At 40.6% G+C, this 62,442-nt stretch overlaps 6 protein-coding genes across 9 annotated transcripts; 3 read left to right on the top strand and 3 right to left on the bottom strand.

Moving 5' to 3' along the window:
* The first annotated feature begins 17,153 nt into the window (after positions 1-17,153).
* On the top strand, positions 17,154-24,044 carry slx4 (SLX4 structure-specific endonuclease subunit homolog (S. cerevisiae)). 3 transcript variants are annotated; one of them, XM_027283292.1, is made up of 11 exons: positions 17,154-17,235; positions 17,713-18,246; positions 18,462-18,660; positions 18,743-18,964; positions 19,071-19,297; positions 20,101-20,396; positions 21,345-21,591; positions 21,772-21,953; positions 22,306-22,452; positions 22,806-22,975; positions 23,645-24,044. In XM_027283292.1, the coding sequence occupies exons 2-11, from the start codon at positions 17,769-17,771 to the stop codon at positions 24,006-24,008; spliced, it is 2,532 nt and encodes an 843-aa protein (XP_027139093.1). In that variant the 5' UTR covers positions 17,154-17,235; positions 17,713-17,768; the 3' UTR covers positions 24,009-24,044. The 3 variants fall into 3 exon arrangements, with proteins under 3 accessions (XP_027139093.1, XP_027139091.1, XP_027139092.1); XM_027283290.1 differs by lacking the exon at positions 17,154-17,235 and adding an exon at positions 17,242-17,386; XM_027283291.1 differs by lacking the exon at positions 17,154-17,235 and adding an exon at positions 17,242-17,386 and having other exon boundaries at positions 17,636-18,246.
* LOC113746661 (uncharacterized) lies at positions 24,017-33,891 on the top strand. Its single transcript, XM_027283289.1, has 8 exons — positions 24,017-26,024; positions 26,701-26,800; positions 26,980-27,306; positions 28,188-28,549; positions 31,359-31,458; positions 32,397-32,731; positions 32,928-33,129; positions 33,474-33,891. Exons 1-8 carry the CDS (start codon positions 24,554-24,556, stop codon positions 33,844-33,846), a joined length of 3,270 nt encoding a protein of 1,089 aa, XP_027139090.1. The 5' UTR covers positions 24,017-24,553; the 3' UTR covers positions 33,847-33,891.
* A 491-nt stretch (positions 33,892-34,382) lies between these two features.
* mcrip2 (MAPK regulated corepressor interacting protein 2) lies at positions 34,383-39,891 on the bottom strand. The gene is made up of 5 exons (XM_010734716.3): positions 39,223-39,891; positions 39,021-39,090; positions 37,622-37,755; positions 36,274-36,381; positions 34,383-34,896 (listed from the first exon to the last, which is right to left on the bottom strand). Exons 1-5 carry the CDS (start codon positions 39,275-39,277, stop codon positions 34,826-34,828), a joined length of 438 nt encoding a protein of 145 aa, XP_010733018.2. The 5' UTR covers positions 39,278-39,891; the 3' UTR covers positions 34,383-34,825.
* A 1,322-nt stretch (positions 39,892-41,213) lies between these two features.
* On the bottom strand, positions 41,214-48,072 carry gde1 (glycerophosphodiester phosphodiesterase 1). Its single transcript, XM_010734727.3, has 6 exons — positions 47,559-48,072; positions 46,550-46,725; positions 45,141-45,246; positions 44,092-44,184; positions 42,751-42,962; positions 41,214-42,564 (listed from the first exon to the last, which is right to left on the bottom strand). The coding sequence occupies exons 1-6, from the start codon at positions 47,826-47,828 to the stop codon at positions 42,417-42,419; spliced, it is 1,005 nt and encodes a 334-aa protein (XP_010733029.2). The 5' UTR covers positions 47,829-48,072; the 3' UTR covers positions 41,214-42,416.
* A 170-nt stretch (positions 48,073-48,242) lies between these two features.
* tmem186 (transmembrane protein 186) lies at positions 48,243-50,648 on the top strand. The gene is made up of 2 exons (XM_010734737.3): positions 48,243-48,369; positions 49,387-50,648. Exons 1-2 carry the CDS (start codon positions 48,367-48,369, stop codon positions 50,053-50,055), a joined length of 672 nt encoding a protein of 223 aa, XP_010733039.3. The 5' UTR covers positions 48,243-48,366; the 3' UTR covers positions 50,056-50,648.
* A 459-nt stretch (positions 50,649-51,107) lies between these two features.
* Positions 51,108-54,757, bottom strand: hmox2a (heme oxygenase 2a). Of its 2 annotated transcripts, none has more exons than XM_010734756.3 (7): positions 54,687-54,757; positions 53,691-53,807; positions 53,470-53,587; positions 53,193-53,360; positions 52,684-53,007; positions 52,406-52,538; positions 51,108-52,300 (listed from the first exon to the last, which is right to left on the bottom strand). In XM_010734756.3, the coding sequence occupies exons 2-7, from the start codon at positions 53,777-53,779 to the stop codon at positions 52,182-52,184; spliced, it is 951 nt and encodes a 316-aa protein (XP_010733058.2). In that variant the 5' UTR covers positions 53,780-53,807; positions 54,687-54,757; the 3' UTR covers positions 51,108-52,181. The 2 variants fall into 2 exon arrangements, with proteins under 2 accessions (XP_010733058.2, XP_010733050.2); XM_010734748.3 differs by having other exon boundaries at positions 54,634-54,732.
* Positions 54,758-62,442: the final 7,685 nt, after the last annotated feature.

Below are 62,442 nucleotides of genomic sequence, written 5' to 3'. Positions count from 1 at the left end.
ATAGCTCACGGCGATGGAGTAGAAGTAGAGTGATTAGTAAGAGAGACAAATAAATATTTAATTAATATGTAAGTGATATTATATCTGATGGGAAGCTTGTACTTACTTTAAAAATAGGTCAGCTTGTTTGAATTTTGATCAATCATCATTCAAGTTGAATTACCTGAAGAAGATGGAGCTCCCACAAGATGTCGTCTGTTTGGTCAGCGTTTGGTGTTTTTTGGTTTTTTTAAAGCTGCACTGAGTCTAAAATTCTCCTTTAGGAGCTTTCAGGTGGTGAGAGTGGAAGTGGCTTAGTTTGATATTTCTTGCAGCTTTTTGGCCGTTTTCCTCTCTCTCTCGCTCACACAACTACATTTGTTGGTATCCTATCCTGCCCTTTAGACGAGGGGTCGACAGCCTGGACCACAGTGGTGCGTTCAGGGACCACAGTGTTGCGTTCAGGGACCAGCAACTGTGAAAGAGGAACAGTTAATTTACTCAAGCATTAAGCACATGTTTGCAAGATTAAGACTGGTTTACTGCAAGATAGAAATAAACAGCTTCGCTGCCCTTCAATGCAGACACATATCTACACAGCTGAGTTAAATCTGGGTCGATCTGTTGAGAGAAAATGTTTGAAAATGTTTGTTGTTGGACTGAAAGTATCAGTTAGACAGAGAGGCTAGCCGGCTAGCCGTGATGCTAACGCTTTATCCTCACCCAGGTTTGATGAATTTGTTTTCCAGCTGAAAACTTTCACCTCATGGCTGTTCGTTACGGAGATCATATGTGTTGAACTATATTCAACGTTACGTGTCATTATGTGGCCGCAGACAGGAAGGCTTGTTTTCCATTTCAAAAGGACTTACCGCGTCACTTTCGGCGTCCGGTCACGTGACGGCGAATGAACCATCAGTCAGTGCCGTCCAGGTCACGTGAGCTGCAGGATCATATTTATAACTGCGTCTTTAACGTCAGGTCTGATTCATTTGAGTAATTAAAAGAGTTAGATTGAATGATTTTTAATTTACACTATTTAATAATGTGTGCATGTTTAAGCAGCTGTTGAATACAAAAGTACATTAGTTGTGCTTGATAAATAACCTAAAAATAAAAAAAAACGTGCGTCAAAAGTTAAAATAATATAAAAATATGATAAATACTATAAAAGTATATATACATGTATTTTAAGGCTGTGCAGCACCTTTCTACCTACGTATTTGTCCTTTTTTATAAACTTGTTTGGTGTACAATTCAATAGATAGATTAGATAGATAGATAGATAGATAGATAGATAGATAGATAGATAGATAAGATAGATAGTATAGATAGATAGATGTAACAATTAATATCCAGTGCTCTGTGAGATGCTGTGCCCTCACCAATGTTCAGTTAACATTAAACATTTATTAATCTATATAATTTGTGTTATTGTATATTGTCCACTTTCCACTCTGTTCTGCGGTATGCCTCATGTGTTGCCTATTAACAGCACTGTTTATGCACTCAACAGCACAGCTGTCACCTCTGTCACAGGGGACACAGGTGTAAAAGTCAACAGCCTTTCCACATGTTTATGCTTTGTTAGAAATTGATCCCATCATTGTATACAAGTTCTGTTTCACATGTAAAGCTTGTGCAGTGTTTGTTTTGTATAAGAATACCTCCGTTTTTTTTAAATATTGGCATTAAATAATTAAATCCTGCAGTTTGTGTTAAATTGTATCGGGGTGGAATGGATGCTGAAACTGACTATGAATATGGCACAGCCCCCCAGCTGCCACTGCCTAAACATTCAAATGTTGCACATATTTAATCATATTTGACATTTTAGACTGGCGAGCATCTACAGAGGAAACCTTTTAGACTTTTGTAACATGACTGTACCTCTGATGCCAGTCGCAGGACAAAACTATTTTTATATTATATTTATATTGCTTATTTTTTAGCCAGTGGTATCAAAGAAAATCATTCTCTCGTGGCTTCCAGCATGGCGATAGGATCTTTAGTTTTATTTTATGAGTGGGGAGGAAGCTCATACACAAATCATCACTATTTACTGTATGAATAGTTCTGTTACAATAAACTGTAATTTAAGAAACAAACATTGTTAGCAGGAAAAAGCCTTTTAAAATGTGTCCTAACACATAGATGGTAAGTCATTTCTTTTATTCCTGGTCACCCTGCATTGATTTCTTTACAAAGTTATGTTACAGACTTTTTGAATTCTCATAATCTGATTTCTGTGATCAAATTGTGATCATCTTCTTAATCCCCTGATTTTTTGCTGGTTTTCTCAGAAATGTTGGAATCTGCAGGAGATGCTTAATCTTCAACCTTTTACACTTTAACCTGTTTATATACTGGTTTATTAGCCTATATGTGTTTTGGTTTAAAAAAGGTCATGCAAATTATTATTGGTTATTAAATGCCAAGATAATTTCTCAGTGATCGTACCCTCACGTCCAAATTTTTTTGGTGAAAATTGTCAATAATTATGACAAAAATTGGCGGACCCCCTGCAGTACCTCTGGCAGACTCCGGGTCGTGGACCCTGGTTGAAAGTAAGAAAGTTGATCTGTCATGAACTGATTTAAAATGACCCTGTACTTCTGAATTTGGTTGTTTTAAACAGTTTAACTACATTCATGACGCTTAACATTGATTCACAGAAATTAAACATCAGTGATTTTAAGAAAATACAAAAGATATATGTCACAGACGTCTGAGTGTTTTATTTAACATAATACAGTTAAGTTTTAAAGCAGAGTGACAAAGTCAGCTCAGTGGACTGATGTGACGGTTTTTTATTTGCGTGTTTTGGTTTTATTCGTCAGGGGGCCTCAGGACACGGTGAACAGCGGCAGCTCAGGCGGTGGGTGGGGAGACATAAAGAATAGTTAGTGAGACAGACAAATAACCTCTGAATTACTAAATAAAATTGATTCACAGTAACATAACTGCGATGTACGGTGAAAGACAGCGGCTCGGAGGAGAGAAAGACAAAAGCAGAGTCAAACAATCTGTGAATCGTGCAGTTATTGAAAAGTGATATTATATGGATGCTTTGAAAATTCTGCCCTATTCTATGTCACTTTATTTCTCAATCAGAAGCTCATACTTACCTTTTTTTCGTCCATAGCTCCGGCGAAGTGAGAAGTAGAGTGATTAGAAGAGACAAATAATATATTTAAATTAATATGTAAGTGATTATATCTGATGGGAAGCTTGTACTTACTTTAAAAATAGGTAGCTTGTTTGAATTTTTGAATCAATCATATTCAATGTTTGAATTACCTGAAGAGATGGAGCTCCACAAGATGTCGTCTGTTTGGTCAGCGTTGGTTGTTTTGGGTTTTTTTTAAAAGCTGCACTGAGTCTAAAATTCTCCTTAGGAGCTTTCATGGTGGTGGAGAGTGAAGTGGCTTAGTTTGATATTCTTTCAGCTTTTTGCCGTTTCCTCTCTCTCTCACCACACAATTAAGTTGGTTCCTATCCTGCCCTTTAGACGAGGGGTCGACAGCCCTGCCAGTTGCAAGGGCTTCCTGCAGCATTTCCGCCCGGAGGAAAGAAAAGTCAACCCAGTCGTCGCGTCAAAGAAAGGAGGAAGGATTAAACACAACAAAAAACTCAGTACAAGATGCTACCTGGGTTTGTGGACAGCCCCGTCGACGCAGATGCCGTCGGGGGATTTGTTTGCCCAGCCCAGACGCAAAGGCCACCCCACAGAGTTAAAAAACTTAAACTAAATAACGTAACTTAACTAATGATACCAATAAATATTTGAACTATTTACTACGGAGACGATGGATGTCCCAGTGCAAATGCTACCTGAAACAGAAACAAAGAGGCAAAGATCATATACAAATATTTAACATTAAACAAGCATTAACATTAAATAAATAAAGTGCAATAAAATGCAAAAGTAAATGTCCGTGTTGTGTGTCAGCTGAGGGGGCTTATATGGTCGCTCTGTGGTTGCATTTCAGAGAGAGGAGTCTGCTGCTGAAAGCGTCCTCTGTGAGAGCCATGTGTCATAGAGAGGGTGAGGACATTGTCCATATGGAAAGCCCATTGAAGCTTGGACAGCATCCTCCTCTCTGCCACGGTCGTCAGAGTGATGTGCACAGACCTCGGTGCGCCATTACGCACGGCAACGGTGGATACTTTGATGAAATTACGCGCAATTAACAGCGTTAATCCTCCGAATAAGCTCAAACAATCTGCCCCTCGTGGTAAAATTATTAATATACATCGGGATGAAAGTACACGACAGTTTTTTGTCACGCCAGCCGTCTCTCGTTTTCGCGTGGTCACGTCCCGCTCCAATATTTTCAAGTGCGCCTTATTGCCGACTTTATGGCAAATACTTTGAGAAAACTGGGAAAGTCAGCGCTACCTACTTGCAGCGTGTGGATACTTCCGGTTTTCAAATAAGACGTGGTGTTAATGTAATAAACGTGTATTTATAAAATATGAAGAATGGTTTGATTAAAAAAAGTGTGTCTAATAAAACAAGTATGACCCTACACTGCTTCAATGCTCATATGTACATTATGAAATATATTAAAAATGCATAAAAATATGACAGTGTTTTAAAATGATAAAAAACAGGTGTGTCTCACACACAGTGTACATCTACTGTTCTACACTGATTCTGAGTCAATAGGTCACATGACCTGGAAGCTATGAGCCTTAAAACTCATATTTATATTGAAAATATAAAAATTCATTAAAATTTGACAAGTGTTCAAATTATTTAAAAACAGGTGTGTCTCACACAGCAGGTGTACATCTACTGTTCTACATTGATTTTGAGTCAATAGGGTCACATGACCTGGAAGCTATTAAGCTTCAAAGCTCATTTTACCTATGAACTATATAAAATGATATAATAATAAAAAAAATTGACGTGTACAATTCTATAAAAGAGGTGTTTCTCATACAGCACGAAGTGTAAATGTACTGTCTACATTTTACATGGAAAAGTATAATGACATGATGTGTAAGACATAATCTTCTTCATAGGAATCTAATAGAAATGATTATAGCACACCTTTTCTTTTTGTCTACAACACAATACTCTCTGTGGCATACTTCAGTGGCATTGCTGAGGAGATTATACTGATATTGCAGTGTCACCTGCGAGAGGTGGTATCATGAAGAGTGCCTGGATCTGGAGGAAGAGACGCTGAACTAAAAAAAAAAGGGCAGGTGAGTGAATTGCGCCCTTTGCACCTAAAATAAATGTACCTTCTTGTTTGAGTTTTAATTGCTTGTTGTTTATATTTTTATTTTATTATTATTATTATTATTATATTATTATTGCTGTTGTTTTGTATGGTTTTGTATTTCTAATGAATAATAATGTCATTATTACCTAGGTAGAATTGTATTTGCTCAGAATCAATGTAGAACAGTACATTTACACTTGCTGTATGAGACACCTCTTTTTATAGAATTGTAACACATGTCATATTTTTTAATTCATTTTATATTTTTAATAATGTAAATATGATCTTTAAGTCAATAGCTTCCAGGTCATGTGACCTATTGACCTTAAATCAATGTAGAACAGTCTATGTAACCTGCTGTATGAGACACACCTGTTTTTATATATTTTAACACTTGTCATATTTTTATAATTTTCATATATTTCATAATGTAAATATGGAGTTTAAGGCTCAATAGCTTCCAGGTCATGCCTATTGACTCAAAATCAATGTAGAACAGTAGATGTACACCTGTGTATGAGCACACTATTTTTAATTTTTAAACACTTGTCATCTTTTTATGAATTTTGAATGTATTTCATAATGTAAATTGAGGTTTGAAGCTCAATAGCTTCCAGGTTCATGTGACCTATGATCAAAATCAATGTAGAACAGTAGTGTACACCTGCTGTATTGACACACCTGTTTTTAAAGAATTTTAACACTTGCATATTTTTTATGATTTTTTTATATTTCATAATGTAAATATGAGTTTTAAGGCTCATAGCTTCCAGGTCAGGTGACCTATGATCAGATCAGTGTAGACAGTCTATGTACACAGTACTCGAGTTGAGGGGGATGGGGGGGGATGGCATCCCCCCTGGGGGAAAAATGGTCAAAATCATCCCTCTTCTAAAATGGTCATCCCTTCTTCCATCCCTTATGGCATTTTATCAATGCATGTGAAAATTACTTATTTAACACTGGAAATAGAATTACCATTCGACATTAGGGGGGCTTTATGATAATCAGTCTATTACCTATGTCAGCGTTTTTCAAAGTGTGAGGCACGCCTCCCTTGGGGGGGCGCCAGAGGACTTCAGGGGAGGCGCGGCGGGGGAAAAAATAAAAATATATCTTACAAAGATTGTGTCTCATCACTGTGCGATGAAAACTCGGCCAGCTAGCCCAGAAAGAGTAGCAAAAAAAATCCCACAAATGACACAGTCAGTATGTCTTATCTTTGCTGTTTCGTGTCCAAAAGTTCATTCCAGCGTGAAGAAACGCTGCTAATGTCTCTGCTAATGTCTCCTGCTATGTCTCTGCTAATGTCTCTGCTTTAGTTTGAATCAGTCATGAAGCTCCTGGTTTTACATAAAGACAAAGAGGCTTTGACAGTGAAGTGAGACCTCCTGCTGCGATACTACCCTTTGGGTTTACTTTATTCTGGATCGTCATTGGTGGGTCAAGGTGAATGTGGGCGTACTAATAGATTCTCCTGACTCTGATTGGTGGACAGGTGACAGGTGTCAATCATCACACACTGTGTTGTGTTGGCCTTAGCAGCACCGCTAGCTGCTACCTGCTGCTTCGTATTCTTTAATACCGCTTGTTTCAAACATCGCGTCGTCTTAAAACTGAAGTCTGCTTTCCTCCTTAAATTGTGTTTTTTTTTTTTTTTTTTTATGATTTAGGATTGGCCATGCTCAGTAAGTCCCCCTAAAATTGACTAGAATGCAGGAATTGCATCTAAGAAATCAAAATTTTCTGGGGGGACCCCCGGACCCCCCTGCTGGAAGATATGTCACAGAAATGAAAAATTTCACCATCCCCCCGGTTTCATTTTACAAACTCGACTAGTGTATGTACACCTTCTGTATAAGACACACCTTTTTTAATCATTTTAACACTTGCATATTTTTATGAATTTTTAATATTTCATAATGTGCATATGAGCATTGAAGCCGTGTAGGATCATACTTGTTTTATTAGACACTTTTTTTTTAATCAAACCATTCTTCTATTTTATAAATACACGTTTAATACATTTAACAACCATAGACATATATACATAGCCCCGCATTGAGCGGGTTGGTCGTTGGTCGCGATACGTCAACGGGTCCGCCATATTGGAAATGGCAGGTCTGCCGTAAACTAATGCAAGGAAATGGACTGAACTCCAAAAAAGCGCCTTTCTACAAAGTTCTTTAGTATGTCTCTTATCACCCATTCACCACATACTAATATTCTGGAAACAAACAGGCACCAAAAACAACGTATAGTAACTTTAAGTGTGTATAAATGTTTACCTTATGTAAGCACCAAACCAACGTATGTATTTTTCTAATGCTGAGTGTTTACAGCTACTATGTTGTGTAACACTGTTACTGTGTGATAAATATTGAATATTTATATTTAACATTTAATCTGTGTGTATATCCAGATCCTGAAATGTAGATGTGACATGAGGGTTTTCTGAATAAAGGCATACACGTGAACATATATACATACATACACACACACACACACACACGCATGCATATTATATATATATATTATATATATCTCTATATATATATATATATGTGTGTGTGGGTGTGTGTGTGTGTGTGTGTGTAACATGTATCTGTTAGTATATGTATATTGTTATGTTTATGTGTGGTGTGTGTCTATATGTATGATATTATATATGTGTGTGGTGTGTGTGTGGTGTATGTGTATGTATGTCACGTTAGTGCTCTTTATTCAGGAAAACCCTCATGTCACATCTACCTTTCATCTACATTTTAAATATTTCAATTTATTCATCACAGTAACAGGTGTACACACTTAGTAGCTGTAACAGTCAGCATTAGAAAAATACATACGTTGGTTTTGGTGCTTACATAAGGATAAACATTTATAATCATCACTTAAAAGTGACATACCTTCTTTTTGGTTCCTGTTGTTTCCAGATATATTCGGTGTGTGTGAATGGGTGTATAAGGACATTAACTTAAAGAACTTTGTAGAAAGGCGCTTTGAAGTTCAGTCCATTTTCCTTGTATTAGTTTACGGGCAGACCTGCCTTATCCAATATTCGGCCCGTCGACGTAGATTCAGCGCTCATGCGGGTCATGATTCTGTTATGTACATATGTCTATGTATATGTCTATGTACATATGTCTATGTATATATGTCTATGTTCACCCCACGTCTTATTTTGAAAACCGGAGTTCCACACGTGCAGTAAGGTAGCGCTGACTTTCACAGTATTCTCAAAGTATTTGCCATAAAGTCGGCAATAGGGCGCACTTGAAATATTGAGCGGGCTGACGTGACCACGCGAAAACGAGGAGACGGCGGATCTAAAGACTTTCAGACACTTCACTTCATTTTCTGTCTGGCATTTTGACCATATCTGATAATAGTTGCAAGTGATCAACTTTGAACTTGAAAGTTGCTCTAAATAAATTGATATTGATGCGTTTTAGATTCAACTTCATTCATCACAACAAACTTCAATCAAATGTAAACCGTTACTCTGGCAACGGGCCCGGGTTGTTTACATTGCACGTTTCGACGTCCAGAACTTCAATGGTCTCCATGGTGCACCGAAAATACATTAACTTTTTGTCATTATTCGAAAATCTCATATTTTTTTTCAAAATATTTGTTGAATGTTTCCGGACAGGGCAACATGTGTTAGTGATGAAAAAAATATCTTAAATTTTAGTTGAAGGCATTACTTTTTTGCAAATGTATCGGAACAAATTTTGAAAAAAAAATATGATATTTTTCGAATAATGACAAAAAGTATATGTATTTTTCTGGTGCACCATGGAGACCATTTGAACGTCTGGACGTCGAAACGTGCAAATGTAAACAACCCGGGCCCGTTGCCCAAGTAACCTGTTTACATTTGATTTGAGTTTGTTTGTGATGAATGAAGTTGAATCAAAACGCATCAATATCAATTTATTTTAGAGCACTTTTCAAGTTCAAAGTTGATCATTGTTCACCTAATTATCAATTGGTCAAAAAAATGCCAGACAGGAAAATGAAGTGAGTGTCTGAAAGTCTTTAGATCCAGCGTCTCTCGTTTTCGCGTGGTCACGCAGCCGCTCCAATATTTCAAGTGCAGCCCTTTTTGCCGACTTTATGGCCAATACTTTGAGAATACTGTGAAAGTCAGGCTAACCTTTTCTTGCAGCGTGTGGATATTCCGGTTTTCAAAATAAGACGGGGTTAACTAGACATCTATACATAGACATATGTACATAGACATATATACAGACATATGTACATAGACATATATACATAGAACGCCGCATTGAGCGCTGAATCGTACGTGCGACGGGTCCGCCATATTGGATAAGCAGGTCTGCCCGTAAACTATACAAGGAAATGGACTGACTTCATAAAGCGCCTTTCTACAAAGTTCTTTAAGTTAATGTCTCTTATCACCCATCTCACACACACACTAATATATCTGGGAAACAAACAGGAACCAAAGAAGGTATGTCACTTTTTAAGGTGATGATTATAAATGTTTACTCCTTATGTAAGACACAAACCAACGTATGTATTTTTCTAATGCTGACTGTTTACAGCACTCATGTGGGCACGGTGACGGAGATCAATATTGAACTATTTATAAAAGTGAGAGTGAAGTAGATGTGACATGGGGTTTCGATAGAAAAGAGCACAACGGGTACATCATACACATTACACCACACACCCACACACCACAACACACACATAATATATTACCTACATAAGTACACACAAACAACATATCATACATATATCATAGACATATACATAACATGAACACACAACACACACACACACACACACCCCACACATTATTATATATATATATATATATATTATATATATATATTATATATATTGCATGCGTTTGTGTGTTGTGTGTGTGTGTTAATGTATGTATATATGTTACGTGTACATCCTCTTTATTCAGAAAAACCTCATGTCCACTCTTACATTTCAGGATCTGGATTATACCGAAACCCACCAGATTAAATGTTCACAAGATTAAAATATTTCGAATATTTAATCACACAGTAAACAGATGTTCACACATTAGTCAGGCTGTAAAAACACTCATCATTAGAAAAAATACAATACGTTGGTTTGGTGCTATACATAAGGAGTAAAACATTTTAAATCATCACTTAAAGTTACATACGTTGTTTTTTGGTGCCGATATTTGTTTCCAGCAGATAGAGTAGTATGTGTGTAATGGGTTTGTATAAGAGACATTAACTTAAAGAACTTTGTAGAAAAGGCGCTTCTTTTTGGAGTTCCAGATCCTTTTCCGTCATTAGTTTTACGGGCAGACCTAGCCCTATCCAATATGGCGCGGACCCGTTGACGTATCCGCGACCAACGACCACACCCGCTCAATGCGGCGTCTAGGTATTATGGTCTAAGGGTGTTAAGTAGTTTAAATGTGTCTTTTTAAAATAGAAGAATGGTTTTTATTAAAAAAAAAGTGTCTAATAAAACAAGTATGATCCTCACTGCTCAATGCTCATATGCCAACATTATGAAATATATTAAAAAATTCATAAAAAAATATGACAAGTGTTTAAAATGATATTTAAAAACAGGTGTGCTTTACAGAAGTGTGTACCTACAGTAGTCGCGTTGTACCTGACCCCGGGGGGGATTGTGAAATTTTTCATTTATGTGACATATCTTCCAGCAGGGGGGTCCGGGGGGTACTCCCCCAGAACCTTTTGTATTTCTTCGATGCAATTTCCTGCATTCTAGTTCAATTTGGGTGACTACTAGAATGGCAAATCCTAAATCATAACAAAAAAAAAAAAAAAACACCCAATTTAAGGAGGCGGGGTGCAAGGAGGGGAAGCCAGGACTTCAAGTTTTAAGACGACGCGATGTTTGAAAAATTGAAACAAGCGGGTTATTAAAGAATACGAGCAGCATGGTGTAGCAGCTAGCGGTGCGCTAAGGCCAAAACACAACACAGTGTTGTGGATGATTGGGAACAACTGTTAACCTGTCCAACAACCGAGTCAGGGAGAATCTTATTAGTACCGCCCCACATTCCCTTTGACCCATCCCATGCCGATCCAGAATAAATAAACCCCAAAGGGTGTTATCGCAGCAGGGATGGTCTCACTTCACTGCAAAAGCCTCTTTGTCTTTATGTACACAACCAGGAGGCTTCAGATGATTAAAAAACTAAGCCTGAGACATTAGCAGAGACATAGCAGGAGACATTAGCGCAGGAGACCATAGCAGGTTTCTTCAGCTGGTGGATGTTGATGGCATGAACTTTTGACACGAAACAGCAAAAGATAAGACATTTACTGTACTGTGTCATTTGTGGATTTTTTTTGCACTCTTCTGGGCTAGCTGCCGAGTTTTCATCGCACAGTGTGAATGAGACCACATATCTTTGTAGATATATTTCTTATTTTTTCCCCCGCCTGCGCCTACCCTGACGGTCCTCTGGCCCCCCAAGTGAGGAGTTTGCCTCACCACTTGAAAACCGCTGGCTGGACATAGGTAATAGCTGATTATCATAAAAGCCCCCTAAATGTCGAATGGTAATTCTATTTCCAGTGTTAAATATAGTAAATTTTCACATTGCATTGATAAAATGCCATAAGGGGATGGCGCAGGGATGACCCATTTTAGAAGAGGGATGATTTTGACCATTTTCCCCCCGGGGGATGCCATCCCCCCCCATCCCCCTCAACTCGAGAGTACTGGTCCATGACTGCTTCTACACTGCTTCTTGACTCATAGTTCACCTGACCTGGAAGCTATTGAGCCTTTTTAACACTCAATTTACATTTGAACATATTAAAAATTCATAAAAAACATTTGACAAGGTGTTTTTAACAATTCTTTAAAAAACAAGGTGTGTCATAATCACAGGTGTACATATGTTCTACATTGATTTTTGAGTCAATAGGTCACATGACCTGGAAGCTATTGGCTTCAAACTCCATATTATTTACCTTCTGAATAACATTCAACAATTCATTAAAATAGACAAGTGTAAAATTATTTTAAAAATAGGTGTGTCCTCATACAGCAGGGTGGTACATATACTGGTCTAATTGATTTGATGTTCAATAGGTCACATGACTGGCAGCTATTTTTTTTTTTTTTTTTTTATTGAGCTAAAACCTCATATTTTACATTATGAAATATATGAGAATCATAAAAAATATGACAAGGTTAAAACATTAATAAAAACAGGTGTTTCATTACAGCAGGTGTTTACATAGACTGTTCACATTGATTTTAAGGTCAATAGGTCACATGACCTGGACAGCTATTGAGCTTTTAAAGATCCTATTTACATTATTACAAATATTTAAAAATGAATTAAAATTAAAAAATATACATGTGTTACAATTCTATAAAAAGAGTGGTGTCTATTACAGCAAGTGTAAATGTATGTTTCACATTGATCTAGCAATACAATGTTACCTAGGTAATAAGGACATTATTATTTCATTTCGAAATACAAAAACCATACAAAAACAACAGCATAATAATAATTAATAATAATAAAATATTAATAATAAAATAAATACTAACAACAGCAATAACACTCTCAAACAAGAATGGTACATTTATTTTAGGTGCAAAAGGCGCAATCCCCACTCACCTGCCCCTTTTTTCGCCTTCTCTTCCTCCAGATCCAGGCACTCTTCATGTTACACCTCTCGAGGTGGTGACACTTGCCACTACAGTCTAATCTCCTCAGCCATCCACTGAAGTATGCCCCCGAGAGTCATTTGTGGTTGTAGACAACAACGAAAAGGTGCTATCATCATTTCTATTTCAGATTCATAATGAAGGAGATTATTTCTTCACATCATGTCATTATTACTTTTCCATGTAAAATGTTAGAACATCCATTTACCTTGCTTTGTATGAGAAACCACCTCTTTTTATAGGAAATTGTAACACGTCATATTTTTTTTATTCATTTTTCATATATTTCATAATTTTATAATATGAAGCTTGAAGCTTAATAGCTTTTCAGGTCATGTGACCTATTGACTCAAAATCAATGTAGAACAGTAGATGTACACCTGCTGTATATGACACACCTGTTTTTAAAGAATTTTAACACTTGTCATATGTTTTTATGAATTTTTTATATATTTCATAATGTAAATATGAGTTTTAAGCTCAATAGCTTCCAGGTCAGGTGACCTATTGACTCAGAATCAATGTAGAACAGTAGATGTACACCTGCTGTGTGAGACACACCTCTTTTTATATCATTTTAACACTTGTCATATTTTTTATGCATTTTTAATATATTTCATAATGTACATATGAGCATTGAAGCAGTGTAGGGTCATACTTGTTTTATTAGACACACTTTTTTTTAATCAAACCATTCTTCATATTTTATAAATACACGTTTATTACATTTAACACCCACGTCTTATTTTGAAAACCGGAAGTGTCCACACGCTGCAGTAAGGTAGCGCTGACTTTCCCAGTTTTCTCAAAGTATTTGCCATAAAGTCGGCAATAAGGGCGCACTTGAAAATATTGGAGCGGTTGACGTGACCACGCGAACGCGTGACAAAAACGGTCGTGTACTTTCATCCCGATGTATATTAATAATTTACCACGAGGGGCAGATTGTTTTGAGCTTATTCCGGAGGATTAACGCTGTTAATTGCGCGTAATTTCATCAAAGTATCCACCGTTTGCCGTGCGTAATGGCGCACCGAGGTCTGTGCACATCACTCTGAAGACCGTGGCAGAGAGGAGGATGCTGTCCAAGCTTCATTCCATATTGGACAATGTCTCTCACCCTCTCTATGACACACTGGCTCTGCAGAGGAGCTCCTTCAGCAGCAGACTCCTCTCTCTGAAATGCACCACAGAGCGACACAGGAAGTAATTCATCTCTATAATGCCTCCCTCAGCTGACACACATACACGGACATTTACTTTTGCATTTTATTGCACTTTATTTATTTAATGTTAATGCTTGTTTAATGTTAAATATTTGTATATTGATCTTTGCCGTCTTTGTTTCTGTTTCAGGTAGCATCTTGCACTGGGACCATCCATCGTCTCCGTATGTAAATAGTTCCAAACATTTATTGGTTATCATTTAGTTAAGTTAAGTTATTTAGTTAAGTCTTTTAACTCTGTGGGGTGGCCTTTGCGTCTGGCTGGGCAAACAAATCCCCCGACAGCATCTGCGTCTGGCAGGGTTGTCCACAAACCCAGGTAGCATCATGCACTGAGTTTTTTTTTGTTGTTTTAATCCTTCCTCCTTTCTTTGACGCGACGACTGGGTTGACTTTTCTTTCCTCCTGGGCGGAAATGCTGCAGGAAGCCCTTGCAACTGGCAGGGCTGTCGACCCCTCGTCTAAAGGGCAGGATAGGATACCAACTTAATTGTGTGGTGAGAGAGAGAGGAAAACGGCAAAAAGCTGCAAAGAATACAATATCAAACTAAGCCACTTCCACTCTCACCACCATGAAAGCTCCTAAAGGAGCATTTTAGACTCAGTGCAGCTTTAAAAAAACCCAAAACAACCAAACTCTGACCAAACAGACGACATCTTGTGGAGCTCCATCAGGTAATTCAACATTGAATATGATTGATTCAAAAATTCAAACAAGCTTACTAACCTATTTTTCTCTTACCAGCCAAAAAAAGTAAGTACAAGCTTCCCATCAGATACAATATTACTTAATAATTACATAATAATTCAAATATTATTTGTCTCTCTTACTAATCAGTATGAGTATGAGTATGAGCTTCTGATTGTGACATAGAATAGGGCAGAATTTTCAAAGCATCCATATAATATCACATTTTCAATAACTGCACGATTCACAGATTGTTTGACTTATTCTTTTGTCTTTCTCTCCCTCCCGAGCCGCTGTCGTTCACCGTACATCGTCAGTTATGTTACTGTGAATCATATACTTATTTAGTAATTCAGAGGTTATTTGTCTGTCTCACTAACTATTTATTGTATGTTTGTCTCCCCACCCACCGCCTGAGCTGCCGCTGTTCACGGTGTCCTGAGGCCCCCTGAACGAGGATGAAAACCAAAACACGCAAATAAACCGTCACATCAGTCCACTGAGCTGACTTTGTCACTCTGCTTCAAAACTTAACTGTATTAATGTTAAATAAAACACTCAGACGTCTGAAGTGACACTATATATTGTGGATTTTCTTTAAAATCACTGATGTTTGATTTCTGTGAATCAATGTTAAGCGTCATGAAATGTAGTTAAACTGTTGCTAAAACAACCAAATTCAGCAAGTACACAGGGTCATTTTAAATCAGTTCATGCACAGATTCAACTTTACTTTACTTTCAACCAGGGGTTCACGACCCTTACGGAGTCTGCAGAGGTACTGCAGGGGGTCCGCCAATTTTTTGTCATAATTATTGACAATTTTCAGCAAAATAATTGTGACTGTGAGGGTGCAGATCATTGAGAAATTATCTTGGCATTTAATAACCAATAATAATTATGCATGACCTTTTTTAAACCATAAACACATATAGGCTAATAAACCAGTATATAAACAGGTTAAAGGTGAAAATAAAAGGTTGAAGATTAAAGCATTCCCGCAGATCCAACATTTCTGAGAAAACCAGCAAAAATCAGGGGATTAAGAAGATGATCACAATTTTGATCACAGAAATCAGATTATGAGAACTTCAAAAAGTCTGTGAACATAACTTTGTAAAGAAATCAATGGCCAGGAATAAAAAAGAAAATGACTTTACCTATATATGATTTAGGACACTTTTTAAAGGCTTTTTCTGCTACAATGTTTGTTTCTTAAATTACAGTTTATTGTAACAGAACTATTTCATACAGTAAATAGTGATGATTTGTGATGATGCTTCCTCCACTCATAAAATAAAACTAAAGATCTATCGCCATGCTGGAAGCCACGAGAGAATGATTTTCTTTGATACCACTGGGCTAAAAAATAAGCAATATAAATATAATATAAAAATAGTTTTGTCCTGCGACTGGCATCAGAGGTACAGTCATGTTACAAAAGTCTAAAAGGTTCTCCTCTGTAGATGCTCGCCAGTCTAAAATGTCAAATATAGATTAAAATATGTGCAACATTTGAATGTTGTGGGCAGTGGCAGCTGGTGGGGCTGTGCCATATTCAGTCAGTTTCAGCATGCATCCCACCCCGATACAATTTAACACAAACTAATTATTTAATGCCAATATTAAAAAAAACCAGGTATTCTTATACAAAAACAAACACTGCACAAGCTTTACATGTGAAACAGAACTTGTATACAATTGACGGATCAATTTCTAACAAAGCATAACATGTTGGAAAGGCTGTTGACTTTTACACCTGTGTCCCCTGTGACAGAGGTGATCAGCTGTGCTGTTGAGTGCATGAAACAGTGCTGTTAATAGGCAACACATGAGGCATACCGTCAGAACAGAGTGGAAAGTGGACAATATACAATAACATCAAATTATATAGATTAATAAATGTTTAATGTTAACTGAGGGCACAGCATCTCACAGAGCACTGGATATATGTTACATCTATCTATCTATCTATCTATCTATCTATCTATCTATCTATCTATCTATCTATCTATCTATTGAATTGTACCAAACTAAGTTATAAAAAAGGACAAATACTGTCGGTAGGAAGGTGCTGCACAGCCTTAAAATACATGTATATATACTTTATTATTATTTGATCATATTTTTATTATTATTTTAACTTTTTGACCGCAGGTTTTTTTAATTTTTAGGTTATTTATATAAGTACAACTAATGTACTTTTGTAATTCAACAGCTGCTTAAACATGCACACATTATTAAATAGTGTAAATTAAAAATCATTTAACTCTTAACTCTTATTAATTACTCAAATGAATCAGACCTGACGTTTTAAAGACGCAGTTATAAATATTGATCCTGCAGCTCACGTGACCTGGACGGCACTTGACTGATTGGTTCATTCGCCGTCACGTGACCGGACGCCGAAAGTGACGCGGTAAGTCCTTTTGAAATGAAAACAAGCCTTCCTGTCTGCGGCCACATAATCGACACATAACGTTGAATATAGTTCAGACACATGATGATCTCCGTAACGAACAGCCATGAGGTGAAAAGTTGCAGCTGGAAAACAAATTCATCAAACCTGGGTGAGGATAAAGCGTTAGCATCACCGGCTAGCCGGCTAACCTCTCTGTCTAACTGATACTTTCAGTCCAAACAAACATTTTCAAACATTTCCTCTCAACAGATCGACCCAGATTTAACTCAGCTGTGTAGATATGTGTCTGCATTGAAGGGCAGCAAAGCTGTTTTATTTCTATCTTGCAGTAAACCAGTCTTAATCTTGCAAACATGTGCTTAATGCTTGAGTAAATTTAACTGTTCCTCTTTCACAGTTGCTGGTCCCTGAACGCAACACTGTGGTCCCTGAACGCAACACTGTGGTCCAGCCTAACCTGGCTTTTCTTTGCAGGCTGATCGTTACAGCTCTGGGCTGATGCTGACATGGCCTTTTAATGAGAGACAATCATGGACGACTCAGACCAGGATTTTGTAGATCTCTGCTCAAAGCTGCTGAAACGAGTCCGCAAGAAACCAGGTGAGCCCAGACAGGCGAGGAAGGCAGAGCAACATCCCTCCAGCCAGGCGAGCAACGGTGACAAGAAAAGGAGAAATAACAACAAAAGAGATGGCGATGTTGGGTCTGCTAAGTGTGCCGGGACCCAGCCTGTTTGTACAGGTGCAGAAGCGAAAGAGCCTGTCATCTGTGGACGGACCGGATATGACTCAGGAGATGCTGGGTCGTCAGGTGTGTCTGCAGCTGCAGCAGCAGCAGCAGCAGCAGGACTGAAAGCTGAGAGAGGTTTGAGGGCGAAAGACAAAGTGCTCGACAGAATGCAGCAGTTCAAAAGAGCCAGTCCACAGAGGATGATGCACAAGGACAAAAGCCAGACGACGGACCACGAGAGGGACTGTGCTGCTCCTCCACCTCTGCTGCAAAGACACGGTGAGATGACAGGACGCTGATTTCAGATGGTTTGAATGATTTCAAACTGTACGTGACGCCGACAGGCAACTGGATTTATGTTATGGTTTAGTAAAGTGTTTATTTAGCTCTGCCATCAGCAAATGGGTGAGAAAGGTTTTGGATGACAGCACAGATATTTTTGCACACCCTTTTATTTGTATCTGAATTTACATTATTTCAATTGCACCCCCCAGATTCCTTCAGCTCAGGTCTCCACCTGGAGCCCCAGGACACTGATGAGGCTCTGGCCCTGAGGCTGCAGCAAGAGCTGGACAGGGAGGCAGCAGCAGTCCCGACGGTGGACCTGGAGGACGGAGGCCTCTTCTTCTGTCAGATCTGCCACAAAGACCTGTCGCACATGAGCCCTGAGGGGCGCACGCAGCACCTCAACAGGTTTGGATATTTCTACTTACGCTGCAGGCACATCTTGACTCAAAGCCATAGACGAGCACTGAAGGGTGATCCCTCTTTGCAGGTGTTTGGATAAGAGTGAAGAGAGTGCTCCAGCCCCTTCTCCTCCTCCTCCCCCTCCCGGTGTCCCTGACTGTCCCATCTGTGGCAAGAAGTTCAAGTCCCAGAAGAGTCGCTCAACTCACCTGAAGCGCTGCTCCACAGACATGGGTGTCTCTCCGGCTGTGCTGCTGCAGGCTCTGCAGAGACAAAGTGAGGAGACCCAGAATGTGCCCGCTGCCAACACGTGAGTCATCCTTAGTTTAGTCCGGCCGCAAGACTACCTTAATATGTAGTAAAGCATATGAGTAGTTACTAAGTTCTAGCTGTTCTCTATTTATTTTCCTCTTCAGCACAGAAACTGGAGGCACCAAAAGAAAAGGCCCGACCATGCCAGGCGTCCAAGCGAGGAAGAAACCTAGAAAGAAGGCTGAACCAATGGACGAAGACACCATGGTGGCCCTGGCTCTGTCCACCTCTCTTCTGAATCAGGAGAGGGAGTCAGAGAGGTGGTTACAAACTGAGACCGCTGCCTGTGACGTTGCCGGTACTCCAGTGCTGAAGTGGAGACCAGAGGCAGGTACAGTAACATCACTACATCATCTGTGTTTGTCCACACAAAAGAAGGTTTAAAGGGTTAGTGAATGTCGCTCACAGTGAATTAATGCTTTAAAATTGTTACAGATGGAATTAATCACCTGTTTGATGATACAGATGCAGAACTTTGGTTTGTTTTCATTAAATTACTCTTTGTTCCTTACACGAGAGTGAAACGTCTTATCTTTAACATTTGCTCCATCTGATGTATCAGCTCTGATGTGTGTATTATATGGAGACTGATGCATAAACATTAGCTCATGGTCACAATCAAATAAATCAAAACTCATAGATTTGGTGTATTAAATAAACACAAAGCAAACTGATGTCGATTTAATGCCATTGGCCACAGAATCTGCATCATGAATGGCTGTAGAGCGTGTAACCACACATATCTGACGTGAGCTGTGAGTTTCGGTCGTGCTGCGGCTTCTGCTGCAAGTTTGTTTCCAAGGTTGACGAAAGTAGTGCAACCAAAAGTTACACCTTCATGAAGAATAAGCAAAATTTTGAAATATGTACCTGTGGTGGAATGTGCTAACCGAAAAGAGTTCAGTAGGACAAAGGTAAACCACATCAGGTTCTGTGGTAAATGCATTAAAGAGTGTGTCACCTTTTGCCAGGAAGTAGCGTATACATCACTGTCTGTCATCTAACAAGACAACCTTATGCTTCGAATTGTATATTCCTACTAAATATATATTTTAGTAGACACGTTTTGTACAGATTTATGGGCCTTCAGATGCTTCACCTCCCTCTCTCTCCTCCTCCCCTCTTCTCTTGCAGGTAAGGGGCGTGGGAAGCGGAAAAAAGGCGCCGTCCCTCGACCTCCTCCGCTCCTTCTCATTCAAGATGCTGAGGTGGCTCTGACGAGGCTGCAGGAGCGTGTCTCTGCTCTACTCCTCCGCAGCCGGCCTTCCTCTCCTCCAACTCCAACCCGCTGCCCCAGCAGTCTGCCTGGCTGGAAAGGTGCTGCCCCCCTCTGGCAGATGAGCGCGCTACTGCATGGTGGCTCCACCTGTCTGTCTGATTTCTACACCCCGGAGCTCAGAGAGTTCATCACGCCTTGGGAATCATCGACGGTGAGAGAGACCAAAGATGTGTTTTCATACATTGCTTCTGTTTTTTTTTTTAACCTCAGTGATGATGATTCGATACAGTCAAAATTCTTTAGTGCTGGTCTATGGTCTGGAGAGAATAAACATTAAAAAGTATGCAGATACGAGCAAGTCAGAATCATGAAATGATGAATAAATTACGAAAATTAATGAACAAAGATGATGTGACTATCCAGTTATTATATACATGAAATCAGAGCACAGCGATAATATACAATATATGAGATAAAGTATGTACAGTGATGAAAACCACAGCAACGTCAACAAAGGGCTCAGAACAAAACTAAACAATGTACTCACATTCTCATGGACGCACATGAATTATGAAAACCAGCAACTTATTACTAGTCCAGAAGAAGAAAATCTGAACATCCCAAAGCTGCAGCTGACAAGAAAAGTCCAACAAAACTGCAGCAGTGTATTACTTAAGTCCTCTCCCTTGGCTCAGGTCAGAGATACATTCAGTAACTGGTGGTTTTTTTGATTGGTCCAGAGCAACCTGAAGTTCATGTGATTTGCATGCACAAGGCCACAGACTGAGCATGTGAGTTGCAAGTGGGGTGAAAAGTGATAGCTGTGTTCTTTGGGACTCAGTGGGTGACCTTCTGAACACCTATCCTCTGTGTGTGGTTAACTTATGTCCTTTCTGCGTGCCTGAGCCCATCCATCCTTGACAGTCTTCTGCAGATCTGTCTAGAACCCAGCTCTTATCACATACTGTACCGAGACAGCTGATCATAAACTTCTCCTCTCCATGAGATAAAGAATTCCTCTATGGGGTTAAAGTTGTCACTGACTGAATTTTGTGTCAAAACAATGAAAACACTGACGGCTGTTATTCTGATTGTGTAAAAACTTTTGAAATGTAAAAAAACGACAATCAAAGTTATACTGATTCTCCTTCTCCTCTAGATTGATGCGGCCACCTCCAACACCGTCAACAAGCCTGAATCTTCTGTCCAACCTACGAGTGAAGGAACTCCTGTTACAGTAGCCAAGGCCTCCATCCTCCTATCCTCCTCTCAGACTGCTGCCTCCTCTCCGGCTCCCTCTACCCCGGGGACAGGGCAACTCCCAGTGAGCAGCCAGACACTCCGAGACCTGATGGAGCTGGCTGAAGATGGCATGACCATGACCCAGTGTGGTTACACAGCTTCAGGTAATGGAGACTAGTGGAGACATGTACATGACCAGATAATGGAAACAAATCTGTACAAATGAACCATAATGGTAAAATAGTCTTGATTATACTGCTACAGTATTGTAATTCCACAGTAACAACCCAAATTGTTGTTTGTTGGTCATCAGTTTGGGTCTTTGATTGTCTTCGTTCCTACAGACAAGAGTGCCTGTCCAACCGTAAACCTTCATCTGAGCGGCTTCCTCCTGGAGGAGTCAGAAGAGCAGGCTGATCTCTGTGTGAGCGGCTTCCTACCAGAAACCACACACACAGATGACAGCAAGGACCGAGCGAGGAGGACGACCTATCAGCCGGGAGCAGATAAAACTCAAGGCCAATTTGTAAGTCCAGTTGTAGTCAGACTTATTTTGACTTTTTCAATCTTCAATCAATCTCTTTCATTTGTATCTGGCAAAATCTTCTCAGTAGTGCTAAAAGATAGAGCTCTTCTTCTTTAATTCATATGAAACCTTTATAAATGAAAGGTTTTCCTCACGTGTTATGATTGAATACTATATACACAAAATAATGTGTCCAAATAATCTAACAAAAATATTTTCTCCCCTAATCTGATGTGTTTTGTATGACTTGTGTCAGTACTATGCCTTGTCTCCTGCTGGTGTTTGCCCTCATGTTTAACTCTTAACTGCAGTGGACTGACCCCAGAATTTCCTTCTGGTGTTTCCTCTGTAGGTGGCGCTGTCCAGGCTGTCATCAGACCTGAGCAGCATGGTGAACAACCCTCAGCTCAGTGATGTGCAGCTCCAGGTGGACAGTGGAGAGGTCTACTTTGCTCATTCCTTCATGGCGCTTGCTCGCTGTCCCCTGCTGGCAGAAATGGTAAAATGCCATGCTTGCATCAGAAACAGGGCTGCATACTTTTGTTAAAATATATATTCTGTGAAGTATAATTTTCTTGCTGAGGGATTATAAAAGTAAAATAGACAGACACTTACTAGTCAGTAGTTTCAGCTCCACTAATTAAGCAGAAACTTTCCAGTGATTAGCAGTGATTTGTCAGCCAGAGTCAGTCCAAAACTTCTGCCTCAGTTTGTCATTTTTTAAAACATATTTTTCTACATACCATCTAGATAAGATTTTTACAAGGTACAGATTTGATCATCTTTAAGCAGAAACATCATTAGTGCCCTTTAACCCATCATGTTCTCCTTCTTCCTCCGCTCCTCTCACAGGTACATGAAAGTGGTTTTGGGGTGCAGGAGGAAGGAATGCCTGCAGCCCAGAGGGTGTTGATAAGCGACGTCCCAGGACAGGCAGTGTTTGCTTTGCTGCAGTACATCTACACAGCACGCTGCTCCATCCCAGGATCATTGTGGCCTCATGTACTGGAGCTTGCATCCAGGTTATTATTCAGTATATGTCTTACAGATTTAGCATGGATTCACACAGGATCAGGGATTGCAGCATCTCGTAGCAGGGTTGTCCAGTGGTGGGGGGGTGAGGGGAGCGTAGGTGGGTTGCTGTGGGTGTGTCTATATGTGCTGAGTGTAACCGCTGTGAAACAACCAGGAAATAACTTTTTATTTCTCTGATTAACAGCTTTATCGAAACTGGTACTCGCTCGTTCACTGTTATTGAAGCTGGGTACATGAAAAAAACAAAGTCAGAACACACACACAGGTAGATTTAGACCATGAATCCACCTGAATAGTCTCTGCTTCAGAGACATTTCAGGCTGTCTGTGGAGGTTGTGGAGGTGGACAGATCTGAGTGTCTGATCAGCTTGCGGAGCATGACGTCGGGCTCCGTTTGCTCTCCCACACACTGGTGCATTTTTTTGCGGCAGCCCCTGTGTTGTGGAAGGCCGGTGCGGAAACACACGACCCTCCACTGAAATGAATTGAAAGATCTCCCGTTTTTCTCATGGCACCTGATCCTGTGTGAATCCGTGCTGTGTTGGTCCACATCTGGTCCAACTAATTTGGTTCACTGTTTCTTCAGGGTTTTGTTCTGATGTGTTGATGGATTGATCATTTGAGACTTACTCTCTTTTCTTTTTCTGTTTGTTAAGGTTTGACTTGCAGGAGCTACAACAGCTTTGTGAGCTCCACCAGGATGCAGCAACTTTGGGAGATGAGGAAGACTACACAAATGTCAACAATCAAATAGATCAGGCCTTTGTGGAGCTGCTCCGCTCCATGTGGAACGAAGAGGATGAAGACAACGAGGGTACGGATACAGATGAAGGAAGAGACGAAGAGAAAGGTTTGAAAGAAGATCATCGAGCTGATGACCTCACAGCAGTTGAAAGAGAGATTGGTGAGGAGAAGGTGAACGAAGAAGAGCTGGAGGAGATCTATGAGTTTGCTGCCACGCAGAAAAAGAGGGAGGAGAGAAGGACAGCGTGGACGAGGAGGAAGAAGAGGAGGTGGTAGATGAGGAAGATGACGCAGAAGAAGTATTCACAAAACCGACAGAACCTAAAAGAAGTTCAGCAGGCTTCAGCAATAAAAACCTGCAGCCGAATTCTCTCATTGAGCAGGACCCCAGCCTGGATCGCAGCTACAGCCACCTCTTTTCAGTCTCCTGTGGGGTCTACAACGAAGGAGATCCCTCCTACTTACCTTCTACCTCTGGCCAGCCAAAGATATGCACGCCTAAATTGCAGAAACACCAGTCCCTTCATAAATCCTCATTAGAGTGGTCTGGCAGAACTCTGCTTCAGTCTTCAGCAAGTTTAGTCCATGACCTCTCCCTCAGCCCTCCACCCAATACATCCAACCTGCCTGTCCCGGGTCGGTCCCCTGGTCAAGTGGGTGACTGGGGTACAGATGCTGCAGACCTGGACGAGCCTAAAGAAAGTCTGCATTTGAAGCAAGAAAGCCAAGGTCCTCATAGTATTTGTGTCCCTCTTTCTCCCGATTCACCTCAGATAAAGAAGGAACCTGAGCTCATAGTTTTGTCCGACTCAAGCGAGGGGATGGAGGTGGTTCTTAGTTCCCGCAGTCCTTCGCCACATTCTCCTCATGTTGTTCAGAAACAACAGAGCTACACCCAGATCATACCTCAGCCAATCCTGAAATTTGATGAACCCACCCAAGACAATAAAAAGTTCCGTAGTTTAGAGTTTAGTCCTGATGATCGGTCTGCAGCAGTGAACAAGTGTGACCAGAGTCCAGTGGACTGTTCACCAGAAGTATCCTGGCTGATCCCATCCACACCGCTCCAGCATAGACGAAGCATGACCAGCTCCAGCTCCACTCAGACGAAAAGCAGCATGTGCAGGACGCAGCTGTTCCCCAAAGGCGACCCTTCTTCACTCTCTGTTTTCTCTTCTCCTGCTTTACCCCACACACCTCAGACCTCCGAAAGTCCAACCAGAGTTTCTGCCCACAGTGGCCCAACAGAGGGCAGTGCACCCAGGTTAAAACATCCCTGTAGCTCCAGCTTAGAGCTCAACTTAAGTCCTAAAGGAACCAGTAGTTGTGATGTGAGTAAAGACAAAAAAAAGTTTGCAGCCCCTCCGAGCCAATGTAAGCGCACACACCCCTCAAGCTCATTTTCCTCAAAGCAGGATACACCCCTACACCTCCAGCCCCACCCTTACAGCAGTACTCCCCTGCACACTGAGATCCACCAGCCCCACAGTCTTCTTGCTACCTCCCCGCTCCACATCAGCCTCGATAAGCAGACATCAGCAAGCCAAGGAAAGGATAGCGCTTCATCTGATAGCCCAGACAAGACAGAGTTAGGAAGTTTTCATCTCTCCCCCCTGTCTGACCCTTCAGGTCCACCTTCTTCTTCCTCTCACAGAGTTCTTCAAAGTTCACAGAGGCACAGTGACGACCCTCATCAAAGTCCAGAGTTCAAGATGAGGGGAATAAAAGATGAGGAAAGAGAGATGGAGTGCCAAAATAAAGACAGAGGTGATGATGGAGAGCAGGAAGAAGTAAAAGCAGAATCTGGAGTAGCAGAGGTCGCTGAATCCAGTTTCCAGCAGAGCTTCATGGCCATGGACGAGCCCCCCATAGCCTTCAACGACTCATGGGGCCTTGATGCCTGCGTCGATGCCAACCCAGGCTGCTTCAGTCTGAAGCTGGAGGACAGTAGAGGATCCAGCCAGCAGGAACACAGCCCAGGACAACGAAAAACAACCAGGTCACCATCCTCTACCGACTGTCAACCTTCACCATCCACTCACAATGTCCGTTTATTGAACGGCCACGGCAAGGGTGTGACGACTCACAGTTCACAACCACGCACCAGTGAACAGGCTCATACAGGCTCTTCATTTACCCCTTCACCACCTGACCCCACCACCCGGACCACACCTCAGATCAGCAGCAGCCTCCTGGACTCCAAGATATGGGACAGCTGGGAGGAGGAAGAGGAGGAGGAGGCTCCTCCTCTTTCTCAGAGGGTTAACCCTTCTGCTCACTTCAGAACGCCTGGTAAGTATTTTTAGTAAGTACTTCCCAATAAGAGTTGTATTATCAAACATATATACAGACATGTAGACTAATTAGTGTCAACATGCTTCCACAAATGGATGGTCATGATTTCCATATAATAAACCATTTAGATCTTTGACAATTATTTGTCGCAAGCCAATCATAACAAGGCATCCAATTTAGTGTAATATACGATTAATAAACCTCACAAATATTCACATTTTAAAAGATACAACCAGTGAACTTTTGGTATTTTCGCTTAAAGTATATACATTTGCGTCGTTGCATATGCGTCAGGCTCTAATTTGAATACATCATCTTGGAATGCAGGACAATTCTTTTTCTAATTTTCTGACGCTTTATCGACAAAACAATTGCATAAAAATAACAGATATATTTATCAACAATGAAATTAGATCCTTCAAGCTGCCCAAAATCATCAGATTTTTACTTTTTGGTGTGAACTCCTGTACTCACCGCAGCCCCAGGAACAGGTGTTTTAGTTAATCACTGTTGCTGCGGTTACAGTCCAAATGTCCACCTCTCTATGAAAACACTAGTCCATGGTTCCTACTTTAGATAAATCCAAAATGCAGTATTAAAATGCAGCATTATGTTCAGGTGCAGAGTTCAGACTGTACTCCCAAACAATGTTGTCTTATTTGTGTCTCAACAGCATCGTCACATAATAAAAGGCGTCGTACGTTGGTGCCCATCACTCCCATGCCCCACTACTCTGACATGGACACACCAGAGCTCAAGAATAAACTCAACAGGTCAGTCGGTTCATTCTCAACCTAACCCTCAAGGTAAAGAAAGGGTGAAGAGTTAACTGAATGAGCCTATCCGATTACCTCCCATGGTGCCACTGTCAACTTAGTCTGTCTGGCTCTGCTTTCTGTCTCAGAGCCAGAGGACCATCGGTTTATTTGTCTGTCCTTTCTCCTCGGTGCAGGTTTGGTGTTCGGCCTTTACCAAAGCGTCAGATGGTCCTTAAACTAAAGGAGATCCACCAGTACACCCACCAGCTGACCAGCTCTGACTCTGAAGATGAGGAGTGCATCTCTGCAGGCCGTGCAGCTCCTATGAAGCCCCCACCCACCAGTTCAGTGGCTGCTGGCAACAGGCCGCTCTCCTCTACCCAGACAGTGAAGTTTAAAGAGCCCTTAGCGCTCGCTGCCACCTCCCCTGTGAAACGCAACAAAGAAGAGGAGGGAGAGCTGCTGTCTGCCTCACAGGGCTCCAACACCTCCTCAACTGCTGCCAGTGAAGAATCTGAAAGGTACCGTGTGTGTTCAAGTGTGTGCATCGCCTCATCAGGTGTTTCATAACTGCACACCTCAATCACTGCACATTTGTTTTGTTGCTATGCTTTGACACCATCACTACAAATCCAGTCACACAGCACACAACCAATGTAGTCTTTCCTACTTTAAAACACATACAAAACACGCAGAAATATATCTTATAAACTTGATTGGCAAATGTTAATCAAGTAAAAACATTGTTAAAGCCTCATTATGTAACTTTTCTACCATTAAAATAATTTGAATTATCATTTTGATGCTATGTTGTTGGAGGAATGTTGTCTCTGTCATTCCCATTCTGCACCCTGTAACCCCCCAGAAGTACATAATGCTTTACGACACTAAGTCACACTAAGTAAACTCTTTCACTGATTCTGGTGAAACTGTGAAATCATATTTTATAGAGAAAATGATTTCTGCTTTCTCTCTGATGTCCTTTGGCTGATTTACAGAGTTTCCTGATAGACAGTAAAGTGAACTGCTGTGAACTATAGCTGCTGTTTATTTACCTTTTCTTTGAGTAAATAATTTAATAATGTCTGGATATGTGACATTAGGCTCTGGGGTGGTCTGGTCTGATGGTTTTCCCAATTTTGTGACATTTTAAAGACAAGAAGATTAAGATATTTATGTTGATAAATTCAATCCTTGTATGGAGCATTCCTTTCTCTTTAGGAAATGAAAGTGTTTAACTGTCAAGTTTTTGGAGGGCAGACTTGTAAGACTTAATAAGGGAAAGCAAATACTCATTCTCAGCCTGAGTTTTAAGTAGAATCACAAGACAGTGTATTGTAACGTAAATATGAACTGTCACAGACACAGTATGAGCTTCTAACCACTTCCTCTCTCTCGGCAGGTCCAACCCAGAGCTGTGCGTGACCTCGGATTCAGACAGTGATGATTCAGACATCACTGCCTCCCAGGTGGCAACACGCCTTCAAGATCGCCTCCAGGCGGTGCGCTCCTTCATCCTGTCTGATTCTCGGCTGTACACTCAGATCCTCCAGTACCAACCTCTGGTCCTGTCCCAGCTACAGCAGCAGCTCAAGGCGACTGGGATCCGCTTGGGTGCTGCCAAGCTGATGGACTACCTTGACTCCCAGTGCATCACCTTCACCACAGCCAAGCCGGGCCGGTCGGCACCCAGCCGCAGGCGGGGCAAGAAGTCAGGCAAGGTGGCAAAGGCAGCAGGAGATAGTGGGGCAAGCAGGAAAAGAGGTGTTACAAAGATGATTTAAAATTAAGACTGCTAGAACGGTTTTATGTAGAAATGTGGCAGAAGAGGCCATGAAATTTTAAATTATGATGTGTTTTAAGAAGACTTGCTTCTGGACAGGCAGGACAAAGCTGATTCCTCAAGAGCAGACTTCAGTTTTTACGACTTTGTTTAAAACTATTAACGTGAGCATAAAGTTAAGTGTTTTTGTTGTTTTAAAATATGATGTTTATTGTGAACTCCCACTGTGAAAATAAAAAAACAGTAAATGTTTCTGTTTCCCAAGGACACAAATGATTCTTCACACAAAAATGATTGGATCGGGTGTGTCATTTAGCTCAGTCGGTAGGGCATCCACCTCGTGTACAAAGGCTCAGTCCTCGCTAAGGCAGCCCAGGGTTCAAATCCGACCTGCGGCTCCTTTCCGCATGTCATTCCCCATCTCTCTCTCCCCACATTTACTGTCACTCTTCAATCTGTCTCTGTCAAATAAAGCTCAAAAAGGCCCAAAAAAATATCTTAAAAAAAATATTGGATCACCTCATAGTGTGTGTACCACATCACATCCTTACTGTAGTGGCCCGGGTTCAAGTCCAGCCTGGGGCCTTTGCAGCAGCCTCCTCTCTCTCTCTCCTCTGCCTTTCCTCTTTCTCTCCAGCTGCCACAATTTAAATAAAGCAGAAATGCTGAAACTGGTACGTCATTAAAAGTGAGGGGGAGACAGGTCCATCATAGCATCAGAACAACAAGTCGGTGCTGTGGGTTCACAGTTAAGTTGCTGTTGTTGTGTCAATGAGAGTTTAGTGTTGTACACCCAGTTTTCTCTACAGCAGTGTGAAGCAAGGGCATCAAATCAGATTCCAGAGAGAGTGACAAAAAGTCAAATGTCAGAATAGTTGCAGATTTAATCTCAGTCAACTAATTAATGCGTCAGCTCTGACTCTTAGGAAATATAAGGATTTCCCTTCCTATACCAGCTCTCCATCCCCGAGCACAGAGGTTCTTTTCAGTCAAGGACCTCTTACAAGATGGAGAGAATATACCAGTCAAAAAGTTGAAACCACATTCTCATAAAATGTTTTTCTTTTCTAATTATATTATTTTCTTTGCCTGAAACCATCAAAACTATGAAGTAACATACATGGAATTATGTGTTAAACAAAAAAGTGTAAACAAAGCAAAGTATCTTTTAGATTTGTAGACACATTTTACTTTGATGACAGCTTTGCACACTCAGTCATATTCATGAGATCGTCACCTTGAAAGAGTTCACATATATGCTGAGCACTTGTTGACCTATCTCAAATAGCGCCTACATAGCTTGATGATATGTTTTGGGTTAATGTCCTGTTGAAAAACAAATGATTGTCCGACTAAGGTAGCATTTCCCTGCAGAATGTTATGATAACCATGCTGGTTAAGTTTGCCATAAATTTGTAATAAATCGTCAGTGTCACTAGCAAACCCACACCACACCTCCTCCTCCAGGCTTCATGGTGGGAACCACACATGCAGATTCAATCCGTTCAGATTCTCTACAATAGATGTAACCAAAAAATTTTAATTTGTACTCATCAGGCCAAAATACAAATTTCCGCTGGTCTCATGTCCATTCCTTGTGTTTCTTTGGCAGTTATCTTTTTCTTATTTGTCTAATATGAACTACTATAGGACTATTTATTGTATGCTAGCACTACCATTGAACAACACAACTGATGGTCTCAAACGCATTAGGAAATCTCACTAATTAACTTCTGACAAGGCACACCTGTTAGTTGGAAACCATTAAAGGTGATAACCTCTGGAAGCTGAATGAGAGAATGCCAAGAGCATGCAAAGCTGTTATCTAAGTAAAAGGTGTATACTTTAAAGAATCTAATATATAAAATATAAAAGATAATTTGCTTTGTTTACCCTTTTTTTTGTATGTTAGTTCATAGTTCTGATGTTTGTATTAATTTATAGTGTAGAAAGTGATAGAAATAAAGAAAAAACACTGAATGATAAGTGGTTTGGAACAATGAAGCCATTTGTAAAAAAAAAATTTAAAAAAAGAACTTTAAAAAGATTGAAAGGCCTCCCCAATCTTCTCCCACACCTAGCTTTTTGCTTCAGCAACTTGCAAAGCTGCAGCTCTACTACCTCCCTCTTCTCATAAAGACATAAACCTGAGGATATGATGACACAACCACAACGTTGGTTAAGGTGTTAGAAGACTTATAAATGACCCTATGCATGAACATGGTGTTTGCTATGGCCAAACCATGGCTTCCACAGAAGTCCAATAACAAAGCATCACAGATGCAGATCAGGGACACCATTCCTCCCCATCACATGGAGAAATCTGCTTCATCATCACCCACGTGAGTGTTGTCCATGAGTGGAATCCTTTCCTGGACGCCACCCAGAGACGCCAAGAAAGCAGCATACTCTGAACTGCTGCTTGGGGAGAACTCCAGCACAGCTGAAGTACATACCCACCCAGCGTCTCTTAGCCTTAACCACACCCAAACCCTTACACCTGTCCCTGCAGGTGGTGGGCCCACAGGGTGGTTTCCGCCTGTAGTTCTTTCAGGCTGTGCCTGACTGAGACCCATGGGTTAAGGCCCGGCCACCAATCCCTCACCAATGAGCTCCCCTTACTAATCTGGCTTAGTGTGCTCAATATCAGATTTTAAGGACTGTTTGGATTGAACCTTGAACATGATTTCACTGCATTTAGGCTTTTTAAAATGAATTTTAATTGTTATGCTCTGGTACAGAAATGAGACTGCCCTCCTAAACAATGTGTTCCTGTTTGTGTCTCAACAGCATCATTACACAATAAACGGCGTCGTTCATTGGTGCCCATCACTCCCATGACCCACTACTCTGACAAAGACACACTGGAGCTCAAGAACAAACTCAGCAGGTCAGTTGGTTTACTCTCAATCTCATTCTTACGCTAAAGAAAGGGTGAAAAGGTGCCAATTTTTTTTCTCATCAACTGAGATGCTTATCCAATCACCTCCCACGGTGCCAAGTTATTCTGTCTCTGCTTTCAATCTCAGATCCAGACGTCCATCTATTTATTTGTCTTTCTGTCTGTCACAATACACGCCTTCTTTCTCCTCTGTGCGGGTTTGGTGTTCACAGTTTTTAGCAAAGTGTCAGTTTCTCTTCAAACTACTCACCTGCACACAAACAATGAAGTTCAAAGAGCCGTTGGCGCTCGCTGCCATCTCCCCTCTGAAACACAACAGAGAGGAGGAGGCAGAGCTGCTGTCTGCCTCACAGGACTCCAACACCTCCTCAACTGCTGCCTCATCTCAGGTGTTACGTGATTGCACACATCAATCGCTGCACATTTGTTTTGTTGCTATGCATGTTTTCAGATGGTTCAAAATGACACCATTACTTGAAATCCACTCACACAACACACAACTGCACATGTTCAGACTACCAAACACAGAGGTACAAGAGGTGCATAATAGAGACTTTATTGGAAAGTTTTCATTAAAATGAAAATGCCAAACATTTGATGTTACATAAGCAGAAATTCAGAATATTTAGAAATGTTTACAATTTTGTGACATTTTATAGACAAAAAGGTTGAGAGAATAATCCATCATGAAAATAATTGTTGAATTCAACCGAAGTATGTAGCATTCTTTCACATTTTGGAAATAGTCAGCAAGGTTTTGGAGGGCAGACTTGTAAGATTTATTGAGGGAAATCCAAATCCAACTCTTCTCAGCTTCATTTTTAATTAAGGTTAACAAGATGGTGTATTTTCACATAAATATTGTACTTATAGATTTGAGTATGACACAGTATGAGCTTCTAACCACTTCCTTTCTCTCTCACCAGGTCCAACCCAGAGCTGTGCTTGTCCTCCGATTCAGACAGTGATGGTTCAGACATCTCTGCCTCAACACACCTTCAGGATCGCCTCCGGGCGGTGCGCTCTTTCATCCTGTCTGACTCTCGGTTGTACACTCAGATCCTCCAGTACCAACCTCTGGTCCTGTCCCAGCTCCAGCAGCAACTCAAGGCAGCTGGGATCCGCTTGGGTGCTGCCAAGCTGATGGACTACCTTGACTCCCAGTGCATCACCTTCACCACGGCCGAGCTGGGCCAGTCGGCACCCAGCTACAGGCAGGGCAAGGGGGCAAAGGCAGCAGGAGAAAGCAGCAGGAAAAGAGGTGTTACAGCCATGTATTCAAATTTTGACTGCAAGAAAGGTTTTATGTAGAAAACTGGCAGGTTGTGCAGAATATTTGGCTGGAAAACCAGACAGAAGAGGCCATATGAAATTTTAATTATTCTGAACAAAGCTGATTCCTCAAAAGTAAACTTTTACCACTTGGTTTATAACTAACAATACATCTTTCTGTGCAGCTCCGATGAAGCCCCCACCAACCAATTCAGTGGCTGCTGGCAACAGGCCGCTCTCCTCTGCCCAGACAGTGAAGTTTAAGGAGCCCTTAGCGCTCGCTGCCACCTCCCCTCTAAAACACAACAGAGAGGAGGAGGCAGAGCTGCTGTCTGTCTCACAGGGCTCCAACACCTCCGCAACTGCTGCCAGTGAAGAATCTGAAAGGTACCGTGTGTGTTCAAGTGTGTGCATCGCCTCATCAGGTGTTGCGTAACCGCACACTTCAATCGCTGCCCAAAATGATACAATATATAATAGAAACTTAATTGCCAAATATTTTGATAATTGAGTCAAAATGCCAATCGTGCTGGTAACAGGTTCTTCATTTTTTAAGCATTTTCTGCTTTTGTCTGTTGTTTAAGATATAAATTCAATATATTTGGGTTAACACTCATTCTCAGCCTCGTTTTTTAATTATGGTTGCAAGATGGTGTATTGTCACATAGATATGGTACTTGTCAATGTGAAATACTACAGTATGAGCTTCTAACCACTTCCCGTGTCAGCAGGTCGAACTCAGAGCTGTACTCTTGCACCACGGCTGCTTCAGACAGTGACAGCGGCATCTATATCTCTCAGGGGTCAACACGCCTTCAGGATCGCCTGCAGGCGGTGCGCTCCTTCATCCTGTCTGACTCTAGGCTGTACACTCAGATCCTGCAGTACCAACCTCTGGTCCTGTCCCAGCTACAGCAGCAACTCAAAGAAGTTGGGATCCGCTTGGGTACAACCAGGCTGATGGACTACCTGGACTCCCAGTGCATCACCTTCACCACGGCCGAGCTGGGCCACTCGGCATCCAGCAGCTTGCCCTCTTTCCTGGGAGGGCAAGAGGGTGGCAAAAGCAGTGGGTGTTTACATAGAAAGGTGGCAGGTTTGTGAAAAACATTTGTTTGATTGAGAATAACTTAATTTAATTAAACAGGAGTAAAACTCAGTCTGTCACTGCCTGAAGTCCTTTCTTCATCTTGACATTCAGATAAAATCAAAAATGTTTTTCATATTATAGAAGTTTTTTTATTCTCTGCACGTGTCAACAAATACCAGCGCTCTCTCTATCCCCATCAGGCATGAGGACTCCGTGTCCTCCCACTTGTACCACTTTATTTAGAGTTGAAGATAATGTCACAGAGTAATGTAGATAGTAATATTGTTCCTGTAGTATTTTAAATACTATGGTAAAGAACGATAAAACATTTGCAGTGGCAGTGTAGCTGAATTTCCTAATCGGGTCATATAGGTGTTCTGTCTATTAAACTGGTACTGGGCTCCTGCTGTGAAAAAGTGTTTATGTGATCGAAGAACATAAATCGTTCCTCACATTCAAAAATAACTACAGGGTGGTGACTTTATGTATAAAATAGATTAATCTCATGTATGTGGTGGAAAAATTCACAGAAATGATTCATCACACAGAAGATTTTTGAAAAACATTTTACTTTTTTGCTCTTCAAGAGATTTATATTAAAAGATCAGCCATGGCGTACATACAGCTGAGCACACTTGAGAAAGGAGGCAGGTTCTTGAGCAAGAACAAAAAACTTTCACAACTTCTATCCGGTACGTCGTTCAAGTAGAGAGAGACGGGTCCTTCGTAGCAGCACCACATCAAGTCAGTGCTGCGACATCATCACGACATCGTCAGTTCGCTGTTGTTGCATCAGGGGGTTTAGAGTTGTGCACCCAGTTTTCTCTACAGCAGCGTGAAGCACAGGGCATCAAATCAGATTCCAAATTACGAACGACCCTTTCGCACCACAGATTCTGGAGACCGACTCGCCTCCTCTCCACCATTGTGTGATGCCTTCACCTATGGAGCATCAATGCGGTGCTTCCTGTCCCGGCTCAAAGCCTCACCCAGTCATGACAGGTTGGCAATGTTGGCAAGGAAGCGCTGAGCCCACCACTCCTCCAGGTCTATGGGCACAAAGTCTGCACAGAAACAACAACAACAGCAGAAGAGGGGCAGAGAATTAAAGCTTAATCTGTGTTCTATGATTCATTTATTTAGTCAATTAATTATTCATTTTGTCACATGAATACCAAAGTCAAATTCATTAAAAAAAAAAATACAAGAGATGATCTGTGCGGCTGAAAAAGCCTAAAATCAGAGGGGGTATTAGTATACAAGTGTGTTCCTTATACTGAGTTGGAGTTCTCATACTGAAAACCTAAAAAGCAGATTGAATGTCTTCTCTGTAAACAAAGATAAGGAATGTAAATGCAGCATCAATGTCCAAAAATGCTCTTTAAAAAAGGTACTACAACAATGCTAACGTCAGGACATGCTCACAACGCTGACGTTCAGTAGCTACAATGTTTACCATGTTCATCAATTCAGTTTAGCTTGCTTAGCATGCTAACAAAAACTACAGTTGAGGTTGGTGGGTTGGTCATTCATTTTATGGGCAGATGGCCATAAATTTAAGTATTGGACAATTTTGACCTGATGATAACACTAATTGAAAAGTCAGAGGATCATTAAAGTTATTACAGTTCATTCAGACATGAATGTCTCGACCAGATTTCATGGCATATGTCCACATTTCACTAAAAAAAGTACAATTTTGGTGGTGTTGGATGAAAAGTTAGGGATCACTAAAGTCATTAGATCCTCTGGGAACATCTGTATAACATTTTGCAGCATTTCATGCAAATACTGTTGAGGTATTTCAGTATTGACGAAAGTGGTGGATCTCCCCAACCAGTACTGTTAAGCCTAGTACCATAGTGCAATTGTGACTAAAAAAAAACATTTCAAAAAGGTACTGTTATACGAGTATGAATAGATAGAAATACATAGATTTTAGTCAATTTGTAACTACACAAGTAAAAAAATTAAAACACTGTCCCTTTATTATTAAGTGAATCTGTTACAAGCTTTTAGGGCAGTGAGCCAAGAGAACTGGAGTAGACAGGTGTGTGCGAGTCAAGACGAGACATGTTACAATCAACCGTCAAGGCTGGTTTATCTAGACCAGTCAGGTTCTCATATACCGAAGAAGAGTTAAAAATTAAAGCAAACTATTACAACAGCTGCCCTCTGGCTGCAGATAAGGCCGAGCCGAAAAAGCAGTCTGCATGCGAGTCATCCAGACAGGTTTTCCTGCAAAGCAACCAGGAATAATAAAACCGCAACATGAGATTACTGGTTCAAGGTTCAGGAGGTTACAAAGCAGGAAGAGGGTTATCTGTCAGGACGTCATACAACTGTCAGTAGTAAGATATCAGGGCGGATTGACTTTGTCGTTTTCTTTGAAGAATTTAAGCCAGTGAATGAATGGGTATTGCAGAGGTGGAGGTACTTACTCTTCATTGCAGCACTGGGCGTCTTCTCAGCGTACTGAATAGGCCCATGGCTGTTAGTCGATTCCGCACCGTTGGCGTCCCCCAGCTTCTGCTCCACCTCCTGCCATGCTGCAAGCAAACAAACACACACATATAACACTGAATTAACTGAAATGCACTTAACAGGAATCTCATTTACAATGTAGATTATTATTTTTAACTTTAGAACATTTGCTTTGTTTTTTTCGGATCCCACCCCTGACGCTCAAACATCCTAGCACCCTTGTGAAACAGGGTTGGACCTGTCTGTGGTGTTTTATCTGCAGTGGGTGAAGGTTTTCCAGCTTCACCCCTCAGATAAGCTTCAAGGTTTGGCTCGCCTTGAACACAAATTTTCGTTCACACATTTTTAACTCAGTTTGCACAGTGCTAGCATAACTTAGGGAATGACAAATATAAGGAACATCTACCAATAAACCGGTTTTCTGTGTGCACTGCAGGGGAGAGAAATAAAACCCGAACATGTTTGAAGGTGACATTTGTCTTTTCAGCTTTCTTTTCATACTAAACATGTTCAGCCGGGATAACACCGATCAGGTCTTTTATCTTAACACAACCTGACGGACTGTGCCAGAGGTTTTTCTTTATGCGCGAGCAGTGAAGAAGAGTGGGGCTGAACTTTACAGTCACAAAAGGACACCATCGAGCAGTCTTTACTGGCAGCCATCCAAGAGTAACACAGATAAGATGGTTCATGCCGATTCAGCGTCTACAAGTCATTCATTTCCACCAGGGCATGAAATATTGGCCTACTACTAATGCATGCTGGGTAAACTTCAATACACTGGCTTGATTTTTAAATCATTGGTGGGTTTTACTGACTTTAAGCAACACTCCCTTCTGAACTCCTTTGTGTTGACAGTTTGTTGAATTCTTGAAACATTTAATTAGTTCAAGCACTTTCAAGGTAGATAAACAAAGATTCAAGACTCCCAAAGCCCTTTTCATGTTATTCGATTTATATTTCAAGAAAATGTCAGAAGAAAGTAAAAAATGCCAATCAGAATCATCAAAAACATCATATATGACAAAGAACAGCAGGATTTTCTCACCATCAAAAACATCATATATGACAAAGAACAGCAGGATTTTCTCACATCAGAACAGCTGGAATGAAGAAAGTTTTGAAAACGAGTCAGCTGCTCAGTCAAGAAGAAATGTGTTAAAGTAAAGAGGAAGAAAAGGCAGGGGATGATCCTCACAACCTCTGACCTTGTGAGCCTCTACTGGCTCCAGGTTTGACCCTGGAGGTCTGACCTTGACACTGTGACCCACATATCCACTCATGTACTGACCCTGCGACCCTCACCTTCATACACGAATCTGACGTTCTCTTCATGTGCAGGAGTGAATCCCTCTGCTGGGCTCGTGGTCTTCTGTGTGCCTGCACTGTGGTAGCGCTTTCCGTTCAAACGATTAAACACGATCTTTGGGGGAGGAGAGCTGGAGAGATCAGAAAGAGTTCATTAAAAGAATGGTAGCTTGGAGGACAACAACAAAACACCAAGAGTAAATCTAAAAGGCGATGGAAAAATTATGCTAGTTGACAGTGAGCTTTTGGAAACTTCATTTATGACTGGCAGAAATTGATTTTGTGTACAGGAAGACACTGCTGAGTTTTGTTTTATGTAATTTGTGCTTAAAGGTCCAGTGTGTCATATTTAGAGGCATCCTTTTACAGATGGCATACAAATGTTCATATAATAATAATGTAATATTCATGTTTTCATTAGTGTATAATCACCTAAAAATAAGAATAATTCATGTTTTTGGTACCTTAGAATCAGACTTTTATATCTACAGACTGCAGGTCCACTATGTTGAACTGCCATGTTCCTACAGTAGCCCACCCAGAACAGACAAAACTGGCTCTAGATAGGGAACTTTTCACAGCCACTGTAGTCTTTCCTTCACACTACGAGGAAGGTGAGTGGGTTGCAGTTAGCAAATACACCTTTAAATGGGCACATGTTTTCTACTTTATCCCACAACAACTCCCAAGTAAAGAGCGATGTGCCAGTTTGTTAGGCATACCTAGTACACCCTAATGCAGGGGTGTCAAACTGGTCCACAAAGGGGCCGTGTGGCTGCAGGTTTTCCTTCCAACCAAACAGCAGCACACCAGACTTGACTAATTTAATCAACTGCCCCCCTGCCCTAATGCATTCCTATACAGTCCTGAGACATCAGAAAATGTATGATGTTCATCTTGAAACTGCTTTAGAGAGCCTTTAAATGACTGCACGGCCATTTTAGAGGACGCAGTTTAAGAGGTTTTTTTGTCCACCTCTTTCATACCAACGAGGAAGAGCTGTTCATTTAGATGTACCTATAATGATAGCAACTGAACGCATCTTTCAGGGACGTTTGTATTTCCGAGCAGCACCTGAAGGAGGCACAGGACCCCCCCACAGCAGGACAGGTGAGGTTCAAGGTAACGCACCGGCGTCACAACACCGACGGTCACGCGCAAAAGAGCCGGTGGGTTATCTCGCGTAAGGTCACGCGGTAACGGACGGTTCAGAGAAAAGAAAAGTTGTGTGTCCGATAACGGACGCAGCGACGTTGCCTAACTCTCACACCGACGTGTTATATGATCTCGCTCACGGCGCACGTGCAGAGTATTTTGGGCCCACGCAGCTCAAACAGCCCCGCAGAAATATATTTTAATAGTAAACACATTCAAAACAAGACTTTAGGTTACTTACTTTGATGACAGCCAAGACGTCGGTTTGAGCTTCAAGTCGCTGAATTTGCTCTCGACTTGCTGTGTGGGACCTTTTGAGACAAAATGAAACAGTTCACCTGTGAACCTTAAAAAACACTGAATCATTGTAAAAACGAGCCCCCTTCACGGCTCGGAGACCATCTGATGTGACGTTGCATCATGCCTTGGATCCGTTCACTAACCTGTCCTCCGTTGTGTAACAAGTTTGCTGGGACCTCTGGTGATTGTGTACATCATGTGAACGCCGATAACCTCCAGAAAATCTGCACGGTCTCTGGTCTGCTCTTCTTAATTCTCAGGTGCAATCACTGGCTGTCCAACTCTGCAACTTCCAGTCCTCCTGGCGCAGCCACGGTGGAAAAAACAGATTCGCAACGACGTATTTTGTTCCGCAGATCAGCTGCTCCAGAGTCGGCCTGAAGCCTTGCAGGACACACAGTTTGACTTGTTGCCCGCTGTATTTTAATACACACACTGCTGCTCCTCCTAAACCAGCAGGTGTTCAGCTGATATGAACCGACGTCCGCTGCTCCTGAGAGAGGTTGCGTGTAGGTCATCCAAGGAGAAAGCAGCTCCACATGCCGGTGATCAGTCAGTCAGTCACTCAGAGGAGGGGGGGGGACACTGTGGCTGCAGACGTGCGATGACAGTGACGCTCCGAGGCTGGACACTCTGTCCTCTGTGCACCGCTGATGCTCCTGGACTGGCCGCTGTCTGACACGATACAAGGACACTGCACACTTTGATATTTTCATCAGGACGGAAAGCTACCATGCTTTAGGAACCGTCAAGTCAGACATGATGATGATGAAGACTTCCGGTTAGAATTTTCAAAATAAAACGCCAAATGTCTTAAATAAATAAACCCTATAAGAGTTTTAAGTACAGACACCACATGAAATTACCAAGCACCATTTAAGACATGAAAAGTTGTTTTAATTAGAGGACTTCTAGTTTCAGTATTAGCCCACATATATAGCAGACAGTAATGTTACAACACATGGTTGTGATGTAGTATAATACATTATCAAGAACAATATGTTTAAATATATTAAAACTGCCTTGAATGTAAATAAAGATACAGTTATTATTCACCCATGCGTTATCATGTCTACTTACCGCTTATTTTCCAATGCTCTATTAAGTGCTGAGTAGTTACTGCCTAGTTTTTTTTGTGGCTCTTTTATTTTGAAATCAGAGCCTCGTTGTTTCTGTTTATATCCGCTCGCGCTGCTTTACGGGGCTGGGCAACCCCCCTCTGTGACGTCACTGCACGCCCCTCAGACGGGGCATTGGAGGAGGAGCGGGAGCGATCACCTTTCACCTATAAATCTACAGACGCAGATAGATAAACGTGCTGACAGTGACGGAGAAAAGTCAAATGACGCTCTGCTTTTCCAGAAGTTTGTAGATGTGTTACAATAACTAACAGACTATGACGCATGGTGTCACACAAGAGCTTATAATACAAACATATTTTCTTTTTTTTATAATCTCCAGCTGTAGCCCATCTACTGTAACATTCATAGAGTGTATTTTGCTGCATGTCTTCACCTTCATCTTAGATATTACAGTTATAGGTGACCTGTGTTCAGGTGAGCCGACAGTCAGGGACAAGAAGCGGCTCAGACAGGCTTATCCTGGTTGATATCTAACACTACACCTCCCACACACATCCACCCATTCATCTGTACGATGTGGGTTAACCACCTGAGACTCCAGGCCAAGAGGCTAATCATCAACAGTCCACACTACATGGGCTTAGCGTTAACAGCAGAGGGCAAACCCTGGTCAAGTGATGCTCACTGTGTTTTGTAGAAGATGCATTTATCAGCTTTCACACTGCGCCTGTACTTTTCTACAGCCAGCAGATGTTTAGTACAGTGTAGACAGATGTTTTCCCATCAGATGACAGCAGCACATTGTCTGAGACAATATGTTAATGAGCGTCTCTAACTCCATTAGCTTATCTTCAGGGACTCATTTAGTGTCTCTCAGGCCTCAGCTGTGTCAAGGAGTGACAAAACATCTGATAAACAACAGTTTCACTTCAGAATGACACATCTGCCTACTCTACATCTGCACAAAAATACACGCGTATGAAATCAAATTGTAATTTATTTATTTCGGTTTTAAGACCAACAGTAGAATAAGCATTTCACTTTTTCATTCATTAAATCAGGAATTATTTTTTAATAATTGTGTCAAATCAGCTTGAATTAAATGAAACAAATCAATCAAATGCTTATGAGGTTGATATCCGAGTATATAAACAGACTTATTTCAGAGCAACTGTCACATCTGAAAACTACTCTAATGGTGAATTTAATTCAAACACAGATGTGATTAATATTATTAATCCTTTGTAGGTTTCAGTTCTTGGGTCCCGATATTGCAGACTCAAGCTCACTGGCACACCTTACATTCACACCTGCTTTTACACACGTCCATCACGTGTTGTGTACAACACCTTTACAACACATGTAAGGTGCTACTGCTGCTGAATGTGTCAGAAGTACTGTCAGCTGTCATCTTTGAGGACACGTTCCTGCAGATCTACTCCAGCCTGCTAAAGCATCATTAAATCTCCTGAATTCACTCTTCCTGCCTTTGCATTGTCCAACTGTGTTTACACATACAGTACTGGGTTACTAAATTGCCCTAGAGTGTAATTTTCCATCTTGCAGCTAAACAGAAGTAAACTTGTGTCGAGTCACTGGTATCCGCTCTACAGATACAGTGAAGTCCAGAAGTCTCAGTCCATTACCATCATTTTTAAAATAAAGATCACCTTTTTTTTTTTAAATAATGTAATTTCAAAATGTATAATAATGATATTTTATGGTGTATGTACAATATAAACCTGCTGTACTACAACTATTTGTATGCCAATTGTTTTCTACTCTAGATTTCAGTTGCATAATATATTAATATAATCAAAGATATAAAATGTTTATTTAGTAAATATTCATTTTTCATGAGTGGTGAGAATCATTTCTAGGTAGTTTACTTCAGACTGAGGGCCTTTACCGAGTCAGAAGAACAGACAGTACAGGTTGGACGTTATAGGTCTTGAAAGAAAGCATGAAAGACACGATTATCAAGAAAAAAACTTGTCATTGTAGTCCTGAGTTGTTGAATACAGTACGTTTGAGAATATCTGTCTCACGTGTCTCAACGTGTCTGTTACTTGGCCTCTTGTATGGCACTCAGTCTGTGCAGTTTGATTGCCTCAAATAGACAACCACACACTCACAGTAATGAAAGTGTGCATGAAGAGAGCGGCATATGTTTTCTTACCTGATGCCACATTATTGGTAATGAGTAGACAGTGAAAGATTTAGATCTTTTTAATGTGTATGTGTTCATGTGTTTCTCAGTAGTGGGGTTCACAGTCTTCCACAAGGCTGTCTGTGATGTAGTTGACTTTCAGCAGCTCTTGGTAATACTCTTTCTCCACTTTTGTGTTGACAGTCCAGGCTACCACCTCCACCCCTCTCTGTGCCCAGTACTGGACATAGTCCCTGCAAACAGCACACAGAAGCACAGTTATTCTCAACTATCTGATTGTGACCTTCTAGAGTGTCTTTATTCTATTGTTACACAGGTTATCTTTGTTTTGTTTTAAATGGCTCCAACATTAAACACAGAATTATATAGTACATGTATAGTGTAGTAATGACTCTACAGTCTCAGCTGCAGAAACTCACGGCGAGACAAAGTTCTTCTGTATGAGGAAGGCTGAGATGCCGCAGAGCTTCCATAGTATGTGATGGTGTGCCCAGTCCAACACAATGTCCATTAGCGTCAGCCAATTGTGTTTCCATAGTGACGTGAAACGTGGGGCACCATCTCCGAACCGACTCATGCTCCAAGGCCGGTGGGTCAATGCCGTGACCACATCTGGGTCACTCTGTCTCATCTGGGAATGATTGGAGCAGAGACGCAGATGAAGTAATGGTGATAGTTAGTAAGACGATAAAGACAGCAAGATTATGCAGCTTAAGAATGATTTTGCATTTTGGAATGGCTCTGGTCCCAGAAGTGAATTTTCCATTCATTTTGACTGAACATCAATATGAACACTGATACGTCAGAAAACCTGGAACTAAGCCAATCAACTACGTGATGACTTGTGACCTTAAAACATTTGATTTGTGAAGAGAAAGTGAAGATAGCGAAGAAAATATCATTCTATATAGACCACTGCAAATGCCTTTCCAATGACTTCCAACCTAACAATAGCACACTTCACCTTGAATTAACCCTTATAGTGTTAACACTGGTAATAATAGTGTTGTGTGTGTATATATATCCAGTGCAATGACATGATTAGTACAAGTCTTTTCATGTAGACTTAATTTAGCTCTAATGTCAGCTACCTAAACTAGGCAGCCAGTAAAACTCAACCTGTATGTTGTTTTCCTTTCATGCTGGCCCTGAAAGCTCCGCGAATCAGAGACACTTTACACTTTAGGATTGTGTGTAGTGCAGAACTTCTCTATGAGATCATGAATAAACATGTTATTCTTAAAACAAGGTTGATATCATACCTGTGGCTACTACAGGAGCATATTGATATTATTGCTGATAATCAAAATCCTCGATTAAGAATATGAATGGCATTTTCATTTCTGGAACCTCACTGTGGAGCTCTATACATGACAGGAGTGTTTATTTAATCAGTACCAGTACCAACTATGAGATACTGGAGGGAGGAAAGTGAGAAAGTCAAACTCATTTTTGTCTCTTTTTTCCCCCGATGTGGTTGTAACTACATACACATGTATTTATTTTTATACAGAATGTTCAGTATAAGATTCTCTGCTAAAAATGGCACATGAACCAAACAACTTGCTTTTGCAAGTGTTACCTTCATTCAGGAAGCCTGTCATCTGGTGTCTATAGTGTTTATGCAGGCGACACTAGAAGGATGTGACCCAAACTTGTTCACACAGTCATTTATTAACCGTCATATTTTCATACACAGCAGTCTGACAGTCAAACACAGCTAATCATGACTCTGAAAAAACTTCAAAGAGTCCTCTTACCCTGTAGATGACTTTGGGCTCAAATGAACAGACGATGCTGCTGTTGTAGAGGACTGGGTGTTTTTTATACAGTTCTTTAAGGGCTGCGGCCGCCTGGGAGGGAAAGAAAACACATGGTTATTGTAGGATGGTCATCTGGTTAGAGTTGTGTGTGTGTGAGGCTTTATATCATTGTGTGTGTTCCTGGCCAGCCACGTGGTAGTAACTAGCAGCTGTGTGTATGTGTGAGTAGACACACTGCTGTGGGCTGTGAACTCAAAAGAATGTCACTGTCTGAAACAACAACCACCACCACCACTGCAGAATTCCTCACTCATCTAAAAATGTGCTGAGCAAAGAAACCACTCCTTAAGAAAGTACACTGATGCGATTTAGTTTTGCAATATGTGAATTAAATGGGACGGACACTGCATTGAGTAATCAGCTGCATCTTTCAGCTGCTCTGGCTTAGTTTAGATTTCACTGACGCAATAATTAAGTCATCATTTCACATCAGATGAGATTATCCCAAGTTGTTTGAGCGTGAAAAGTTAGATCTTGTATGTTTTATGTGCCTCATCAGCAGGCAGAATTCATACCAGAGTTGAGAGATTGTGATCACATTACTTTTTCTGCAATGCAGTAGTGTCATGCACTATGTTTGGATTTTCACAGGGATAACACAGGAAGGAAAAAAAAAGTGATTTAGGCACAGTACTGCCTAAATATACACAATTGATCCCCCAACAAAAGGGAATGGCAGGATTAATATGACATTTAGAAAGTCACAGAAAACTAAAGAAGTACATAATGGAATTACTTTCCACTCTGAGAAATGAGTAAAATCATTAGTAACTAACTGATGATTTAATAACTGACCAGCTGTTTCAGCATTTCAACATCCCTATCAAACCCTTTAGCTAATATTTTAGGATCTTTTTGTACTAGAGAGCAGTTCATCACATCACATTCTCTTCATTACGCAATGTTGACTCAGTTAAATCAACAAGTATGACGGAGAGGTTGCACGTCATCAAGTCTGGTTTGTGTGTTTGTTTTGTTGTCTGCACCTCATCTGGATGACCTTTGACATCAAAGTAGATGGTGAGCTGCAGTTTGATGCATTCCTCCACTGCCGCCTCCAATGTTGGGACCTTCTCACCGGCAAACTTGTCCCTGATGAGAAATGGACAAAAATGTTGGTGCAACCTCTGGATTATGTTCATGGCATGCTTTTTAAACAAATGCACTGTTTACCAGTGAAACATTACATGTTAACTTTGGTTAGAGATGCACTTAACTTCATGAACCTGAACATTAATTCAGACATCATGCTCCTGTGAAAATAATTGTGTCAAATATAATTCTTCGTAACTTGTCTACAATACAGTAGTCGGTTTCCTGCATTCCTGAGGCTTATAGTTATGTGTAGTTTATGTTATGGTACTTTCACTGTCATAATATTATTTAATGCTTGGATGCTATATGACTTCTGGAGCCTTGGTTTCTTGGTGTAACAAAATCTCCTCATGGAGGAGATATTCATCTCTTTCCCTCATGTTTTTAAAAAAAATATAAGAAAATCTTATTTTATGTTCATGATTTCAGTAATTGTTAGACTTTGTAGTTTCGATCTTTCAATCTTGTTGTGGCGAGGTATTTCTTTTGTTTGTTCTAAAGTGAGCTGTTTTTAGAAACCTCCTGGGTTATTTGTCACATGTATTACCAACAGCATGCCTCTGTATTAATAGCAACTTGCTTCTCCTCTGTCTGGACTGATTACAGCAATGTGTATTTTAATGTTTTAATGTTGTTGTCTTTGAGCTATCCCTGCACACAGATTATCACCATAAAACATCGCCACATATAACTGTAAAAGATCAGTTCAGCATCCTCATCAGCTGTACATGAACAATATATTCTGTACCAGGCAATTCTCCTGCAGAAAGTACACCTGAAACAGAAAACCTGCCTATCAGTGTATTCTGATCAGCTGCTAAAGGCAGGCTACATCAACAAAATGTAATGAAACATAAGTCACAAAGAACTAAAACATAATTGATTGTAATTATAAACTTGACCCTCCAGCTAGCGCATAAAACATGCATGACTTGTCTGACCTGGAGGAACACCACCAAGGCTTTGACAAGGTTTGCTCTGTTTGAAACTTTTAGCAAAAAGACTGCATCCCTGTGATCCCTTCTTTTTATCTTTTTTTCAAATAGTGTGCCAATCAGCTTGCGTTTCTATCACGACCACTGGACTCAGACGACTTACCTGTCTACCAACTAATGTCAAGTGTAAATCAACACTGAAGCGACGTTCATACTTGATATAAGAGATAATAGACTTGATATAATGTTAACCTGCAAACACCTGTATCATCCTAAATCTAAAGCAGCATCTGTGGGAAAATGTTCATTGTCCCACCCATTTGTCTGTGCGCTTGTATCTGTATTCCTAGATCTTTCTTTCTTACTTGAGTCGATGTTTAGCAGCTGCATCCAGTTTAGCCAACTCAGACATTTTCATCTGGCTGAGTGCTCCTGACGCGTTGGTGGTCCGATCCACAGTCTCATCGTGCATGAGTATTGGCACCCCGTCTGCCGAGAACTCCAGGTCCAACTCCACGCCTGTCGCCCCATTCTTACTGGCCTAAAGCAGGACAGACAAATGAGAAGGTCTACAGTGTTTTAGGAGGGGTTGGGGTTCTGGTCATGGCCAGGAAATAAGATGGAACCGCAATGCAGGAATGCTAAACAAAAAGTAAAATGTACTATACAGTAGTCAGTTCAGTACACACTGTTTAGTAGATTTTCAAACTCTCATAACAGTGTAGAGGCTGTGTGGTGTACATGTTTCTCACATTGTTGTCGGTCACATACTGTAGTACTGCATTGATGCTAAAGTTCTATTGCGGCTTTCCAAATCCTTTAAAGTCGCTAGAGAAGCTGAGGTTAGGTCCTGTATGTTTGGTATAACGCGCTGATGTTCAGAGAAGCACGATGAGTCCAGGTACGTTTCAAAGTATTTAATAATATGAGATAATGTGGTTTACCGTACACTGTTGGCATGTATTACAATGCATTCAACTAAACGAAAAGCGGTCAACAAAAATTACGGCTACCTAACCTGCCTCTCTCCTCCCCTAGTGCAGGTGATTCAGCCCCTAATATAACCTATGTTGATCATCTGCTGGCACCCATGTGACCCAAACCACACACATCACCGTGGCAACCAGACCAAATAAATCAAACCCAAAATACTGATCTAACAAAACAATATATGGCTCCTACAAGTTCAATGGACCAAAGTGGCAGTGTGTGCAGCTGTGCTGGATGTAAATGATGATGTTCAAACATTACATACTGTAATGTCCTGATAGAGGGCTAAATCCTGATCCCCTCATATTTTATTGCCTGTTTGTCTATGACAATATTTCTGTATCATATATATGACATATCTCAATGAGAAGACCTTCCTCTCACCTCCCGGATGGCTGCTAGCGTGTTCTCCGGTGCATCGTGCCCACCACCCCGGTGGGCGACCACTGACACCTTGCCGGAGCCTGCCGCGCCCTTGGCTGGGTGCAGCACCTGCTGGGCCCGGCTGCTCGGTACCTGGGGGAACCGGAACATGACCATAAAGAGGTATAGTGAGGAGGTGAGGGCGGTTGTCCATAAAGGGCTCCGGGTCCCAAGCAGGACGACCACGAAGACGACCGAGTACAGGACCACTTCATCCCCTAGCTGCAGCATTGTTGAGTCTGCCTGGAGGGTGGGAAGCAGAAAGTAGCACCAACGCTGTCAGCTGCTGTTAGCTGCTGTTAGCCGCCAGTCCTGCAAAGTTTACTATATCCACACGCCCTGTTTGAGATAAGGTCATGCTCCGCCAGGAAAAGTGATAACACGAGTTACTGAGCGCTTCAAATAAAACACTTAAGACCGGTCTGACATTTACCCCGACACACAGGAGCAGCTCGACATGTTTCTGTCTGCGGCGGATATGACAGCTCTCCTCCGAGATACGTTTCCGCAAACCCAGTTACTCTTACAGAAACATTTACAGAAGTTAAATGTTTAAATAAAATCTCAATTAAATATAAAGTGATAATTTTATAACCGTCCCGCAAGGGGGCACGCGAGCAAACAAAAAACATTAAATAACTGTTAAAGTTCTACATCCGGGTCACACAGGGAGCTTTAGGCTAACCCGGCTAACCTCACTGACTTTAATTTGTAAGAAGAAGATTCATGAGTCTGTGTTTCCCCTCTGTGTTTGAGGCTGTCGTCAGTCATGGTGAGCCTCCTTCTTTATCACACTCTTAAATAGTTTCCACAGTTTTGCAAGAGATTAGAAAATGACGTGACATTTAGAGATAGCCACGCAGGCTAACTGCTGTTGTAGCTTGAATGTATGACAGCTCAGATTAACTTAAACTGTGGCTTGTTATAAAGTACATATTATTTAATAATGAAGAAGTTCATTAAAACGAGTTCTCCTGAATTGAAAAAACTACAAACTGCAGCCATGATCATGCTTATTATATACAGAAAGGCTAAAGTGACACAAACACTTGTATAATGTAATGCTGTCTGACACTACCTACTGTTTATGTTTACATTTTGCTGTGTTAAAAGGGTAAAGATGCAGATTAATTTCATGATCAATTAATCTGAAGATTATTAGATTATATATATACTTTATTCATCCCACCACGGGGAAATGTACTTGTTACAGCAGCAGAAAAGGCAAAACAAACAACAACATACAAACACAATAAACAGACAGAAATATCTATAACCTACACAATAAACACGAAAAACAATCAACCTTCAAAACAGACAAGTACTGAGGATAAAAGTGGCATGATATATAGAAAGAGTATTGTAATGTAAAGTGACCCTAGTGTAAGAAATATCAAGTGAAGAAAGTGACCATGATACAAATAATATTATTGCAAGAGTAGTGACCATAATATAAATATTATTACAAAAGTAAGTGACCATGATATAAATAATAACTGCAAGGTATAAATGAAATAAAATAGAAAAAATTTCCAAGAGCTCAGGATGATGTCTTAACTTAAAAATAAATAAATAAATAAATAAATCCATCTCACTGTCAAAATCCCAAAGATACTAGGTGTACTATCATAGAAGCAGCAAAAATTCATACTTGAGATGCTGGAACCAGAGATCTTTGGCCTTTTTGCTTGAAGGAATTACAAAATTATTATTATTTTAGCTGATCAACATGTCTGTGAATTGTTTGGGCTCTAGTGCAGTGTCATATTTCTCTCTTATTTCTTTACAGATCAGGTCAGTGCTTCTGCGAAGGTTAAACGCCCACATCCTGTCCTGTACCAGAGGATCATGTCTACTCGCAGGTCGGATACCTTATGGGGTGAAGCCTCATTCACCAGCTCATGCACCCATCCAGCAGAGCTTCAGTGGACCCCTTATACCTAAAATCACAGCCCTGGCCAGGTACTCGGACTTGTCCACAGAGAAGTACAATATGATTTATACCCTGCCGCACATTAAGCTCCTCAGAGCCGTGTCGAGGCTCAAACTGCTTCAAACTGCAATCACAGTGGTCATCATGCCTCCAGTGTTTTACTTCTACCTGCAAGGAGATGTCCCTTTCTTTCTTGTCAGCTATGTAACGGGCATAGCGCTGTTTGCTGGTGTCATGCTATACACTGCCAGTCATTTCTTCAGGAGGGTGGTGGGGATAATGTACCTGGACACATCCCAGACTACCCTCAAAGTGTCCCACCTCACCTTCTGGGGCAGGCGCTGTGACATCTACCTGCCTGTATCAGATGTTATGACCATCGGGGATACAGGGGACTCCGTAAAGGAGACAATACTGAAACTGAAGAGATACAGCAGTCCACAGACAATGTATTTCTCCACACAATTTGGACGGGTGGTGGACAAACAAGGCTTTGAGAAGGTGTTTGGTAATATGCAATTATGAATTCTCCCAATTGTTATCTTCAAATATAACTTGCGGCAATCTGTTCTTATGAAAAACAGTTAATCAAAAGTTAATGATTACACTGTAGACAATGAATCTTTTAGTGAAGCTTGTGATTAAAAACTAAAGATGCCTCAGCAGGATTGTGACCTTTTTAGAGTGGAACAAGTGAAGTGACCATTGTTGATAGTAATATGTTAAGAGCACTCAGATGAGTAAATGATGTGCAAAGAATAAAAAAGTCAAATAATATCCGTCTTCTTGGTACGAATGACGTTATCTTGATGTTTGTCAAGTGTTGCATCTGACAACACACCAAGTACTGACATTCCTCTTAATAAAATGTCATGATAAGTAATGACGTAAAGTGTATTTTACAAACAGTTCAGCACTGTTTGTGACTCAGCTGTGAACAGTGGTCTATTACGCTTAGACTGGGGGATTTGTTCATATCATCACATGGATTCTTTTACTTTTGTCCATGCTTTTACATTTTTACAACTGAACACAACAATTGTTGTCAGAACATTGCACAAATTCAAACATTGCTTAACATGTACATGTATAAGTTTTGAATTACTAATTTCGAGCCTATTGCATGTCAAAATAAATAATCTTGGTGTTTTGTGGAACATCCATTACAAAAAAAGTTTTCTGACTTGAAGGGGAAATTACCCAGTATTACACATCAAAGTGTGGTCTTGTTGGTGGTTAAGTTACACAGTAGTTAATGTAGGCACCATGGTTTGACGATATCTCTGCTTCTGCTGCATCAATTTAATTTGTGGTGTACTTGGTGCCAAATTAGTCGAGTACACAGTGCAGCTACATGTAACTGTAACAGGGTTGATTAAGATGAAAGAAAAAACAGCTGAATGATCAATCTGGATACAAGATGAGATCTTTAGAGCTCTGTATCCTGGGCAAACCACCACTGGCAGCCCCAAGGTTGTAATAATTGAGCTCAGTGTTCACAGAGACTGCTGGCAGCTGCCCCCTTGTGGTCTGGAGAGACATGGCAGTAAATACATAAACTATATGGAGTCTAAGAATGTTCACCTACCTATGTTTTATTGAATATACATGTGCACAGCACTTTTTGTGGAAACAAATGGCAGACAGAAACAACTCCGAAGTGAGCAGCAGGCCAGTGATTCTAGAGATAAAAGTTACTGGAGAGGCTGAAACAGACCCACAACAGTCACATCAGATCGTCATATATCATGAGTGCTACTGACTTCATTTTGCTGGGATGCTAAAGTGGATACACAGGCTGTAACCAAATATCATCACTTTAAAAGTTACCTAGAAAGAGCTGGTTTATGTTCTCTATGCCATGTTTTTGTTACATCTGATCACTTTTAAAAAACTGTGATATAAGCACAGCAAGTAGCAAATAAAAGTATGATTTAGCTTTGCACACACGTTACCTGAGATACTGACAGAAAATGGCTGGCTTTATGAGAATAAGTTAATCAAGAAAACAGATGTAATTGCTACTGTTTGGTATTGACAAGGCAACACAGACTATCATAGAGCTATTGATGACACTAAATTGGTTTTACTGGTTTGCATCCATCATAAACTGCTTCTGTAAAGGGACAAACACGTTGACCCACCACAACCTCCTTCAGGATACATTTAAGTGCCAATTTTACCTCCTATACAATTAAAGCACATTTTTTTGTCATTGGTTTCTGACAATGTTATATAAATTAATATTAATTTGTGACTGTAATGTACTTTTAACAAACAAAACTATAGAAATGTTGCTAACTGGAAAGGGGCTAATACAACATTACACTATGCTCACTTTTACATTAACCATATGGAGAAAAAAAAGCAGACAGTATTTTCAGCAGAGTTTTAAATTTTGTGATGCAATTTACTGATTAAAATTGATATTTACAACCAGAAACATGTCAATCACCAAGCTTGACAAAATTTACACACTTTTGTTATTATCATTATAAATACATTCAACGCAAATAATCACTTGGATGAACAGAGATCATTTAATAATTCTACATGTTAAAATATCTCTAAAACCTCTGCATATATGAATAAAGAGGATTAAATTTGGCCGGATAAAACAGTGTCCTCTGCTCTTTGAGGTGAGAGGGAGCTCACATGAGGTACCAGGCAGTGAAAGCAACGAGGATGGCAGCCAGAGCCACCTGACAGTGCGGATGTCTGAGAAGCATCATGGCTAACTGGCATGCGTGGGTGGGATTTCCACTGACAGCTGTAGAGAGGAGGAGATGAAGGAGGTGACAGATGTGGAGTAAACAAAGTATTTTCCTAGTATAAATACTTTTTAAGAATGTGTGTCCTTCAAATGATGTCTTACCCATTTTTGCTGCGTAGTAGGGGCACTTGTTGATATCTCCTCCCTCCATGATTTCTGCATGACTGTGTCCGATACCCGTATCTTGGACTTCTTCTTTGATGTTCTTTCCAATCTCTTCAATCTCTGTGAATATCTGTTTTCAGAATAAAAGCAGATTTTTGTCATACCTTTATCTTATTCCCTCCTAAACAATGCTTTCATTGTGTTTCTCTATCGCAATGATTTATGTAAACATCTGTTGTCAGGACTCTGCCAGCCTATCCTCCATGCTCTCTCACCATCAGGTTAAAGCCAAAGGCCCGGTTGGACTCGTCCACGATCCTCTCTTTGGTTTCAGTGTCCAGCTCCAGCTCGTTCATCCTGCTTCTGTAAAGCTGCTTAAAGCCCTTGTGACGGTGTATATCCTCAAACTGGTAGAAGTTCAGCCCTTCGCCTGTCACAGGGAGCTTCAGTGCCCTCTGGGCCACTTTCTTGAGGATCTGTCCACCTGAGAGGTCACCCATATAGCGGGTGTAAGAGTGGCCCACCAGCAGCACCGGGTCTTTATCTCCAACCTCGTGGATGCGGTCCACATAAGGCTTGGTGGCTGCAGAGAGGCTGATCTGTGAGAGAGAACACACTATGAAAGTCAGTGGACTTTGCAGTTGCGTCACAAAACTTAAAGTCACACTAGTTCTTGTTTGAATTTCAGGAACTAGGTGGCTAATTGTACAGAAAAGGCCTGCTTTGTCTGAGGCTACACTTTGTAACCTTTATGTCCTGAGACTGACATGCAGCTTCTGCTGACCTGGCTCTCCCAGTCCTCTCCGTAGAAGTACTCGAGGTCCCGGGCCAGGGCTTCACGCCGGTACAGCTCTGTGGGGAAATAGATTGGGGCGATGTGGGGGTGCTCTCTGTTCTTCTCAAACTCCTCCTCCATGGCCGAGTAGACAAAATATAGAGCTGCTGTACCTCTCTGGCAACAGAAGCAGAGAGATAGATGGAGAAACGGCAAAACAATGTTAAATAACTGATTAACCTACTGTTGTAGGACAACAACAATACTACACGCTTTGGGTGACTACCTTAAACAGCTCCTTTTTGATGCGACCTCTGAGGAAATCTTTAACAAGCTGGCAGTTTTCTGCTCTGTCGTGGGCCTCCTTGGTCCCCTCAGCTAACATCTCAGACAGGTCAGTTGGGCTTGGTGGAAGAGAGACGGAGAGAGGAAGAGGAGGACAAGACATAAACATTTGTGACATTTGACTGTCGTTGAAATCATTCCTACGATGCCAGACTTTCATACCAAAGAACATCGTCATCATCATCAACAATCATTGCACCTCCATTCGTCATGCCATTGGATTTGGGCTCTGATGTCACTTTGGTTTCCATCTTGCTGGTTGTCGCACAGTGTTTTCACCTTCAGACGAAGAGAGAGATAGCGATACATGAATCAAATTGTAATGCATATATAATATGCCCTTCTCACATGTCAAGCAAATAAGGTCACTATAGGGACAGTGTTAGGTCTTATCCTAGGTTATGAGAGACATGGACTTCTCTACTTGAGATACAGAGCAGCTGTTTGTGTTTAAGGAGAGATGGGTATATAAAGTAGTAGCCTCTGCAGAGACAGAAAATAATGTTGAGCCACTATGGGTAAACATATTTCTTTGTTTGTGTGTAGACTAATGACCAATTGACAAATACCTTAGATGCGTAGATGCAAGTGTAAGACCACTGCTCAAGATAAAGCCACCAGGGGGACCCCCGAGCTGCAAGTTCAGCCTCAATGTATTAAAAGTACCTGTCTTTTTCAATTGTTGTGTGAAGCACATATATGCTTTACAAGAAAGCACAGGTCTCCAATGTCTCCCTCAGTTTGACAAAATAGGGGCCCCCAAATAGTTAGAAACGGCCCTGCTCCTACTTCATAACATGTGATCACTTTATAAGTATAGGTGTAACCTTCAGTGTGTCACCACAGGGCTCACCGCAAAGCTTTATAATTAACTGTTAGCTTGTGAGCAGTGTTCAATAGCAATCATTATACTGTTGCTCCAAAACATCTTAATGTCAAAATAATGTACTATTACAGACACAAGTCGAAGTAAAGAAATGACAGTTAGAAAACTGCACGTCCTCAGCATTATCCAAGTAGCTGAAGTTACGTACAGGTTTCTTGACACCGCGTAAACTTTGAAAACACGCTCTCTGTGTGTGTAAACACAAACACAAACACATACCGTGTGTCACTGCCGTGTGTCATCGGGAAACGTGAGTAAAGCAGCTTGTTTACCTCGTTAAGGTTAAAACGCTTCCTTCATAGCCCGTCGCCGGACAGATGTGTAACAAGCCAATCAGAATGCTTCATGTAGAGACGAGGCGTGCTGATTGGTTAGAGACGCCGATTTTATACACCAATCACATTTCTCATTACAGAAAAGAGGCGGGCTCCCTATTAAGCGTGTGTTGATGATTAATATAACTGAAATATTTTTTATGAGTTTGAACCAACAAACAAATTATATTATATAATAATTATATATTATAGATTATAATTATAATACTACTTATTTGTGTAAAAATATGTATTGATGTTAAAATATGTATCATTATTATTATTATTGTTAAATATTTGTACTGATGATTGTTGAATGACACATTTTCCTGCAAAAACTTATCTATTATAAATGCAAAATGCTTTTTTCTTGTTTTACATATCAAGACTGTTTTTTTAAACTTATATAACCTGGTTCTTCGTCATTATAATTTTAGATACTTACTAATATCTATCAGTTTATTTATAATCTAGATAATAAATTAACTGCTTTATTACCTGCAGACAGTTGCCCATATCTGCATTCGCTGATGTGTATTCAGTCTAATTTTGCCCCATCATAACACTTTGTATTGTAGTATGTAGTTTACATCGCCAGGTGTCACTATACTCCATGTAATGTACCTCAAACATTTGTCAAACGATCATTCAGCATTTTATCTAGCAGCTGAGTAGAGTGTCAGTAATAAAGGTCACCGATGGAGATGTAGCACTAAGCTCTTGGCTCACTTTATGAGCTGCACTGGTTATTATTTTCCCACCAATACTCCTTATTATGTGCTTTATCAATATAACACCTCACCATACTCTGCAGCAACTGCTCCCATTTATACCTGTTGGTATTTGTTTGGTACTTTAAGTTATATCACTGCATTCTTTGTCTTTCATTGCCTCTTCAGTATGATGCCACGGATGCAAAGACATAAACATTTATCCTGCTCTGGCACCAACTAACAATGCACAGGAACTGTTTGGTTTACATGTCCCCGACATATTTTGTACGGTTTATCTTCCTATGGCTCGCTGTTTACATTACGTTCTGTTAATCTATACATCTACTCAGCCTGAAACGTCCAGCAGATATGGACTGCACTGGATGTTATCGTGTGGTTGCAGTCTGTCACACCCTAGATAAAGAACACCCTCAGTTCACCTATGAGCTTCCAGAAGAACACTTGAGAACATGAACAAAGGAACAAAGGTCTTATATTGAATTTTCTTCCTCTGCAAAATCTCTGTGTATTGAAAGGCATTCTGGCAGCACAGGGGGCTTCTTTCATGTCTTGAAGGACCCTGGAGGGTTCTGCTACGCTGTAGGAAAACCCCACTTCTACTTGTTGCTGTCCTGCTCCAAAGCCAAGTTCAGACCCACCTCTGTTTGTTTTTGTCATTGTTAATAACTGAGACGAGCTTCCTATGATCAACAATATTGCATTGACCTCGACTCCAATGCAGCCAGAGTAATTTTGCTTTTATATTCAATGCAATTTCCTGTCTTTATGAAGATTTTGGCTGCTTTTCTTTGACTCATTAGTCATTAACAATATGTAGGAAGGTGCATGCAGCTTTTAAGACCTCGTGTGTAATACTCTGAAGTATGCCTGACCGCTTGTGTTTTCCCTAAGAGGCATTTATCACAATGCAACCTGGATACCATGATGTTTGTATCACTCTCTGTAAGTGCTAAACTAAGGCCATTGCTCCCTGGGGTTTACATGACACTGCCATGACCAACTGTCCTGCCATGCCACATCCGCGTAATCACTCGTCTGTCATGCGGGCGGTTTGTTCCCTTTCATTGTTTACCACATTCCAGTTTGTTTTTTGGCATAATATTTTGGATCTTTATTACACAAAAGGGAAACCTTCCTGTCTGTGAAGGATTTCCTCTTGTTTTCATTAATCAAAAGACATTTCGGGTTGGTTAATTTTTTTAGATCAGTGTGTTTGTTTAAAGGCTATTCGGGAATGGTAGTAACAACATGGACCTTTCATATTTTGTGATTTTGTTTTTGTTCATTTTGACATTTTTCTGGTGTTTGGCCTTGACTAATTACACAAAACAGTACTCCAGTCCTGTCATTGTCAAAATATATGGCTCATTTCCTCGTTGACTAATACAATACGTATTATTTTTATAGTGACATATGCATCCATTCTTAAAGACGTATTTTATCCACATTCTTGTTTGGTTTGCCACAACTTCCGTGTGACATATAAAAACAATGCACTGTTTATCAGTAAGGTTTTTCTGAATGACTTGGCATTTGGATAGTTACACATTTTTGAAAATACCCTTATTTCCTTACTTTCTTGCTGAGAGTTAGATGACAACACTGATAGCACTTTCATATTTGCGTGAGGTGTGGAGCTTAAGCAAGGAAGTGATTAGCTTAGCTTAGCATAAACACTGGGAACAGAGGGAAGTACCTAGCCTGGTTCAAAAATATGTCTACCAACAACTTACGAAGAAAGATGTCTATCTGATTTGTTTAATTTCAACACAAACAGAAATGTAAAAATACATAGATAGACATAATACATACAAAGCATACATAAAGATTTCTGTAAAACGACAACTGTTTGTATGTTTTTTTTAGAATATTTATTTTATGTTATGTTTATGGTCATAACAGCTCATTAACAGCTGGTCAGCATGGATCTCACACATTATGAAGTTACTGAAGGACATTACTGGACCCTCTACACCTGTTGATTGAGAGTTATTCATTTTGCTCGCTCTACTTCTATGCAGAACTTAAACATGCAACAAATATGAATGACTTAAGGTAAAGTTTAATATTTGAGAATCTTACAGCTTAACAGCCATTAAAGTGACACGTTTATCTAAAAAGAGTGCAAGGTTCAGATTTGTTTTCTCACCTCTATCAGGATACAACACTAGTTTGCCATTGAATGGCAGCTACCAGCCATACTTTTCTGATTTATAGCCACTGAAAGTGAACAGTTTTGTGTCTGTTGTGAGTTTCTGGGGTGGAAGTCTGGACTTGGTACCATAAATCCTGGTGGCTGTGGTGGCCTGTGGAGAGAGTGCTTAACCCTGCATCAGGTTTATAATTAGAAACATACCTCCGTACGTTCGACTGCAGGAAGCAGCCTGGGCCTCCGTGTGTGCGAGGCTGTGGGCTAACAAAGAGAGGAAAATGTACACATGGGGCAGGCATGCGATGTGATCACAGCCTGTTATTTGAGTGTTACGATCACCTCGTTAGAATGTGCAGGTGGATCGGAGGGCAGGATGGAGAGAACCTATGAGACAAGTTAATGAGACGAGGGAAACGAATAGTCATACGTTCACTGTATGTTCCAATTAGACATCACTGAACTATGGAGTTATGTTACAGACAAAGCTCTGCAGGTTGACTCATGATGAAGCAGTGAGATTTTATTGTTAGCAACTCTTTAAAAAAGGCCTTAACATACCTGTGAGCCCAGTTTTGTGTTAAAGCTAAACAGTATAAACTGTGTGCTTCTTTTATCACTAAAGTTTTTTGTTGTTAAAGTTCTGGTTAGGGTACTCTGCTGAGCTCTGCAAAGTAGCATAAAGCCTTTTTCATCTCCCACCATTCCCTGATCCCCTTCATATCTCTTATCCACTGTGTCTCCAAGGAAATCTAAAGCACATGGGGTTTGGACAAACCTTTAGTCTGATTAGAAACCTTATATATTAGTGATGGGAAATCCTATTTTATAAGTGAAAACAGTTAAGTTTGTTTAAAGGCCACAGATGACAGGAAATCCAGCTGATCCCTGCTAAAACAAAATACACCCAGCAGTGCAGCTATCTTCTCTCTGTCTGTTGTACTCACTGATGCACTAAATGCTTATATTCAATTTGTAAAAACTTTTGGATTGAATAAACTTAAAAATGAAACAAGCATTTATTTGCAAGTTAATTAGCAACATTTGAAGAAAACTGTCAACAAAATGTCATACATAATCCCCCTAAATCAATAGAAACTTGGAAGATCTGATCAGAACACACAAGTTAAAGTGGTTAAATCTAAAATGTACTACTAAACTAAAATGATAAATCAGATCTGACATATTTGGGCATCTTAAACTGTGCTCCCTCTCTCATTGCTGCTTCTTGGCAAAGAAAAAAGGCTGACAATGGATTTCATCAAATTCTCTGGCAAACTACAAAATTGGCTTTTACTTTGTGTTTCTTTCATTATCCAGCCATAATATACCAACCAGAGCAAATGAAAAGTGAGAAAGATTTTTTTATTAAAAGAAAGGGAAGACGTGCTCTGTAAGCCCCACTATTTTGTGGAGCCATGTTCATGGACACGCTTCACACCATCTTCTGTTTCATTAATTGTTTTTAGGGAGTGTCGAGTCCCACCGCCCTGGCAACGCAGGCCAAGGCCACACAAAGATCTCAGTAGTGGGATGTTTTTTAAAACAAAAAGAGTTAGGGATTCACTGGTTCACCCGATGTTTTTTTACCAGTAATAGTGGAGGGGATGTGTTGTGGGGTAACACAAGGCGAGGCTGGGTGAATCTGACAATAGACAATGGATAAGCTGTATCACAACATCCATTGTGCTCTAGGGTGAAATGTCTCCTAGTCTGATACGTGGAGCCCAAATATTTACTCCTTTGAACCAGACCCAAAATTTCTTCTTCTTTTTTTTTCTTTCTTTCTTTCTTTCTTTTTTTTTTTAAAGCACAGCATTCTTTCACCAGGGAATCCATAACAAAATGTTCTATTTTTGTGCTGAGATAGCACTAATGGGAGATTTAAAATGTATTTCTTATAAGGAAAAGGGAAAAATGTGTACACAGCAGACAATCTTCCCTATTTGGATTTAGTATTCCCAAATCACACTCGATTGGATATATGCTCCATTTGTCCATATATGGTTAATTAAGCACTCTAAATTCATGTAATAGGGGACCTGCATGCAACACATTAACACCCTTGCATGGAACCCAGCAAAGTTCATGGGTTAATATGTACAACGTTTGCACCCATTTGACACACTGGGCTGTACTTCCCCCACTTGGACTCAATCTTTGTTGTACAATTTCCCTCCTTAAAAAACACAGTTCTCACACCCGACCTATAGAGAAAAGCCTTGTGGGCTATGCTACACATTTGAGTTCTTTGAAAGCGACGCCTCACCCAGTGGGGGGTTCCGGCTGAAAAGAGGAACGCGACTCAGCCTCAGCCTCAGCCTCAGCCCCGGCCTTAGAGACTAATACAGGATGGAGGGAGGAAGACCACTTTACTCCCAACATTTTTTCCCCTGTGTTCCCAGTGCCAGTTTTACGTTCCTGATTGCTGATAGGTGAGAATAGCCTGCTTCCTTGTACGACAGGTGTCAGTTAGGCACAGGGGAGACTGATTGGCTCATTAACTATGTTTACCTTGGCAGCACTCATCAGACTGACAGTCTCCACTACAGAACAGCGGGGGGATTTCCTCAAGGTCAATCTCATCAATATCAAACAATGCCACATTACTGGAGGTAGAAGAAGGGTGCGGTGTGGTGGTGCCCTTCGTGTGCTGAGTGATGTAATCTGGTCAGTCATTGTAGCACTGCCCCTCGAGGCTTCAAGTACTTACCTTGAATACAGCACAATAAGCAAGACAGGAAGTCAGTGTTTTCAAGTATATCAACGGCTGGCAGGTTTATAGCCTAATCGTATAATTATCAGCAGTTCCATTGTGTAAACTGCAGCTTATGAGCTGCAGTATACAGCATGTATACACAATGAGAATAGACTCTGAACTATTCTAGATGAAGAATAGGCAACAATATAGGTAATACCATGTCAGAATACATTTTTAGCTTTAGGTCCCAGTAGGGGAAAGTGTTTTTCCTGTTTTTGCACTTTAATTGCAGTTGCACACTCTTCTCTTTTGTTCACGCCACATAGAGGCTGGCAATCTAGTTCATGCAATGTTTCATTCTTAATTTAACAATTTATGACAATGATTATTGCTGTAGCAAACTTGCAGAAAACTTCTTATATGTTTTGCACAAGAACCCATTTCTAACGTATTACTAACGTAACCTTCTCTAATTATAACAATATAAAACAGATCTCTTAATCTTCAGATAAATAATACGATGTAAATCTAAAATTTAAAGAAGCACCTATATTTAAAAAATAACAATGGATAAAATGACTGTGTACACATCAGAGTGCACATCAACTCTCTGTTACTGACAGATTTGTGATCTATAGCTGCTGTTAGCTAATGTTAGCATAGTTTATTAGCCAGCCTGTCTGGACTGTGAGCACCAGGTGAGTGTTACTGTTTGTACCACAGGTGTTTTGGACCACTGGGAAGAAGTGTTCATGGGCCAGGGTGCAGGGGAATGCAAATGTAGTCGTTGGCCGGAGCTTCATGAAATAAAAGGCTGAAGCTTGGCTTCTTTCTGTTGGACTAGTAAGTGATATTAGCTGGCTGTCTTGTGTTGTTGTACTTGCTTGATAGGCACTGAATTACAAAATATCAATTTATATGGAATTTTGCTGTTGCACCATATTAGAGAACATCTGAGATCAAATGAGAACATTTGAAGTTGATTTTGTTTGGAGTATACTAGCAGCTTGCAGGCAGTGCCAGTAGATAAAAATAAAAAAATACACTGCTCTCTGAACTTCTGATTATCTAGATCAGATTTTTTTTCCTCCAGCACCATAATTTAGTGTAATAAATGCAAAACCCTCATTTGGTTTTGCAGAGTTCACTGTGACTAGGTTAAATTTCAGTGAACACTCTGCTTACTGTTAGTGTTCTTAGAGAAAAATAAATCTCTGCCAGAAATAAATTTCTCAAAAGCATGTCAGCTTTCCCAGAACCCACTGTTAATGAGCTGATTGCTGAAAGGCCCAAATGCTTCATGCGTAAATTAATACCTCATTACTTTTTTTTAAAGACAGCACCTAAAAACACAGACACATTTGTATTACTGTTCCAATTATTCTGAGAGAATTTTGTTGACAAATGAACTCAGTATGTATTCATTTTTCAATATCATCTCTCCTAAATAGCTGTAGCCTTGGGGAAGAAGAATATCAAGGTAACGTGGAGAATATACAGCAAAGATTAATGTATGTATTTAATACCTCTTCATAAAGCCATGCAAGAGATGAATTAAGCTAAGATTGGCTATAGCTCATTGAAAGTATGTGTGTTTTCATACGGCCGAAATGATCAGGTAATTAACCGAACATTCATTAGGTCATTCATCATCTTCAAATCAAGAGTCTAGTTTTGTCTGGACTTTTTAAAAATATTTCCTGAGAACAAATAACAACAACTGCACAGAAGCTTTGTGTGCAACATGTGTTGCAAACAAAGTTGTGGGTTAGGAGATATATGATTCCTATCAATGGTTCTCAAAGGGGTTGTGAGATAATGACTTTGAGAATGAAATAAAATGACATATTGTGGCGAGCAGCACGTAATGAGAAACAGGAAGCAGATCTCAGTGATGTCAGCCCTTTAATGATATTCAACACAGGGGACAAGAACTAAAAAAAACCTATATATACTATAGGCTACATGATAACAGGCCAAGTTATTTCACTAAAATGAAAATAGGAAACATTGTGAACACCATCTCCATTATTCTGGGGGGTCGCGACTAGTCACTACAGAGGATGGCTTTGAGGGCGTGTTACTGATAATATGGTTACACTACAACTTCTGGATAATGTAATAACACAT

Source organism: Larimichthys crocea, chromosome X (assembly GCF_000972845.2).
Source record: "Larimichthys crocea isolate SSNF chromosome X, L_crocea_2.0, whole genome shotgun sequence".
Classification (NCBI taxonomy): domain Eukaryota; kingdom Metazoa; phylum Chordata; class Actinopteri; family Sciaenidae; genus Larimichthys; species Larimichthys crocea.
This window is presented reverse-complemented; position numbering and strand designations above follow the sequence as displayed.

Excerpts from the sequence above, each read along its gene's own strand:
- slx4 (XM_027283292.1), top strand. The coding sequence starts at position 17,769 with ATGGACGACTCAGACCAGGATTTTGTAGATCTCTGCTCAAAGCTGCTG. Across the intron at positions 18,965-19,070 it reads AATGTGCCCGCTGCCAACAC|CACAGAAACTGGAGGCACCA; the intron begins GTGAGTCATCCT and ends TTTCCTCTTCAG. Across the intron at positions 21,592-21,771 it reads GTGTGGTTACACAGCTTCAG|ACAAGAGTGCCTGTCCAACC; the intron begins GTAATGGAGACT and ends TCGTTCCTACAG.
- LOC113746661 (XM_027283289.1), top strand. The coding sequence starts at position 24,554 with ATGGAGGTGGTTCTTAGTTCCCGCAGTCCTTCGCCACATTCTCCTCAT. Across the intron at positions 26,801-26,979 it reads CTCAAGAATAAACTCAACAG|GTTTGGTGTTCGGCCTTTAC; the intron begins GTCAGTCGGTTC and ends TCCTCGGTGCAG. Across the intron at positions 31,459-32,396 it reads CTCAAGAACAAACTCAGCAG|GTCCAACCCAGAGCTGTGCT; the intron begins GTCAGTTGGTTT and ends CTCTCTCACCAG.
- mcrip2 (XM_010734716.3), bottom strand. The coding sequence starts at position 39,277 with ATGATGTACACAATCACCAGAGGTCCCAGCAAACTTGTTACACAACGG. Across the intron at positions 39,091-39,222 it reads TGTTACACAACGGAGGACAG|GTCCCACACAGCAAGTCGAG; the intron begins GTTAGTGAACGG and ends TTGTCTCAAAAG. Across the intron at positions 37,756-39,020 it reads ACGTCTTGGCTGTCATCAAA|CTCTCCTCCCCCAAAGATCG; the intron begins GTAAGTAACCTA and ends TGATCTCTCCAG.
- gde1 (XM_010734727.3), bottom strand. The coding sequence starts at position 47,828 with ATGCTGCAGCTAGGGGATGAAGTGGTCCTGTACTCGGTCGTCTTCGTG. Across the intron at positions 45,247-46,549 it reads GCTGCTAAACATCGACTCAA|GGACAAGTTTGCCGGTGAGA; the intron begins GTAAGAAAGAAA and ends ATTTCTCATCAG. Across the intron at positions 44,185-45,140 it reads TCAAAGGTCATCCAGATGAG|GCGGCCGCAGCCCTTAAAGA; the intron begins GTGCAGACAACA and ends TTTCCCTCCCAG.
- hmox2a (XM_010734756.3), bottom strand. The coding sequence starts at position 53,779 with ATGGAAACCAAAGTGACATCAGAGCCCAAATCCAATGGCATGACGAAT. Across the intron at positions 53,361-53,469 it reads TCAAAAAGGAGCTGTTTAAG|AGAGGTACAGCAGCTCTATA; the intron begins GTAGTCACCCAA and ends TTCTGTTGCCAG. Across the intron at positions 52,301-52,405 it reads CTACTACGCAGCAAAAATGG|CTGTCAGTGGAAATCCCACC; the intron begins GTAAGACATCAT and ends TCCTCTCTACAG.